The sequence below is a fragment of the Paroedura picta genome, chromosome 4 (genome assembly GCF_049243985.1).
Source record: "Paroedura picta isolate Pp20150507F chromosome 4, Ppicta_v3.0, whole genome shotgun sequence".
Taxonomy (NCBI): Eukaryota; Metazoa; Chordata; class Lepidosauria; order Squamata; family Gekkonidae; genus Paroedura; species Paroedura picta.
Genome location: NC_135372.1, coordinates 97786337 through 97837393, shown reverse-complemented (window position 1 = coordinate 97837393; position 51057 = coordinate 97786337). Strand labels below are relative to the sequence as shown.

General features: G+C 42.8%; 1 protein-coding gene across 3 annotated transcripts; it reads right to left on the bottom strand.

Moving 5' to 3' along the window:
• Window positions 1-3105: 3105 nt before the first annotated feature.
• On the bottom strand, window positions 3106-48655 carry MDFI (MyoD family inhibitor). 3 transcript variants are annotated; one of them, XM_077334493.1, is made up of 6 exons: window positions 48345-48655; window positions 47942-48137; window positions 19223-19441; window positions 13030-13068; window positions 6234-6506; window positions 3106-4671 (listed from the first exon to the last, which is right to left on the bottom strand). In XM_077334493.1, the coding sequence occupies exons 1-6, from the start codon at window positions 48390-48392 to the stop codon at window positions 4415-4417; spliced, it is 1032 nt and encodes a 343-aa protein (XP_077190608.1). In that variant the 5' UTR covers window positions 48393-48655; the 3' UTR covers window positions 3106-4414. The 3 variants fall into 3 exon arrangements, with proteins under 3 accessions (XP_077190608.1, XP_077190610.1, XP_077190609.1); XM_077334495.1 differs by having other exon boundaries at window positions 47942-48049; window positions 48345-48650; XM_077334494.1 differs by lacking the exon at window positions 13030-13068 and having other exon boundaries at window positions 48345-48647.
• Window positions 48656-51057: the final 2402 nt, after the last annotated feature.

Genomic DNA, 51057 nt, shown 5'->3' with positions numbered 1-51057 from the left:
GACCAGTGGTCCCCAACCTTTTTATCACGGGGGACTGGTCAACCCTTGACAATTTTACTAGGCCTGGGGAATCTTTAATGCAAGGGTAATTTCATGCAGAATTGTATCAACAATGAGTCTACCACAGAGCATCACCCTGCTTTGGAAGTAGCCCAGGAAAGCTAATAATGGATTAACTAACATTCAGCCAGTGCTTTGGCAGTTGCACTGGCTTCTGATTGAATTCCAGATCAAGATTAAGGTTCTGATATTTACCTTCAAGACCATTCACAGTCTGGGCCCAGCATACCTGAGGGACCACCTTTCTGCCTATGTCCCCAAAAGAGCAGTTTGCTCTGCAAATTCCAACCCGCTGGTGGTCCGTGTTTCCAAGGAAGTAGGCTTGGCCACAACCCGGGCCAAGATGTTTTCACTCCTGGCCCTTACTTGGTGGAATGAGTTCCCAGAGGAGATTCAGGCTCTGCAAGAATCGACACAGCTCCATGGTCTCAACAAGACGTAGCTTTTTCACCAAGTGGGGCCAATGACTTAACAACATCTATGACCCTCCCCTACAAAACACCCCCACAGAAAGACACCTAGCCTGGAGATTTAGGGTTAGTGATCAATATTCTGGATGCTGCTATTACTTAAATGTTGCTAAATTGTTCATTTCTTTAAATCATGCTTTATATTGCTATAATGTTTATATTTACTATATGTTGGTTTTAATTCATTGTTAATTCTTAACCATATTATGTACACCACCCAGGACCATTCTGGGAGGGTGGTATAGAAATTTGATAAATAATAACAACAACATTATGAGTATTTATTTATTTAAAATATTTATATCTCACTTTTTTCCCTTGTCAGGTTGATCTTTCTCTGCTGGCTGAATTTCTGTGCAGCTCTATGCCTGACCTTCAGGCAAAGAGCCACAAGATATTTCAGCCCAATGTTACTTTCAGTGTCATTTGGTCTATGCCCAAGATGAGAAACAGTTTATAATTTTCCATAGAGAAACCAAGGCATGGCCCACTTTGGTTTAGTAGGAGGTAATCCTGTTAATGGTCAAGGGCATTTAAAGCCCAGGGATGTTGCACTGCTGGAGATATCACTTTGCATAAGATTCATGGTTGCCATTATGAGTCTTTTTGCCAAGCATAATTTTATTAACTGTACAGCACAGCGTATTTTGCTAATTAAGTATAGTTTTAAGATTGCCTTTACAGCCCCTTCTCATTATTTTACTTTCTCTTTAAATAAAAGATCACTAGTAGTTGCTACAGCAGTGAACAGGGCAGAGGCCCTAGTGTTCCAGGCAAGGGTACGCTATGGCCCAAGGAAACAGATTAAATTGGGGTGGAGACAAAGGTATTAATTCCAGGATTCTGCATGCAAGCAGGCTAATCTTTCCATGTGTCTATTTATTGTTTCTTCATGACCTTCCTGAATCAGATCCAGCAGAACAAACCATACAAGACATGTAAATTGGCAAAGAAATGAGATTAAGGCTTTATTTGTGGGTTTCAATGCTTTTAAGAAATTCAGCAGCTGAGAAGCCTTAGTTCTTCCAATAAGGCAAAGATGTAGAAACAAAAATGGAAGAGCTGCAGGACTGGAACCAGGTCTTAATTAATCAATTCCATTAATGATGTGGAGACAAAATGCTGGATACATTGAAGTCTCTCACACCATCCCAAGATGGTGTGTGACAAGAGGGGAGGTGACTGTGGCTATGTGGTAGAGCATTGGTTTGCTCCCCATGAAGAACGCCTCATGTTTCAAACCTGCAATCTCCAGTCAAAAGGGGTTAACTTATTCATTTTATTCATTTATACTCTGACTTTCTCCCCAGTGGGGACCCAAGGCGGCTTACATCATTCTCCCCTCCTCTATTTTATCTTCCCTACAACCCTGTGAAGTAGGCTAGGCTGAGAGAATGTGACTGGTCCAGAGTCACCCAGCAGGCTTCCATAGTACAAGCGGGAGTTGGAACCCAGGTCTCCCAGATCCTAGTCCAACATTCTTTACCACTGTACCACACTGACTCACCATAGGAGTAGTAGTACAATGCTCAGGTTGTAGGTAAGAACCGAGCTGCTGACAGTCACATTAGACAATACTGACCTTAATGGACCAATTGGGAAAGAGCATCTGCTTGACATGCACAGGGTCTCAGGTTAATCCCTGGCATCTCTGATCCCTGGATCAGGCAATAGGTGATGTAAAATACCTTAGGCAGAAACCATGGAGAGCAGCTGCCAATCTGAGTAGAGAACACTGACTCTGATTGATCAATAGTCTGATTCAGTTACAAGGCAGCTTCATGTGTATTCCTGTGTAAAGGTCTGTCTTGTTATAAGGCAGCTTCACATGTACAGATGTCAAAGTCCCTTCCATAGCATCTGCAATTAGGAGGGCGGGAAAAAGAATGTCAAAAGTTTTCATATAATCCTGGAAAGGCATCTAGTGAGACCCACCTCAGATAGTACTATTTGTCTTCGAAGGAAGGAAGGAAGGAAGGAAGGAAGGAAGGAAGGAAGGAAGGAAGGAAGGAAGGAAGGAAGGAAGGAAGGAAGGAAGGAAGGAAGGAGTTACTCAAAGACCCTACTTGAATCATTTCTGTCTTTAGATGCTACTTCACCTAGAATTTTTTTGTCACTGTGTATGATCTATACAAGTGTATCCGTAGATTACCTTTCACATTTTAAAAGGGACAAGCAGCTAAAAATACAGCATGTATAGCTCAGTAAGATACATGGCATGCACACTTTGTCTTTGGATATCATATTCATGTACAAAAATGTTTCATTTGAAGTGGCTAATGAAGAAGAAGAATTGGATTTTATAGCCTAGTCTTCTCTGCTGCAAGAAGTCTCAAAGTGCCTCACAATCACCCTTCCTTTCTTCTTCCCACAACAGGTACTGTATGAGTTAAATGAAGCTGAGAAAGGTCTGAGAGAACTGTGACTGGCCCAAGGTCATCCAGCAGGCTCCATGTGAAGAAGTGGGGCATCAAGCCCTGTTCTCTAGATTACAGACCACTACACCACACTGGCTCCCATGCTCCTTACAAGTTCATGGCTATTTCACCTCTGACCAGTATCCAACACTGAATCATTCTCTAGAAGTGAAAAAATGTTTTTATTTACAATAAAACAAATAAACAGACGAAGTATAAACGCATTCCACATTAAAAGGAATCTGGAAGTCAGTAAGGACTACACCCCACCCTGCAGGCCCAAGGTGTGCTACCAGTTTGATGTCTCACTGTGGGAGCTGTTATTTCAGAGACTAATATTCCTTTCACAGCCTACCAACCTTTCTGTTAGGCCTAGTGTTTGCTTTCTGTGGGGAAAGGAACAGAAACAGAGCTTCTCTTTTGCAACTATACACTGTCCCCAAAGTTTACAAAGAAGCTTCTTTATCGTTGTCAGACACCAGAGGTGGCAAAGAGGTATGGAATGAGCACATGGGTAGTAGCAAGCCATGAGTTCTGGCCTCTTAGGACTACTAAGTCTCTGTGGAATGTGGGGTAGAAGGCAGGATAGGATATGGTTTCTATCAGAGAGTTCACAGAACAAGTCAGACTTTGGTTGCTGACAAATGAAGAGGAAGTGTCCAGAAGCCCATCTTTTACTGCATTAGGGACTTCTCTGATGCTCTGGCTTCCCTCCATCATGCCACTGGCAGAATCCAGCCACAGCTACAGCTTCAAGGATAGGCCAAGAGCAGCTGCATGAAAATATTTTTTTTCTTGGTACACTAGGCAGCCTGCCATTTCCCTGGGCGCCCGAGATGTTCAGTAGCCAGTCTGGAAACAGTGAGATTGCCAGCTACTTGACACCAGTACACCCAAGGCACTTTTGCCAAACAATAAGCACCAGCTAGGAAAAGAATTCCAACAGGCAGATAGCAGCAGAGCCCACAGGCCAGCAGCTGGCACAGATTGTCGGCACACCCTCCAGGCACACCTAGCTAAGAGTGCCTGAGGTCTTGGGCCCTGTGTCGCTGCTTCAGGTCCCTGCCAAACACCAAGGCTGGCAGCTGTGCACCTCTTCTCCTGCTCTTGGCTCAGGCAGCAGGAACACTGCTCTTTTCCACTTTCTATCAGGAGGAGTCTGGAAGAACAGCCAGGGGGAAAGGGAGACAGAGCACATCTCCTCTCCCTTCCCTTAGCCCTTCAAGAATCCTGCAGATTTGGGAAAAGAGCTGCTAGTTTCCCAAGCAGTCTTGAGCACATAATACTGGTTCCAACAGACTCAAAAGGTGTCACCTCCTGTGAATTCATTTCCTTTGTCAAACCTTTGTGTCTTTGATTCCTGATGATTTGATAGCAGAGGACCATGGAGACCTCATTGCCAAGGTGTTCAACCCAGGGTCTCCCCCTCAGAGCTCTTATCCAGGGAATGAGATCTGGGTCCAGGTTTCAGGAAGAGAAGCACAGACCACAGCACTCCATGCAGATCTCCAGGCAGTCAGCTGACTCGCAGCATGCATCAATGATGCCACAGTCCATGTCACATGGCAGGTCACAGTCAGCGCATTCCCCAGAGCCGCAGCAGCAGCAGCAGATGCATGAATCTTCAGAGCTGCATGAGCCGCAAGTGGCACAATCCAGCATGATGTTGCAGAGTGTCAGGAACTCACAGAAGAGGCAGGAGAGGATGCAGTGGACACAGCAATCTGGAAGCAGAAAGAAGAGTGTCAAAGAGCAAGCAGAGGTGAGCATGGCTGCTGGAACAGGAAAGGGAGATTAGTGACTTGCCCATAATTGGATGGTCAGAAGACACTGTGGATAGTGAGAGCACAGAAAGAGTCTGCCAAGGCATTTCTGGAGTTTAATTATTGCTGTAAAATTCCAGTGACACCAAGACTAACATTAATATTTCAAAAGAACCAATTACATTTCACCCTCCCAAGATTTGGGGGAGCAGCTTGGCTATAGCACTCAGAGCCACTGCAGAAATTGAAGAGCTTCTCTACAGCCCCACTGCTGGTTATAATGGGAAGGGAGAGCATATTAAGGAAGTGAATGAGTGTGGATTTTATGGCTGGGAGAAAAGCATTTAATAATGTTCCAGGCAGTTCTGAGTAGGAAGTCTTATTCATTTGGGGGGGGGGGATATGACAGGGTCATAATCCTAAAACCACATCCTTCCTTCTGGACATATTTAACATTAAATACTTTAAACATATTTAACGCTAAATATCCCCCCCCCCGCCAGATCCCATCATAGATTTTTTTAAAAAGAAGGAAGGACACCAAAGCAGTTGAGGACCAATTTCTCCTCTTTGAGCAAGAGAGGCCAGAACTTCTGCATGTGCCTGTAGGATGATGACTTTATATTCCACCTTGTCTTGTGGTTCAATGAGACTTACAACAATAGTGAAAAACAATTCCAGTTAAAAGTAGAATACTGGCCTGCTTAGAATCCTGGACTAATTATTTTTTCAAAACAAGGTGTTTAATATCTCATCCAGCAATCATTTGCCTGCACATCTCCATATTCTTCTGCTCTTTCTCAGTTGTGCTTTGCCTTTTGGCTTGCTCTTTGGGGGCATCAGCAGCTTTCTAATACTTGCACATATAGCATATAATCCTTGGTGAGATGGTAGCAGTTAAAACATTTGTGTTGGCAGAAAAGGTGGAAATGTCAAAGAGAGCCACAAGCAGGAGAAATAGAATCTGAACTCCTGGCCTCCCCGTTTTAGACCAGATAGCATTCCTTAAACATAAGATTGTCTGGGTTCAAGAATACAGCATATCCCCTGTGCTAAAGAGCATGATGCTAAGTTTTCACAGGTGAAGGAGGAATCTTGCAAATCTTTAAATCTGGCTGTGGGTATCAGGATAGGTTGTGCATGTGATCACAAATGGCACACTGAATGAGGAGAGCCAGACCTCAAAAACCCTTTAAATGGAGGGTCATGATCAGATTCCACAAGTCCTGACCGCCTTGCTTTAGATCTCAATTTTTTTCTGGCTTTGTAACTGCATGAAGAGGTACTGGGACTGGAATGTGCCTGGAAAGAATGTGCATTTTGCTACAGGTCTCTGTTAAATACAAACAAATCTTGCTTTGAGCCTCTCCATGTAGCTGGGATCCCAACATGAAGTTACAATCAGGGTCACCAGGGTCTCCTTCATCACATTTTCTGGTGAAGTGGTTCTTTCCGTTCTCTTTGATAAGGACCAAATGCATTTTAACAGCAGCTGCAAAACAGTAAACTGTGGGGAGAGGTACCTTCCTGTGCTTCAGTGGGGATCTGAGATGATGCAGATTTGGAGCTGCCTTTGCTCTTTTTACTGATCTGGCTGTTGATGGAGTGATGTGACTGGAGCTTCCGATGAGGCTTCTGGGAGCTTGACAATGAACTGACTTCCGAACACAGGACACCGTTCCCAGCCTCACTGCTAGAACTGCCAAGGTCAGGTACATGCCCAGCACCATTTTGGAGAAGAGGGGTATAACCTGTAGTTGGATGCGTCTGGACAGTTACTCGGCTCTGGGGCTGGCCTGTCAAGGACAGAGAGAAGCAAACAGAGCACAATTATGATGCATCGCATCTAGAACGTTATACTTAAGACTTTGCCAAACACAATGTGAAACTCCTTTATGTTCCTTTGAGAATTAAAGATGCACAACCATTTATCACAATTTGTTTTACTTATCACCTCTCTCTGTCTTTATGGGAGGAAAAACAGGTGATGTGACAAATAAAAAAGACAAATGCAGAATATTTCAGAGCCTTAATTATCTGTTCCTCATTCAGGCACGTAATGTGTGTCCTAGGCTGGGTAGCCAAGCATATCTGCTGCCCCCTTCATCTCCAAACTGAGTTTTGTGACTTAAGTACTTTAAAATTGTACAGGGTTTTGTGCTGGTGTTTGCACAAACAATGGCATAGAAACAGCTCAGAAAGCTAGGAAAAGACAGTAGCTGGTCCAATAACACATTTTGATCCCAAGCCAGAGGTTTTCAGACAGAAACGGGCTACACACATGCTTCTGCATATGAGATTTGTTCTCCACTGAAGAGAAGATCAGTGTTGCTCAACTTCAGGGCAGAAACTAAATGTATTCAAAGAATCAGCCCCCATCCTGTCCAAATAAGTGACCAAGGATTTCTAGAATCAGTATCCAATAACTCTGGCCATCTGCAATTATACTCTAAGGACAGAAGGCAAGACACCAATCCAGCTAACATTAAAAGGAGCACTCTTGGGGCCAAATCACAGGAGAGATTTTTAAAGTAGCTGGAAAGGGGGGAACTCACCTACACCCGGCAGGTGTATGGAATATTATTTTTAAAGCCTACAGAGGCCCATTTGGCTCAGGACTAGGGGCAGAAATCAACCCAAGGATTTATCTGCCCAATTTGGGAGATGCAGGTTTTAAATTGACACTTCGCACAGCTACTGCGTGTCTTGGTGGTGGTGGTGGGGGGAGCAACTGACTGGACCCGACTTGCTTCTTAGCATACTTACTTCCATTTTAACCCCTATTTTCCAATGCAGCTGAATTCTGGAAGTTCAGATTTTTGTGCATGCTAGACTTTTTTCTTTCTCAGGGTCCTTCCCACTAACTTCCTTGTGGCCTCCAGTGCATTTTTTTTTCCAAATCAAGGGTATGAGAAGTTGTAAGCCTCCATGAAGGATATGTCTTGTGGTATACATTTTGAAAAGCGGATGTTCATTGTGTGGTATGTATTCCTGACTAGATGTAATCCCTATGCAGCCTTTGGTCACCAGCCTGCTGTATGGGTGACCCTGGGGCAGACACTCTGTGCCTAACTTATCTCTCACAGAGTTGTTGTGAAGATAAGATGGAGGAGAGAAGAACAATGTAAGCTGGGTTACATATTTTATTTCCTATTACAGTAACACCAGAACAAGAATTAATTAGGTCCTTAACTCTCAGGCCCATAGGTCGAAACTTGCTCATATCAATTTAAATTGACCCTCTCCGACTGATTTGCTTAAGGTTTCATTGGCCAATCTAGCAAGTACATCAAACTGTACTTTTAATTGTCTGCTTTTTTCTTCATGGTTATTAGATGAATGTATGAAGAAAAAAATGTATAACATATACACATAACAATTGTCAATACAATAAAAAGCCATACTTGGATACTGATTTAAAACCTTTACATCCCAACTTATTCCCTTAGGTCAGGGGTAGTCAACCTGTGGTCCTCCAGATACTCATGGACTACAATTCCCATGGGCCCCTGCCAGCAAATGGAATGGGAATTGTAGTCCATGAACATCTGGAGGACCACAGGTTGACTAACCCTGCCTTAGGTGATGGATGAGGCAACAAGTTACAAGGGCATGAAGCATTAACAGTCCATTAAAATACAAAAAGATCAACCCCCCCCAAATAAAAATGCACCCACATCTGCCCGAACAGGTAACTCTCCACAAAATGCCTTCTGAAAAAACACTTATCTTAGATGCGTTCCTAAATGTTTAGGTACCCTCTGTACCTACTCTGGTAAGCCATTCCAGAGGACTGGACATACTACAGAAAAAAACTGTGTCTTAACTGTTACATTACAGACAATCCTTAAAGGCAGTAACTGAAACAGAAAGCGCTCTGAAGAATGCAGCCTTCATATGTGGGTATATCGAGAGATTCAGATCAATAAGCATGAGTAGGACTCTAGGCCATGAAGGGATTTAAAGATAATAACCAGTGTTTTGAATTGGACCTGGAAGCAAGCAGGTAACCAGTGCAGTTGAGGCAATACTGAAGTCATATTTTCCAAAGGGCTGATTCCAGAAAGGAGCCTTACTGTCCCATTGTTTGCCAACTGGCACTTTCCAGATATCTTCAAACACTGTCCCATGTTACAGGAGTCCAATCTGTAGGTTACGATAGTGTAGATCAGTGTGGCTAGCTGGAAGTGTCTAAATAAGGGACCAGCTTGTGCACTAGTTGTAATCAAAATGCAGGATTCCTAGCAATAGTGCCAACTTGTTTATCAATCAAGAGTCCCCTCAAGCTCTTAACTAGATCTGTTAAACTCGTCAAAGTCTGGTAAATTAACACCAGCCATGCTCAGCCTTCCCAACCTTTGATCTGTCTTGATTATATGTCTCAACATGTATATGTATCTAAAATACAGATATGTATGTGTGCTACACATACAATTGTATGCATACTTCATATATATTTTACTGCCAATGGAAAATGCTGTCTATCTAAGCTTAGAAGACTGGAATGACAAAGCAGCTGAATATGCTGTAATGGTGAAATTATATTTGAAAAATAGATCATGTTCAAATTTTGAGGGTAGATGGAGTCTATTATGAAAGCAGAAGTTAACCTTATAATGGGAAACACTTAAAATGATATAAATGTATATAGATGAAGTTGACAATTCATACTGTTGTCTTCTTTTTGACATTTGGAATAGGCTGAATTATTGTTTTGAATATTGTTTATGTTTAAATACAAATGTGGGATTGCAGAGATAATATCCTTACCCATTAGTCCTCTTAATATTTGTGAAACAACCCTGGGGGTGGAGAGTGTCCTGGCTGTCCGAGATGGAAAAGGGCCAATCAGGATGATGGCACTCTGGAAAAGGGCCAATCAGGGCTCGCACCCTGATTGGCCCTCTCTCTCCAGCTCCTACCCTCCTTCCCTGGACTCTAGCCACTTTGCACTCAGACGCCTGGACTCTGGCCATTTTGCTCTCGGATGCCTGAGAGAGACACTCAGACCTATTATGCACGGCGGCTGCTACTCCGGGCGGCTGCTGTGTTGTTACAGCAGGGCAGGATGCCCCGATGTTCTCCGTGTATGCACGGGGTCGGTGTTCCCCAGCATATGCTGATGTCCCGGCATAGTGCACGCACATGAGCTGCTCTGGGGCTGAGAAGCCTGGGATGCTGCTCTCAGTGGCAGCGGCTGGGGGGGGGGGAGTGGGGAGGGGCTGAGCCCCCACTCCATGCTACGGCGGGGGCAGGGAGATGCCCCTGTCAGCTCCACAACTCCACGGAGCTCGCAGGAGTGTGCGGTGTCCCTACAGGGATACCATAGGTCAGGGCTTTGCGGGGCAAAAGTCCCAGCGCTGGACTCTTTTCTTGCTCCCAGCCCATTCCCACAGTTACCAAGCACGCCCATCTGATGGTCTGCTACGACCCACCAGTGAGGATCCTCAGCAACCCCTGTCCACCTCCTCGTACCACAGCTGCACCCTCTACACAGTGTGGAGGGAGTGAGCCACCAACAGCCCAGGGCTCACCCAAGGGCTCCCAGCAAGTCAGGTGGCAGGTGCACAGACACCAATGAAGAAGAAGAAGAGTTGGTTCTTAGATGCTACTTTTCTCTACCCAAAGGAGTCTCAAAGTGGCTTACCTTCCCTTTCCACAACAGACACCCTGTGAGGGAGGTGAGGCTGAGAGAACCCTGATATTACAGCTTTATCAGGGCTGTGGTGAGCCCAAGGTCACCCAGCTGGTTGCATGTGGGGGTCGTGGAATCAAACCTGGCTTGCCAGATTAAAAGTCCCCACGCCTAACCACTATAACAAGCTGGTGAGCCATGACATGCTGGGGCAGATCCGACACTGGGGATGGGGGGAAGAGCTCACCACCATTCAAGAGGAACATGGGGAGGATGGCAAAGCCAATAGGGGGCATGGAAAGGGGATGGATGTCCGAGGGGCACGCTGCAGGGGAGAGGAAGGACAGCTGAGGAGGGAGAATAAAAGGAAGCAGCGATAGCACAGTGGGATGGGTGAGAACGAGAAGGAGAGAGAGGAGAGAGAGGAGAGTGATAGAGAGGAATCAACAACCAGGAGGAGGAGGAGGAAGAGGAGGGAGACTTTGGCTAGCTTTGAGCCACCCACCAGCAGCCCAGATGGAGTCCCCAGAGTGAGCAACCAGGAGGAGGAGAGCTCAGACAAGGACCATACCTCCCCTCTTCCCATACAAAGGCAACCAGCCCGGGACCTCACCAAAACCCCACAAAATGACGGCTCTGCCACCTCATCCTCAAGGGGTGTGTCAGGGGAGCCACACTCTGTCAGTTATCAAATGTTGTCAAGATTTGGATGAGGAAGAGATAAGGGAGAACGATGTTCAGAATTGGAGGAGAAAAGAGAATGATTATTAATGTATCTTTTTATTATATTTCACTGCTCATGAACACATATATGCAATGAATGTCTATGTAGGTAATGTGAAAAGCAATCTTAAATGCAATCTATTACAAACCACTGTTTGGCATGTGCCAGTTTAATAAACAAAATAGGTTAGATTCAATAGGTTAATTTGTCCCTCTGCCAAATGAAAGCACAATGGCTCATGTAACAGGGGTCTATGATTTCCCCTAAATTTAGAGGTGATGTCAGCTTATGGTCCTTTAGATCCTCTTTGAGAGAAAATAATTCATACAAAGAATTCATCTTTTGCAATCTTACAGTTTCCAGCTAACATACCTGTAAAGTCCAGACTAGGACATGATTCTGGATTGGCCACAAAGAAAACAAATATCGCCACCACCAACAGGAGAACCAGTGTTTTTCCCTGCTAGACTTTACATGTCTCTCCTCTCTCTGATCCATAAACAAACAATGATTCAGCAGAAAGGCTTTAGGGAGCAAAGTACTTTGAGCCAGCCTGGGGAACAGAAGCTGTATTCTTTTTGGAGTGTCATCTGGACAGGACTGTAAGACTTTTGAGATGGAAAGGGTCAGTATTGAATCATGTTGAACTCATACAAGACCTCTAAATACAACATGCTTCTTTTCCATGACAGCAGGTCATTAGGCAATATGCAAAAGGTAGCAAAGAAACAATCTTGGTGAGGGTACCTAGCAAAAGTTGTTACATTTACACAGGATCCCATTTTGATGATGCACATGGTCTCAAAGGACAGAAGAAAATAGAGGTGGGCACTGAGAAATGCATCTGCTGTTTCCTTGAATAGACTACAGGAAGGAGGCCTCCTGACCTGGGAATTGTCTGTCAAATAAAATACCCAGTGTTCCCTGACCTTGCGTATGAACTTTTACTCAGGTTTTCAGTCTGCTGTAATGCCAGTTTCAAGGCGCTTTTTGACCCAAGAACCATACATTAGTATGCTAATACTCATGAGATGCAGTGGCCACATGATGAAAGTTTCTCACTTAATACAAATGGTTTGAAATTTCCAAATATACCTACGGTCTTCTTATCTGTGAGACCAAGAGAGTAGATGCAATTTCTGTGCTTAAACTTTTATGTGAGGAGATAGCCCCCTTGCTATATGTATTTCCATCTAGTTTTCAAATTTAGCCAGAAATGAATTTTATCATTTGAGTTCAAATGAAACCCACGAGAATATGGGTTCACACCGACATGACCTTAACTGCAGTGGCATGGGTGAACTATTATAATCATCATTATTTGGAGGATGAAATTATAGAGTGGTGGTGAATCCCCTAATCAGATAATTACAGGTGGAAACTCCACTGATGATAAGAATTTCATTCTCAGCTTTTTATTGCATCCCTTCCCCCAATAAAGTACAATATCAAAACAGACCAACATTAAAGGTGCCTCTGTTTCAGGGGGTGAAAGAAAGTGAGTAGGCTGTAGACCCAGTAGATGCAATAAGAGTTTTCAACCTCAGGATGGGGCCTAGATATCTCCTGGATTTACAACTGACCTCCAGACTACAGAGGTCAATTCTCCTAAGAAAATGGCTACTTCGGAGAGTGACCTGTATGGAATTATAACCCACCACGACTCTTCCCCTACTCAAAGCCCACCCCCAAACTCTGCCTCCAGTTTTCCAGGTATATCCCTCCCAGAATTGGCAACCCTAGGTGCAATCCACAACAATTTTTTTTCTGTGAAAACCAACCCAAATATACTGGGTATTGCACAGAAATTATAATAATAGTAGGGGCCAAGCCCGTTGCATTCAGGAATATAGCGGGCACTAGATTGGGGGGTGGTGTGGAATAACTCTGTGGATGGCCTCTCCCTCCCCCCTGGACCTGGAAAAGTTGCAGGCTGGAGGCCCCCAGGCAGGGAACTCACCAGCAGGGGCAGCGCTCTTGCAGCAGGGATCTGCAGCCACTGAGGGAAGTGGAAAGAGAAGGAGGTGGTCAGAGGTGGGGGACGGAAGGCGATTGGTTGGCTGCTGGACAGAAAGGCAAGCCAGTTGGAGGAGGAGGCACTCAGGGGCAGGGCAGCCACCCTGAGTGGCTGTTAAACGCTGAGTGGCACTTAAGCCATGAGACACGCTCCTCCTCCAAGCCCTTACCAGAAATATATTATGTGGAACAGATTCTTCTGGATTCCCCCACCCAAGAAACAAACAAAACAAATTAAACCAAAAGGGGGGAGGAAACACTTTTTAAGGCTGAGAACATATTCAGACTATATACCTGAAAAATACCTTACTGGTATTTTCCAGATATATTTGGATCTCCGGATAGTATCTAGGTTAGCAGGAAATGAGTACTGAAAAATCTCAAAAATATTCAGGAATAACCATAAAATTTGGAAGTCAGCATTTAAGGCTCCCAGGATGGCTTTTTCTTTATTTTTCTAGTGTGTCTGTGTCTGGGCTTGCTATCAGCTTCCCATATTGGTTTGGTGTTAATTCTGTTCTTTTAAATAGTTTTGCAATATTGTATTCTTTGTATGAATTACTTTGTGTAGTGTAGGGTTTGCTTTTTGAAGTGGATTCTTGGGTTCAACATTGCCTTTGATTCTCAAGTTGTACATTGACTCAGTTTGATTTGCATTTGTTGGACTTGCAACAGTGGTTTGGCTGGGAGGATTCTATTTGGTTTGACTTGGATGATTCTCTGGTTTGACATTGGGTTGGATGCTTGTGTTGCACATTTGTTGTGCTAGGCTTGTCATACTGTCCTGAAGTTCTGCCAGGATTTCCTGGTTCTGCATTTGTTCTTTGGGTCTGTTGCTCCTGTCTACTTTGAGGAGCTTCTGGTCAGGAGTTGCTTTGCTTGCTCTTGTGCCATTGGCTATTCTTTCCCCTGGAAAAATAATGGACTTTCCCACCACTCTTCCTAGCAATCAACAGAGAATGGCTGAGGGCACCATGTTCGGGAGCTAACAAAAGGTCCAATTCACTTAAAACCTGGGGGTTATTTACAGGATAGTCTGGAGGAAGTCAGAGTGCCTCACTTATCTCCTTGATCAGGCTGCTATATTTATAAGACTGCAGTACAGCTAGGGTTTGTCTTGCTCTGCAGTAACTCTATTTTATGCAGAACTTACAAACTGACACTCCAGCACCCAATCAAAAGAACCATCTCTTATTTAAAGCTAACAGTCATTTGGAAGACTACTTGTTCTATGATCCACTGCTCCCATCTACCACTGATTTTGTAGCTCCGCATTCTGTTTCCTCTGTTGTCATGAATGGGGATGCTTTACATGGAAAAAAGATATGGTGAATTTACTTGCCAATTCTCTTGCTAGGGAAAATTCTACTGACTGTAACAACAACAGATGAAGAACCTTTTTGTCACATAATTTCATAGTTTTGTACTTTGCCTTCCCCAAAATACGTATTGTTCAGAGAGCTTCTCAAACTGACACATTAGTAAAAGCTACACTAATACACACAAATGACAAAGCCCATATAAGTTCAGGACGTACTGCTCCCATCAAAGGACATGCACATATTAGAGGAATTTCCAGCTGCAGGCAGCTAAAGAGCCACCTCCAGCTAAGGTGGCATTAATACATAAGCGGAGCTTTTTTTGAGGGGGGAAAACAAAGTTCCTCAGTAAAGCTGCTACCTAGTGCAGACCCTATGCAGTATGAAATTAATCTGATGCAAACAGACTTTCAGAATCACATTTGCAGGCAACACCCATGATATATACATATGGGTGTTCTTCATAAGTGAACCCTCTACATGTGTACATTGTACTAATTGTCCCTTGAAACATTACTTAGTACCCTGAGCCCTTAATAATTCATTCCATTTAATGAAGGTACAAAATGCCTTACAGTCATTACTTCATTCATCCTCACAATAGCCCTTATGGGACTGGTTCAATGGACTTAGTAAGCTGCTCATGACCATGCAGCAGAGTTCAAGGCACAACTCAGATTTCACGCAGGTCTTTCCATATGGAAACCAACTATCCCACCCACTCTAACATTCTGCCCCTCAGCATTATTTGATTTCTGTATTCTTCTTCTAAATAAAAACTTTTTGTTACATTGTTGGTTGACAAATATAGCCACTATTAGGGCATCAGATTTTCTTAAGTTCACTGTTTGGGCAAAACCACATGAGAAAATGCGACTAGAAAGAAATTTGGCTGAAAAGGCTGCTGCAGTGGGTCCAATATGCATTAGGACATTGTCTAGCCATGGCAGTCCTGGGGCCAACCCATACTCCTTCCCAACTCCTGGAAAGCTCCCGCCGCTCCTGACCCCAACCTTGGAGCCCTGACAGACTCCAAGGGCAGAAGACAAGCTACAAAGCTCTACCCTGTGGTGCAGCTTGCTTGACCACAGAACTCCACAGAGGCTCATGGCCTTGATGCCAGATCAAGTTGAACCAGACACTGGCTCCAGAGACACTGAGCTCCAGCTGCACCCAGTGAAAGGCAGGGAGGGGAGAGCCTGCCCCCACTTAAGAGGGCCCCAGGAAGGGGAGGGAGGAGAAGCCAATCAGGGGGTGACAAGGGAGATAGGGAGCGGCTGGGACCAAGGGAGAGAGTGCCGGGAGACAGGTGGGGAGGAGACAGAACAGTCAGAGTGGGATACAAGGCAGAGCGGAAAGAGGAGTGAAGGGGCATGTGAGATGGAGGTTGACAGGGGGGGAGACCTCCCCCCAGCTGCAGGAATGGGGAGTGCATCTCAGGATCCCAAAGTAATGTCACAGCCAGCCCCCATCCAACAGAGCCAGTGACAGGGCATCATGGACATGGCAGTAGGCAAAGGGAAGACCAACTCTTTCCCTCTGTGCCATTTAACCAATAAAAAATATAGTGTGTGGTTCCATTAACATGTTTCTTTTTGGGGGGGAGGGGTGTGTGCACAATCAAGGTACTTGTCTTTTTTTTCTACCAGAGCTTAAAATTGCCTGTGCCACAGAGCTAATAGAGAATGTGTCTCTGTGTATGAAAACATATAGCAGAGTGCAGAGGCAATACAACAACTGGGAGCATAACTGCTAAAAGTTCTCTCTGCATAAAGGGTGCAGCGTGACTGTAGAGTGACTCATAAGTGCAGAATGTCAACAGGCAGGCAGCCCAGTACCAGATGCTCACAGGCATGTGGTCTTGCAGTTGCAATGTTTCATTGTACCCTTTTTCCAGTCACCTTTTGTTCTACACATCTGCCTGCACAAAAGGCAATTTACAGACACAAATCAAATCCTCCCTGCTCTTCTTCTCAAAGGGAAGATCCCTTGCATGGCTCTAGAGATGCAGGGCCTTTTACAACACATTTTATGAACTTAGGCAGATAATGAGTGGGTGGGCAGGTAGCTGTGACTTTCTGCATTGTGTAGGGGGCTGGACTAGATGACCCTTGAGAACCCTTCCAACTCTATGATTCTATGGTTCTACATCAGGAGCTAATGTTAAAATGTACAATATACACAAATGTGGGTAATGATAGGCTGAAGCCCCGCCTCCCAGCAGGGTACAAAAGGATGTGCATTTTTTCACACCTTGCCCATGTTGATGCCATTTTCTTAGTTCAGTACCTGCAGCAGCCATTTTCTCCCTTTACTGGTAGGCTTAAAAAAATCAGTAATAGCTATATTCCTTGAATGTTTAAGTGGCCATTTCAGAATGCTTGTAAAGCAGAACTCTTCCGAAGAGATTAAAATGACAGTTCTGTTCTGTGGGTGCACTGAAAGACAGAAATTCTGTCGAATTATAACTGCTTTCCAGTTGTTTGTTTTAATTCTATTGCTTTTAGAATTATATCATCTTATACTGATTTTGTTGTTACCCGCCTTGTCCCACCTATGTGAAAGAAAAATGGGCTTATAAGTGTTGTAGATAAAATAGAATTTCAGACAAAACTAAAGTTAATACCATAATGGCTGTAGCAAATTAATAAATACAGCTCATAAAATAGATCCACACAATGATGAGCAATGGAACTATATAAAGCATATATAGCAACCTGTCACTGGTTGCACTGAACTAATAAAACCTCCAAACAATAAAAGACTCTCTGGAAAAAGACAGCTTTCATACACCAAACACTTGTAAAATGCATTCTGTTTTTTGCTTTTAGTCCTTGCCTCGCAACAAATTCTTCTTTACCCCTTCTCCATCACTTCAGCCCCTTTCAGCTTAGTCATCTACATACCAGCAGGTACCACAGGATGGCAGTGGAGGAGAAAAGGTGGACCCTTTCTTATCAACATCACTATGGTGTTTCCTTCAGCTACAGTAACAGTAGGTTTGTGTGTCTACAGAATGCTAAAAGTTACTATGCAGGTGCATTGTATGATATCAGCTAGGCCCTGTGTCCCTAGACACAATACAAAGTATGTACAGAAGCTTTCCTTTCATTGACTACTTAGTGGTAAAAACATCCTTCTTCAAAAAGCTTATTGTAATTTAGAAGAAGGGTGTTTCTCAATAAGCTCTTGGATGCTGATACTGCAATAGATTCTGAAGAAGAATTAATCTGGAAACAGTTTACACCAGATGCTGCAATTGGTGGAACCCAATGGTGGAACCCAATGGAACCCAAACCTTCCTTACACTGCTCAATTGTGAAAATTTGCTTTTGAGAATGAATGCTTGAATTCTCTTTATATTCTGGAACAGGAATGATACTCTTATTGAGTCTTGCTAGTTCTATGTTTGATCATTATTTTTGATTCTGCTGTTACTTCTGCCTGCCTGCTTACAGACTGGTAAAAGACAGCTTCTGACTCTGTGTTTTGATTTCAGTTTCTGGCAGAGATACTGTACACATTCCTGCTGTGCTACTGGTCATCTTCCAGGACTCATAACAGCTCAGCTGGGAACTCTGCCCACTCCAAGGTCAGGACAGGCCAAGCCAAGAAAGCATCTCCAGCCTAGCCCTGGAGGCAAGCTGAGCCTCCAGCCCCCATCAGGGGTGGGCCATCACAGGTTGTTTTGATATTTAAGAGAGGGAGAGGCTTGGATGGGCAGGGCAACTACAGGGCAACTTCATCCCACTCGAGTTACATGACTCACCCAGGCCCAGCCATGTACTGTTCAAAGCAATTATTCTTCAAAAGCCATAGTGATTCAAGTTTCAGACTGTTTGAATCACCACTCTGCCCTGGAACCATCTGGGTACACTTGGACAGTCACTCTCTTAGCCTATCCTACTTCACAGGTGAAATGTGAGTTGGATTGGCAGGTGAGAAGGAGAGAAGGAAACAGGGAAAGGAGAGGATATGAGAGTTGCCAGGTGGAAGGAAAGAGGAATATGTGGAGAGAAAACTTCAAGGGAAAGGGAAATACCCTTGCTGCTTCCCCATTCACAAATATGTAGAGGTTGACAGGGAGAGAATGATTGGTTAGACCTCATTGTGACCAGTTCTGGGTGCTGCAGTTCAAAAAGGATATTGACAAGTTGTAATGTATAACAGAGAAGGGCAATTAGGATGGTTGAGGGGTTGGAATCCATACCTTATGAGGAAAGGTTGACAGAGTTCGGTGTATAGCTTGGAGAAGAGGAGGGAAAGAGGTGGTATGATAGCTGTGTTAACTATGTAAAAGGTAGACATATTGAAGATGGGACCAACTTGTTTACTGCAGCTTTAGAGACAGTCCCAAATTATGGGGAAGAAAGTTCCACTTAAATATTAGAAAGCATTTTCTGATGATGACAGCTGTTCATAGATGGAATATGCTGCCTCAGAGGTGGGTGGTGGAGTCTCCTTTGTTGGAAGTTTTTAGAAGATGGGAGGAAGCACCTGCTAGGAGTGTGTGATTTTTAAGTCCTCAAGAGGTGTGGGCGGGGGCTGGACTAGATGGCCCTTTGTGATCTCTTCCAGAAAACAAAGTAGATACAGGCAGAATGGATGGTGGGTAGAAAGAAGAGAAAGAAGCTGGAAAATGGAAAAGGACATTGGAGCTTCCTGAAGGAGCAAAAGAAGAAATAGTAAGGGAGGTGATACACAGAAAAATGAGATGCTCTCTGAAATTCCTTGCAGTCTCCCATTTGTATTTATATAAAATTCACATTAAACAGGAAAAAAGCAGCAGGAGATAAGAGAAAGGGATACAGAACTTACATGTCACAGCTTCTGCAGCTACAGAAAAGCCTCCCTCTGATTTTGCCTTGGATGGTGCTGTTCCATTCACCAAGGATCGATGGCATACTGAATGGTCTTCTGGTGGGGTTTCTTCCTCCACAGTTGTGGACTGATTATGCGAAGGTGTAGGAGCTTTTGGAACAGATGATGCTACCGATGAATTTGGCATGGTGGAAGGGTTTGTGTTGGCATCCTGACCTGAAATAGATTAGAAGGTTCCAATATGAGCATTTTTTTAATCTTCAAGACAATAGGCTTACTTGGTGCCAAAGTCTCTGGGGGGGAAATGCATCTTCAGGCCAGCCCCTCAAACATAAGATAGTGGTTAGAGAGTCTTACTAGGATCTTGGGAGTCTCAGATTTTAATCCTCACTCTACCATGAACGTTCACTGGGTAAACTTGGGTAGTCATTATCTCTCAGCCTATCCTACCACACAGGATTGCCTTTATGAGTATATAATTAATGACACCCAATTGGGAGTAGTGAACACCCCAGAAGACAGAGATTTGAACATGCTAGAAAAGTGAGCAAATAAGAATAAGATGCAATTCAATAAGGAGAAATGCGGAGTTTTATATCTGGGTCACAAAATAAGAAGCATGCATACTGGATGGGAGATACGCTTTTGGGTAGCAGTGTGTGTGAACAAGATCTTGGGGTACTTGCGGAATGTAAGCTAAATATGAGCCGACAGTGTGATGCAGCAGTGAAGAAGGCAAATGCAGTCTTGGGCTGTATCAACAGAGGAATCACATCAAAATCACAAGATGTCATAGTCTCACTGTATACTGCATTAGACACCACCTGGAATATTATAAGAAAGGCTGAGGGACTTGGGAATGTTTAGTCAGGAGAAGTGGAAGTTAAGGGGGGACATGAATGCTGTCTTTTGAAAGATTATCACTTAGAGTGGGGCAGGGAAAGGTTCCTGTTGGCAGCAGAGGATAGGACCTGCAGTGATGGGTTTAAATGACATGGAGAATGAAATCGGCTAGATATAAGGAAATTTTTTCCCCTAATCATAGTAATGCAGCAGAGGAATCAACTGCCTAAGAAGGTGATGAGCTCCCCCACACTATCAGTCTTCAAGCAGCAGCTGAACAGATATGAATCCTGGATGCTTTAGGCTGGATCCTTTGAGCAGGGGATTGGACTAGATGGCCTGTATGGCCTCTTCCAACTCTATGATTCTAGTTGGTATGTTATTGTTATATTGATATTGATATTGTTCTATGTAAACATTCAAAAATGTTTTATGTAAACCACCCAGAACTGTAGTGAAGGGCAGTATAAAAATCTAAATAAATAAATAAAGGAAAGACTGATTTTGTAAGACTCTTTGGGTTCTCATTTGGAAGAAAAGCAGAGTATAACTATCTAAATAAATTAGCTGGTAACAGTAGAGATACCACTGAAACACCAGTGCTGCCAACTGGCAACAGTCAGCAGAGGGAGACTTGTAAATCGTCATAGCTCCAACAGCACAATTCAACTTCCCATGCAAACTCAGAACTGATGCTCTGAGAGATCCTCTAGGATTCTACTGAAACTCAATAGTTTTGAATTACTTTCACGTTCATATCAAAAATCATGTCACCCCAAATGTTCTCCTGCCACCCCTCCAAATGTCTGCAGGGAACCAAGGTTGCAGACTGGAGGAGACTTGGCAGCCCTAACTGCATAACTAAAAGGCTTGGTAAAATAATTTTCATTAGCTTCCCTTTTTTTACTGTCCTGATGGAATGTACTGAAGAATAGTGCAAACACACATTAGTTACTGTACAGGGAAAATATACACATACAATAATATTCTAACCATATATTTTATATTATTATATTAATGAATATGAAAGACAAAATTCTTTTCTGGAATTAATTAAGCAATGTATGGAGTGTGACCTTATGAATGCATCCACCTTCACCAGACAGTAAATAGTCTGCAGGCATTTTCACATGATTAAACTAATTTCATTTAAGCCCTTTCACCTTCCTGCAGTTTGGCCTAAAAATGAAGAAAAGAATTCTGAGTTGTCATCTTCTTCATATTAAAGTTAGATATGTTAACTATAAATGAAATAGGGCTATTCTTCAGTAATCTATTATTATTTACAACTTGATATCATTTCAGAAAGAAAAAGCCAGGAATACATGTCAGTGAGAAACTGGAATGCTATGACAACAACACTCTGGATTAAATTCTCTTGTGAGCAAATTCCAATATTTGCTGTTTTTGTTCTTCTTTGCAGTGCCTTTCTTCCCATGAGGCAGGAACAGATGCAGCTTTCCTTATAACTATATCTCTGTGTTAGACTGCACCTGCAGAATTTCTGCAATACATACAATCAAAGGCTCAGGAGGAACTTTGCCACAAAAACAGTAGCAACTCTACCTCTAAAACGGTGGTTCTCAGCCTTTAATTCACTGATACTTTTCAAATTACACAATGTTATCAATGTACACCCCACTCAAAGTATTTATTAGAACACATCTAATTCCATCTCTCCTGCCCAACCATGGCTCAAGGCTGCTTATTAAAATGCTGGCTCACAGGTAACAATCAAAAAGTTTACAGAAAGGTCCCCCCCAAAACCCCTCTGTGAAGAACTGAGATGGCAAACTGGCTCATAAAAAGTAAAAAAAAAAAGGGGGCGACATTAAAGGAACACTCCAGACAACTTAATTTTATTTCTACAGGACTTAAGCATAATATGCACAGATCCCAGGTATACATTCAATGAGACCTTTGTGCCTTAATATTAGGGTTGATTCCTATTTGCAAAGTGCCACTTTTTAAAGAGCCTGTCAGAGACTTCTAGGATCTCAGATTTTATCCTCAGTGCGGGATGAGCCATATAAAACAACTCTACCTTGTTTGCAGTCAGAACCCAATGAAAGGAAGGAGAAAGGGCTGTCTGAAATCTCAAATGCCCTGCCAGCTTTGTAGATTATCTTCAGTGAGAAATCATTGTTTTAAAGCTTCTACAAGCATAACTGATAAATGGATGAAATGACAGATGGCAAAGTTTAAAGTCTGTGGTATCTACACAGTTATCATTCTGCATTCAGATATAATCACTCTTTTTATTACAGGTGCCTGCATGTGGACAGCATGGCAAACCAGGAAGATCTTCCATCATGATTTGGTTTCAAAGGGAAGGGAGTGTGTGACCATAACAACAGATACAGGTTTGTTTGTGAGACTAATACAGTTTTGGCAGATGCTGCTTGTGCATTATAAATGAAAAATAATTTGCAATGCAATGAGGAAAAAGGCCCCAAATTCTCACTGGGACACTTCCTGGGCAGACTGTAGTATACTGCATAGTGGGGAGGCCTCCAAGAGATCCCCCATCTTCCCCTCTAGAGCCTGGCAAGGAGGAAATGAGGAGTGCAGCACTGGATTGTTGCTATATCACTTCTGGTGAAAAATGGAAATGAGATTTGGCCAGATCCTACAGTATCACCCCTGACATCACTTTGTTGTTGTTGTTGTGTGCCAAAAAGATACTTAGAGCACTGTCCTTGCCCCCTCAAATCCTCCTGGTGGGTGCCAGTCACAGTTGGCAACCACAGTACTGCAGCTGTGACTCATATGCCATAGAACTTTGATGAGTGTCCTTGGGCCGGTCACTTTCTCTCAACTTAACCTACCTCACAGGATTGTTGTTGTGAAGATCAAAATGAAGGAGAGGCAAATGATATTGTAAAGTCACTTTGGGTCCCCACTGGGAAGAAAAACAGGGTATAAATATATAACTAAATAAAGTACATGAAGACATTATCAGGACAAAACTCAACTGAGGAACTTCAGTGGATTGAATGGATGTTCAGTGGACTTGTAATCCATTAAAAGGGGAATACATAATATTAGATTCCCTGAAATCAGTGGCATAGCATTAATCCACCTAAGACTCTGGGAAAGCGAACAGACTCATCCTTCTTCCCTGCTTGAGCACTCAATAGTGTCACTCACAGACCTGTTCACCTTCTGCCCTCCCTCAGCGCTTCTTCCTGTTCCTGCTTGGCACCCAGAATAGCAACAATTTACACAAGATGAGCAGCTGGAGCACAGCAGCTAGGGAGGGAGGGAAGGAACCATACTTTATATAAACTAAATTACACCTTAGGCAAAGTGAGTGAGACCAAACACCCATAATTACACTGACGGTAACAACAAGGCCTACTCACAGCCAGGCAGGGGGTAGAGGACAGGAAGCGAGAGACCCCGGACCCATCATTTTATTCAATATAACAAGAGGTCCTACATGCAGGCAGACAGGGAGGAAAGGAGTCAGACCTCACATATGTAATTATAGTTAACTATAACAAGGAGCCCCATATGAGTATGGGCTGGATCCAAAGGCTATTGCAATTAACAGGCAACTTTCTATAGACTTCAGAAGGCTCTGTACCAACCCAAAAAAGCATATAGATTAGGGGTTGCTGGCAGTGTGGCGTTTCAGCCAAATACACAGTCAATAAAAGATATCAAGCTTAACAAGAAAAATTAAAATCAACAGATGAGAGAGGAAAAGTACCATGGAGAAAAATAATTAGACCCACACAGGATGTTTTATTCTAAGATCCTGCACTGTAAACTGCTGTACAATCCAGAATGTCACTTACTTCTTTAAAAACAACAGTGGAGTTCAAACTTGAAGCGAATCATAATCCAAAGTGTAACACTTTGATTGTTTTCATTTAATTATATCCCATCTCAATGGTTCATACTAGACCCCTGGGCATGTTACATTAAAATTAAATTTGAAACCAAAATGCAGTTAAGATGTAGCAATCAGAACAATAATAGCAATCACTAAAATAGCAGTCAATGATAAAATGCACCAAATCAGTCATAAAACTGCTCTACAACAACACAATCAAAATTAGCTTTCTTCACTTTTTATGCAAAAGCTAGCATAAGAAGAAAATGTAAAGAGTGCGTATCACCACAACCAAAAAAGCCCTCCTCCTTCTGTCCACCAGCAAAGCCTCCAAAGGCTGCGGTACTCACAGCCTGATCGCATAAATGATCTAGATATATGAACGAGTACACACAGGCTCCTTAGCTTTTCAGGAGGAAGCAATCTACTTATGCTTAAAAGGCTATTTTCTTATGTTTTAGTTTATTAATCCAGGGTAAAGGCAGAGGCGCAAATAAATTCATGTTTATTTGGGATTCCTGTTGCTAATATCCAGAATGAGTTACCATTTATTTTATTTAATTTTATTTGTCGGTTTTATAAACCAATCCTCCCGGCAAGCAGGCTCAGGGCGATTCATATTGCACATAATATATACATTTGTACTATTAATATTACAGTTAAAACAATAATAAAACCTTGCAGTGCTTCAATTTTCTCCCTTGAGTTCACTGTTCTGTCTAGTGAAGGAAATATACTGGAGATGAATGGAGGGATACCCATAGATTTTGTGAACTACATTTGCTTGCTCCTCAACCATAAGCCTGGTGGAAAAGCACCATTTATAGGTCCTAAAATAGTTCCATCATGGGCTGGATCTCAATTAGCAGCTTGCTCTATCAAACTGGGGCCATGGCAAAAATGGCCAGCTAAACGTCTTTCAGGCAGGGACCACCAACATGTTGGTATTTGAAAATTTAAAGGTCCTTACATTTTAACTGTTTTAAGCTATATTAGGGCCAACTGATAATGTAACTGCAAAAATTGTAATCATCTAGAGATAACAAATTAAATTACTTTAACATTATGAATAGGGAAAGTAGCAGTGTCTCCATAACAGAGCAAACACTTTGTATGGAGACTGTACAAAGTGTGGTATCTCCAGCTGAAAGCCCTCCAACAGCAGGGGTTGGGGAACATCTCTCTCTACCTGAGATTGTGGCCAGCAGCTGTTTGTCAGAGCAGATACCACTGAGCCAGACGGACCAAGGTCCTGACTTGGTATAAGGTAGCTTCATATAAAAATAGGAATATATCTGAATGCACCCTCATGTGATATGAGTCAGAACTGACTATGAAGAAGAACTGACTATGGCATTAAAAACCAGGGTTCATTAATTGAATTGCTTGATAAGCAGCAGCAAACGACTCTCATTATGTGTAACTGAGGTAGTTAAATTGACATGAAGAAATGCAAAAGTAACAAGCCTTAATCTCCAGGGGCAAAAGAAGTCTAAGGAACAGTAGAAATGTTCAATGAGCTTACGTTTCTGTGGTAAAGAAAAGATCCAAGGGGCTCACACTTTCCAGAGAAAATAAGCATTAAGAGTGAACTGCACTTTTCCTGACCTGGTACAGCTACACGCACTGAACTGCACTCCAAGGAGGAAGGATGTCTCCTTCCACAGTCTGCACTGTCAGACTGCCCTGTGTTGGAATAAGGAGTCTCTGAAAAGCACTGTCAGATACATGTGCATGTGCACACACACACACCACAATCTTGTGTCCCCAAACAGGAAAACAAAAATCATGTTTCTAGGAGACTAAGTTTATCAGCAAAGTGTCTCCTTGATTTTATAAAAGGTTCTCTGGGAAAGGTCCAAAACAATTATATGATTCTAAAAGAGAATTATCTTATCTGTCTCTTGAGAAACCTATATGCAGGTCAAGAAGCAACAGTGAGAACTGGGCATGGAATCAATGACTGGTTCAAAATTGAGAAAGGAGTTCGGCAAGGCTATATATTGTTGCCTTGCCTATTTAACTTGTATGCGGAGCACATCATGAGAAAGGCGGGGTTAGATGAGTCACAAACTGGGATTAAGATTGCAGGGAGAAATATCAACAACCTCAGATATGCAGATGATACCACTCTAATGGCAGAAAGCGAAGAGGAACTGAAGAGCCTCTTGATGCGGGTGAAGGAGGAGAGTGCAAAAGTTCGTTTGAAATTCAACATCAACAAAACTAAGACCATGGCATCCAGCCCCCTCAATTCCTGGCAAATAGATGGGGAAGAAATAGAGGTAGTGACAGATTTTATTTTCCTGGGCTCCAAGATCACTGCAGATGGGGACTGCAGCAAAGAAATTAAAAGATGCTTGCTCCTGGGGAGGAAAGCTATGGCAAATCTAGACAGCATCCTAAAAAGCAGAGACATCACCCTGCCAACTAAAGTGCATCTAGTCAAGGCTATGGTCTTCCTAGTTGCAATGTATGGCTGTGAACGTTGGCCATAAGGAAGGCCAGAACTGAGGCTTTTGAGCAGGGGGTTGGACTAGATGGCCTGTATGGCCCCTTCCAACTCTATGATTCTATGATTCTTTTGAACCCTGGTGCTGGAGAAGACTCTTGTGAGTCCCTTGGACTGCAAGGCAAACAAACCGGTCAGTCCTAGAGGAGATCAGCCCTGACTGCTCTTTGGAAGGCCAAATCCTGATGATGAAACTCAAATACTTTGGCCACCTCATGAGAAGGAAAGACTCCCTGGAGAAGAGCCTAATGCTACGAATGATTGAGGGCAAAAGAAGGGGACGACAGAGAATGAGGTGGCTGGCTGGAGTCTCTGAAGCAGTCGGTGCGAGCTTAAATGGACTCTGGGGAATGGTAGAGGACAGGAGGACCTGGAGGATGATTGTCCATTGGTTCACGATGGGTCGGACACGACATCACAACTAACAACAACAAAAGAGAATGATTATCTATAAAATGTTATTTTTGGGGGGGGAATTCCTAGGAATTATAATATTAAACAATGAAAATAGCAGGTTAACCTTTTTTCTATCATATCCTCACATCAGGAAATTGCCCATACTGGGCCCATTATGCACGGAGTGGAAAGTCTGCATTCGGGGTGGAATGGCGGCGGCTAAAATCACCAATTATGCATGCTGCAGGCGGCAACCGGGTGCAGAGTCAACTTATGCCGCCGAAAAAGCCTGATTAGCGAGATGCAGAAGAATGTGGAGCTTCCTGGGACCAGGGCACAACCAGAAGCGGCTCCGGAATAGCCCTGTGCATAATCGGATACTCTGGGTTTTGCCGCCGTTGTGTTCTGTCCCGTGCATAATCGGTTTGCTTCGCTTCTTCCTCCTCCTCGTTCTCCATGCCACCGTTTTAGTGGCTGTGCATAATAGGCCCTGTTGATGCCAATTGCACCACAATAGACGAAGGTTGCCAGGTCTACCCTGGCCACAGCAGGTGATGGAGGGCAGGATTACTAGATCCAGGTTGGAAAACTCTTGAAAAGCTGAGGATGGAGCCCAGGGAGGACAGCAACCACAGTGGGGTGAAAGGTATCCATTTTCTTCAGGGGACTGATCTCTGTAACCTGGAGATGAGCTATAATTCCAGGGGATCCCCAAGTGCCACCTGGAAGCTAACATCACTACAAAAGACTTGTATAGAATCAGCCTAAAATGCAACAACAAAGATAGATCTTTGGTGTAAATCTTAGTTTCAGGGAGCAAATATAGCCTCTTTTGTGGCTATCAATCTAATGCCAAAACTACATGAGCATTTTCTTTCACAGTTATTATGAAATCAGCTTCTGGATGTAATTCATAAAATTCAGGATTTGTATGGTTTTTTAAGACAACCTTGTAGACTCATCTGCTGAGGTCTTTGTAGTGTAGATTAGTTGACCAATAATTTTGACTACAGATTAGATTATTTCAGTGTTTAAGGATTTTAATTTTTAATGGTAGGATTGTGTATTATTTTTTCTCCTATATGTGTTGGGACATATTAAAATTTAGGACTAAGAGAAACTGAATCCTGAAGCAATTAATGCTTTATTATTAAGGTGACCAGATTGTCCCACTTTTGGAGGGACATCTGGGGGCACCTGGCAAATTGTACTTATGCTGAAATTAATATATACATATACATACATACATACATATATATATATATATATATATATATTACAATACTGTTTTTGCATTCTATGAAACTTTTTGTTGCTCCCTATAGACCAAATCTTTAATCAAGAACCCCCCCGCTCAATGGTGTCTCGCTTTACCAATGTTAAAATCTGGTCATCTTATTTATTATACAAGTTCTGTCTGTCTTATTCTATGCATTCTATTCAGCTTCTACTTGTGACTGGGCAGGTCACAGACCTATGCGAGGAAGCTTCCCCCCATCCCACAATACCATCTGAAATCATGTTGAGCTTTATTTGGCTTCTGACAGGCATTGCCCACAATTTTGCCAGGCACTACCCACATATTTCCAAGTCTATCTTCTCAGCCCCGTAAGGGCTAGACACTTGCTTTCATAATATAAAAGCTGAGATCTTTAGGATGTATGATTTTTATGTTGCAAACCACCTCAAGAAGTTTCCTGGAGGGGTGGCATAATCTTTTCTCAAATAAATACAGAGATTCACCCAAGACATCCATATTGCTAGTTTTTCCAGGGGATAAAATTCCAGCAATTTATTCTACAGGATGCAAAACAGTTTCAGAAGTACACCTCTCTCCTAGGTTCCAGTGCCAGACTGACAGAGTTGAACTGCAAAGCTTGTTATCAATTTTGTTAACTTGCCATTCCATGTTAATTAAATGTTAACTTCCCAAAGAGACCTCATTGCAGTGAACATCTCTCGGAAATGCTATATTATAAAGTATTAACCATGTAAAAAAAATAGCACAATCTCTGCATTTATACTTTGGAATGTCTAGGAGGGGGAAAGTGGCAAGAGAGGGAAAAAACCCAACAATGTATGTTTGTAAGCAGAAAGCTAAGAATGTGTCAGCAGTGAACCTTCCCCCAGTTCATTGAGATTTTGCACTGTTCTTTCAGAGAAAGATGTGTAAAAATAGCTTTGGTTGCAGACAAAAACCCACAATTGGGAGGATGTGTTTTGGTGGCAGCTGGGCCCTGTAAATTTTCTTCAAAGTTATATGGTTTGTGGGAAGACATTTGGGCTTTATAAGGCAAAGCTGTGGCTTTGTAACCACCATAGATGCAATCCTGCAAACAGTCGACACATACTAACATTCTATTATTCACTCATGAGACTTTTCTAATAAGCAAATTATATCAAAGTTAGGCAAAATGTAACTTGTGTGGTGCAATGAATTCAAGGATCATCAAAGGTAGCAGAGCTAGATTTTAAGTCCAGTAGCATCTTAGAGACCAGTAAGATTGTGGGGGTGTGAGCTCTTGAGTGTCAAATCTCCTTTTATCTGATAAATGTTGTGTGCTTTGTTTTCCTGATATTTATCTTATCCAAGACTGACAAGCTGGCAGATGTGGGTTTAAATAAGATTGTCACCTACCTAATGAAAAGCACTGTCGGGCAGAAAAGAGTTGAAACAACATCTACAACTGGAACAACAACATTCACACTTCTTCTCTGTTTTATAAATTGATTATTTAGATTGATATGAAATTAAAATACCAAGTACTCTGATTCAAAAGATACTTCGAGAAAGGGCACTCATGACAGAGGAGTCCATTGCTCTGGGACATCACAGCTAATTTTATTGAAGGAGAGAGAGATTTTCAAAGTTCTCAGTCTCATGGAATTTACACAATGACTTTAAAATGCCTGAATTACTAGGCGTATATTACATTAGTTAAAAATGGTAGTTCCTATTACTTAAGGAAAAAATAGCTCACCGGCATGGGGATATAGCACTTCCTTTCCCACAATTTGTTTTATTTCTGTATTATCTCCAAGAGGAGCTTGAGGGCTGAGAGAAAGATAATATGGTACATATCACCTTCAAGAGGTTCTGGAAACTGCAGACCTTTCACACAGACAGTCATGCCAAGGAAAATTATGGAGAGTCTAATTAAGGACATGCTGGTACAGTAATTGTATAACCTTTTCAGGTCAAACCAGCACAGGTTCTTCAAGGGAGAAATTGTGCTTCTGTAACCCGTTAAGAGATCTTTTGAGAAGTTAATTGAAGATTAGATATATGAGAGCTAGTGGACATTATTATTAATGAGAATTGTAATTTGAACTTATCCAACTCTTTCATTGTAAAACATACTCATTCCGTAGCTTTGAATAAAACCTAACAGAATCATCTGGTCCAGCTACAACACAAGATGTCTGTGATAATTTGCATGTCTGAATTCTCATGCATTGAAGCTTCTAAGAACTCGGTTGCATGGACACTGTTTCTTCGTAAGTTCTAGGGATGGTGTATATGATTTTCATGTCAATCTCTTAGCACCCAAATAATATGTTCCATGTGTAATTAATATCTAAATAGTTTGGGCTTCAAGCTTGATTCCTAAACCCACTTGGTCTATCTAGCTAGTTCCTGCAGTCCTTTTCTGTTTTTCTATACTGAATCTCTTTCAGAATCTGTTTAGGACAGTCCAAGCTAATATTATAGTAGAATAGTAGTTTGAGCTGTCAACTCACTCCTCGATAAATACATGTATTTGCATATAGGACACTGTTTAGTCAAATGAACCCAGATTGCAACACTTCCTAATCTGAGCCGTCATGATCTCCAGGAAATACATTTATCATCTGGATATAATTGTGGCTATCCACAAATTGTGCAAAGTTGTATTGGCTGCAAGACAGACCAGTCACAAAGCCATGGGCAAAGCAAATTCCATCCCACATAGATAAGCAAAATTCAAATGCACCTCATATTGCAAAAAAAAGGGCTTTTTGGCAGGGCTTTAAATGTTGCAATGAAAGTTGCTAAACTAGGCAAACCTGCTGGGTGACACTGGATCAACAGCACAGCAGCCTGAAGTTTCTGGGATTTTCACAGACCGGTAAGATTCAGCAACATTTCCCAATTCAAACTTTATGAGACTGACAAATTTCCATGTCTTTCAATGAGAACTATAAAGGGGAGATATATAAGGAAGCATGCAAGTCTACATGGTGGGTATGAGAGACATGTTTGGCCCCTTGTAGATGCTCACTGCATCTTGACAGACAAGCATTTCTCTGTAAAAAGGTAAAGGTATCCCCTGTGCAAGCACCGAGTCATGTCTGACCCTTGGGGTGTCGCCCTCTAGCGTTTTCATGGCAGACTCAATACGGGGTGGTTTGCCAGTGCCTTCCCCAGTCATTACCGTTTACCCCCCAGCAAGCTGGGTACTCATTTTACCGACCTCGGAAGGATGGAAGGCTGAGTCAACCTTGAGCCGGCTGCTGGGATTGAACTCCAAACCTCATGGGCAAAGCTTTCAGGCGGCAGCCTTACCACTCTGCGCCACAAGAGGCTCTGCATTTCTCTGTAGTCTATGGTATTTTTCTATGGAAAACATGTCTGGTTAGTACAATGCACATCAACCCTCACCAATGCCAACAATGTACCTTCATCTTGGACTTCTAAAGAAAGTGGGAGCTTCCAGAAATATTATCAATTTCACTGAATAAGTACAACTAATAAAAGAAAAGACAAGGGGACACATGGAGACTATTAAGAGGCTGTCATTTCACATTTTTCAGTTGCTTCTAAACATGGCTCAACTTGAAACAATGCTCTAGTTAAGCTTGCATAAGTAAGGCGTAATGGAAAATATGTGATGCTAAACCATGTGTGTCTAAGTAGGGCATGCTGGCCACAGAGAATGAGAAACAGAGCAAGCAAAAAGATTTCTTTCTTCCTGCCAACTAGTGCTCAAAATCCTGGAGACAAGATTTCAAGTTACACAGAACTCTTCCTCACCAGCTGGGAAATGCCTCTGAAGTACATCACTGAACTCCCAGATCTTAAGGGACATATGATCCAATTGATTGCATTGCCTACACTGTATTATTCACCTTTAGGTAGACTATGAATAATGTGGAATAAAAGAGTAGCCTATCCATTCAAAATCTATGATGCTGAAAGGTAGTGTTTAAACACAGAATACCCATATAACATACATAATGAAAACATGTAGGGATGGGCATGAACTGAACTACAAAGCAAAACTCATCATGAATTTTGCCCTTTTCGTGGTTCATGAACAGAAGTTTGTGATGGGTCTATTGTCATGAACTTCCAGGATCTTTTAAAGTAGTTTGTGGATGAAGCAGAAACCATGGGTTTAAAGAGACAGAGTCCCTTTAAACAGGTTTTGTTTTTATGAAGGCTGCTAAAACAGCTGAGCAGCAGGGAGGTACTCTGTCTTTTGCAGTCCCTTTAAATTTTAGAGGAAAGGGGAACACAGAAGGCAGCCTGAAAAATAGCTGCACAGTAGGGAGGCAATTAGAGCCTCTTGTGGTGCAGAGTGGTAAGGCAGCTGTCTGAAAGCTTTGCCCATAAGGCTGGGAGTTCAATCCCAGCAGCCGGCTCAAGGTTGACTCAGCCTTCCATCCTTCCGAGGTCGGTAAAATGAGTACCCAGCTTGCTGGGGGGTAAACGGTCATGACTGGGGAAGGCACTGGCAAACCACCCCGTATTGAGTCTGCCATGAAAACGCTAGAGGGCGTCACCCCAAGGGTCAGACATGACTCGGTGCTTGCACAGGGGATACCTTTACCTTTACCTTTTAGGGAGGCAATCCCCAACATGCAAAGATTTTGAGCAGCCTTTTGCAGACCCTCTCAACAGGGTTTGCATGGCCACAAAATGGTTTGGTTTGTGGTCTCCTGGTTTGGTTCATAGTTTAGCCATGAACTGTTCTGCATTTTCCCAGTTGGTGCCCATCACTAAAATATGATGTATGTTTTCATCTAGTAGGTGACCCCCCCCTAAATTATAGGTTCTAGAGACATTACTACGTGGACAAATTTAGAGGATTGGTAAACTGCCCCTGACTGATCAGCCCTGACTGCTCTTTAGAAGGCCAGATCCTGAAGATGAAACTCAAATATTTTGGCCACCTCATGAGAAGGAAGGACTCCCTGGAGAAGAGCCTAATGCTGGGAGAGATCGAGGGCAAAAGAAGAAGGGGGCGACAGAGAATGAGGTGGATGGATGGAGTCACTGAAGCAGTAGGTGCAAACTTAAATGGACTCCGGGGAATGGTAGAGGACAGGAAGGCCTGGAGGATCATTGTCCATGGGGTCGCGATGGGTCGGACACGACTTCGCACATAACAACAACAAACTGCCCCTAATTGTCTGACTAAATAATTTGATAGAAATGTACCTGAAGGTTTTAGACTTTACAGTGGCCTCTGTGATATGGAGAAGACATCACCTGACCTACCCCATGCCACTTTGCAATGCTTCCCAGAAGCAAAGGAAATGGGCAAGAGGCTCCAGTTCATTCCATGCAAACCACAACAGAATACAAGGCCTAAAGGCCCTGCTATAACTGTCTAGAAGCCCAGCCCATACTGGTACTACATTAGCTCAAACAGTGACTTGGAGAGCTTGGTCTGAAGTGTATCAAATTTTTACCAGACACCCATGTCCTAGCACAATTATCTGATCTACAGTAGCATCCTTGTCTATGATCTTCCATCAATTAGATTATTTACTTCTACACTGCCCTAATTAGAAAGAAAAAAACAATATGCTGACAGATTCAAGTGGTTAACCATGTTGATCTGAAGCAGCAGAAGAAATGTAAAGTCCAGTGGCACGTTTAAGACCACCAAAGTTTTATTCAAGGTATGTGCACGCACACTTTCATGACATTGTATCTGAGGAAATGTGTTGTGCACACAAAAGCTCATACCGTGAAAAAAAAACAATATGCTGACCACAGATTCCACATTGGCAAAAATTCTAAGCAGACAAGTCCTAATTGCTACCACACCCTTATGGACTCAGGGACAAAACAAAAATCCACACAATATAAATTTTCCAAATGTTAATGCAAATGTCAAATCCTGCATCCCACAACTCATGCTGATGTCACTGTCTTTTAAATCTTCTCCATTCTTCTTGTCCAAGGAAACATACATTAGTTTATTTGGAATTTACAAGGAATTGACAAGATCTTCTTGAAAGATAAGGCAATAAAAATTCTTAACTCGAACTGTGTCAGCAAAGATATGACCCAGGTTCTCTTAGTAGACCATGAAGGGAACAAAAGCTAAAGGAAAGGTTGACCAGTCACGAGTCACCTGGTAGCTCCTTTATCTTTCCCTCCCTTGTGCAGATGAATAAACATTAACCAGATTTTTACCCTAAAACCAGAATAGTTCTCTGTTGACAATCCCCTTCCAAATTCATTCCTTATTGCCCTTTTCCCCCTGCATTAGTTAAATAATAAAACAATACATGCCTACAACATGTTTTCCCTTATGTTGAATGTAAATGAACAGGAAAAAATAATTGAAAATATTTTAGCAAAAAATGTCAAAAAATAATTTAGGGCAGCTCACAACTCAAGTTACCAAATTAGACAGTTTTGTCTAAGTAGCAGGAATTTTCTTAGCTTTTTATAAAGACAAGAAATTGTCACAGAATTGAAGTGACAATCTGTTAACCTTTGTAATTTTGATCACTCTTGAACACTCACAGCTTTATAATTAAGATTCAAGATCTTTATTTTCAACCCAACTCTGGACTCAACCAGAAAGAAGCAAGGATAATCACCAAACATAATAAAGCTCAAATTGACAACTCACTCCCCACATGATTGGCCCTCCCTGGAAGGTGTGCTGCAATAGGGAGAGAGTACTCTCCCAATTAGGGCCAATTGTGGGGCTTATCCGTCTTCCTCTTCCTGCTGCTTGCTGGGTGGAAGAGGTGCTGGCTTCTCTAAAAGGCCCTGATGTTGGTAAGTTGCCTCAGCCTCTTCTCACCCTCCATCTTTCCCAGACAAGGGAGGAAAGCCAGCTGCTTCCTTTGCCTACTGTGTTGGTCTCAAGTTTCAGCTTCATGCTGGAAAGAAGCAGATAAGCTAATACAGGAAGGTAGAGAGAATCAGTATTTCAAAAACAGAGTGCCAAGGAACAGAGAGGATGCAATAAATGTCTTAGTCCAGGGAGTCAAATGTTCATTCAGGTAGTCCAAAGGCATCAGCAGAAGGAGCAGGTCCACAATCCAGGCCTCAAGTCAATGTAGACCAACCACAGCCTCTCAGTCCTTACTTTGTGATGATTCACATTATTCTGCAGTCAGCAACTGTCTTGCTAACATGGGGTGGTGCCTTTTAGATTGGATCTCTCTTCCATCATGTAACTGGTATTGCTTAATTGGCTCAGGTGAACCAGGTGGGCTGACAAGGCAGGGAGCTACATCTGGAGGCTGGACAGATGAATGAGTAGCTCCTGCAACAACTGCGGAATGCTCCTGCAACAACTCTGGAACCGAAGCCCTTGTTTGTCTGCAGCTCCATTTCCTCCTGCTAGTCAGAGCTCTCTGCCTGTGGAACATCTGGCTGTGCTAAACTCTCATCCAGCTGAGGCTCAGGTTAAGCTGGGAGCTCCTAACAACGCTTTTCCTCCAAGGAGTCCTCACTAACAGGACCTGGCCTTACAACACTTCCCCATGGCCCTGCAGCTGGCCATTGGAGCACTCTTTGATTTCCCCCACCCTCCCGCTCCTCAGGGGGGATGGAGGGATCCAGCAGCCTTCCCTGCCCAGCCTGTCCCTTGGGAGTTGTGGGAGGATGGGAAGGAGGCAGCCTCCCCTGCTACTCTTTAGCTTCTTCACCACACTGGATCTCGAGGGGGGGGGAGTGGAAGAAGGGCCAGAACCCAGAAAGGTCACAGTGCAGATGCAAACGCTGGCAGGGGCTCATGAGAATTGTAGTCCATGGACATCTGGAAGGCCGCAGTTTGACTACCCCTGTTGTAGTGCCTGTTGTATTCCTGGGTTGTATTCCTGGCTTTGCCTCTAGTTTTTAATATAAATATCTGAAAATGCTATAGCTCCATACAGTTTTCTCAGTGTAGCTCAGGGATCAGAACAGCTGGAAATCAGAAAATAGTTTTATTACTGATTGTAGTCTGAGGAGGCTGTACCAAACCAAGAGCCCACTGTGGTAAGTTCTGTACAGCCCACACAGTTTTTAACAGAGTTGTCTCACCTCTACTATATATTTAGAAATGAGACAACCAATGGCCAAGAGAGTAGAACAGACTGTTCACCTAGTTTGAAGATAGCATAAGTGAGGCTTAGTGAGGTTTTTAAGCAGATTTAGGTGCTTTCTTTCCCCAATACTATTTTAAAGTATCTTGACTTTCAAATGCCTTTTAAAGGAATCTTAATTTATATGAGCAATAAATCTTAGTTAAAACTAAAAACAAATCTACCAGATTTACCAACCACACCAGAAGCGGTCATTCTGTTCTCCCAAACTACATCTTTATTTTTAAAAAACAGCCTTATAGCTCATTTTACTGTTTCCTCACTGTGTGGAACTAACAACAGAGCAAAACAGACACAAAACCAAGCAATGGTAAAAGAATAAAGAATCTTTCATTTGGGGGAACAATGACCACCTTAAGTTTAGAGCTATCAGCATAGATTAGGCTAAAAAGCATGTTGATGGAAAGACCACAGCCTGAAGGCTGGTATGCATATGGCTTTGCAATTCTAGGAAAGAAGAAAAAAAGAACAAGCAACTCAGAGAATATCCAAATGGGATTCTGTTTGGTTTCTGCAACTAATAGAATCTTGTTAGGCAACTTCAAAGGAAATTCAATTAGAAATTAATGCAAGAATACAATGCTAAAGCAGCAGAGAACAGATCCCAGATGGATTATTTATTTGTTTTGAAACAGGGACGTTTGAAAAGAGCAAAGGTTTTGTTTCATGTTTTTTTTCCCTTTCTTCAGCTTATTATTGTTTTTAAAATATGCAGAAATTTCAAAAGTTGCAATAAAACCTGGATAAACATGTACCATTCCATGTCTTTTACTGGGAAGAGGGCTAGTAAGAATCCATGGGTGAAGAAGGGGGGGGGGCACTGGGAACAGAAATTGACTTGAGAAATGTCATCTCTTATCTAATTAGGATATTAACAAAGAGAGCTAGATTATGGGAAAGGTGTATTAATAGTGGTTTTCCCCAAATGAAAATATGCTTAAAAACAGCAAAATGCAAATAATTTGGTTTGCAGACATTTCTCAGTACCATAGTGGTTTGAAGAAATTAGTAACAAACCAAATAAAGTAAAAATTATAATTATAATTATAATTATTATACCCCTGTATTATACCCCAGTGCTGGGCAAAACCATTTCTATAGGCTTAGCATTTGTTGTGAAGAGGGTGATAAGCAGAGTGGACAACAGAATGGAGTCTCAAGTACAGTAGTATCTGTAGAGCTCTGTTGGTGGATCCTCAGATCCTGAAATGCTGCCCCTCTCCAGCCGCTATTTCAGTATTTACAAAAATAAAACACAAAGGACAATATGGAATGGACCAGAACTTCACTTCTTCCAAAAACTTTTCATTGAGATTAAAATCTCCAAAAAGATCACCTGTAGAAATATTTTTGTTACAAATGCAAGCAAATAGTAAGACAAAAATGTAAAGATTAAACTACAAAAGAAATAACTATATGGAAATGCCATTTTGTGCTGTATCAACAGGGGCATCACATCAAAATCACAAGATGTCATAGTCCCATTGTATACGGCACTGGTCAGACCACACCTGGAGTACTGTGTGCAGTTCTGGAGGCCTCACTTCAAGAAGGACGTAGATAAAATTGAAAGGGTACAGAGGAGAGCGACGAAGATGATCTGGGGCCAAGGGACCAAGCCCTATGAAGATATGAGGCCCTATGAGGGACTTGGGAATGTTCAGCCTGGAGAAAAGGAGGTTAAGAGGGGACATGATAGCAGTCTTTAAGTATTTGAAAGGTAGTCACTTGGAGGAGGGCAGGATGCTGTTTCTGTTGGCTGCAGAGGAAAGGACACGCAGTAATGGGCTTAAACTACAAGTACAACGATATAGGCTAGATATCAGGAAAAAAAATTTCAGTCAGAGTAGTTCAGCAGTGGAATAGGCTGCCTAAGGAGGTGGTGAGCTCCCCCTCACTGGAAGTCTTCAAGCAAAGGTTGGATACACACTTTTCTTGGATGCTTTAGGATGCTTAGGGCTGATCCTGCGTTGAGCAGGGGGTTGGACTAGATGGCCTGTATGGCCCCTTCCAACTCTATGATTCTATGATCTATGAAAGGACACAGACCTTTCCAACTGTTATCAGTTACGAGTTATACCATCTCATCATCAGTGAAAACTTTTGCTTACTAAAACATGGAAATTTTATATATATGCATAAGTTATAAGTTGAAGGAGTTTAAATGAAATGCTTCTTCTGGCTCCTGCATGGGGGAGCAGTAGGCCAGTTCATCTTGTCCATACCAGATTTGTGCTCCCGCATGGAAGCCTGGGTGGTGAGGTTCTGCTGCGCTGTGAGGCAGTGGGATCCTTTTTTGGTTTGTTTAGGAATGCAGCGTTGCATGAGAATGCAATACCATGTTCCTAAACAACAACAAAAATTCCACAGGCAGCTCCACGGCGCTGCACTTTACCACAGAGCCATCTGAGGCATTTTGTGTCCCTTCCAGGATGCAAGGGCAGAGGAGGAGCTGGGCCTGGATGGCCTGACTCTTCTCCTGCCACACTGACCTGCCCCAACATAGGCCCTGTTACTGCCCAGGGCAAAAAAGGGAATGTGGATCTTGCTGCAGGGCAATGGAGGGCCTGAATCAGACCACGCCTGGGACCACCCTGATTCACCACCAATATTGATTGGAACCGGGAATTTGCCCCACTACCATTCAAGTGGTAAGGTGGGGCAAATTCTTGGTGCAGAAAAAAGTCATTATGATTTTCACATGGGTTTGTTTTCATTAAAGCACATTTCCTCTTACTGGAATCAAACAGAACAAAATATAACATAAAGAAATAAAGGGCACCGAACTGTGTTCAGTTTTGGGTACCACAGTTGAAGAGGGGTGTAGACAAACTGGCGCATGTCCAGAGGAGGGGTTTGGAGACCAAGATTTATGAGGAAAGGGTGGGGGAGCTTGGTCTTTTTAGCCTGGAGAGGAGACGACTGAGAGGGGATCTGATTACCATCTTCAAGTATTTAAAAGGCTGCCATGTAGAGAACAGAGAAGAGTTGTTCTCTCTTGCCCCAGAGGGACAGACCAGAACCAGTGGGATGAAATTGAGGCAAAAGAAATTCCGTCTAAACATCTGGAAGTTCCTGACAGTTAGAGCGGTTTCTCAGTGGAACAGGCTTCCTCAGGAGGTGGTGGGTTCTCCATCTTTGGAGCTTTTTAAACAGAGCCTCTGACAGAGAGGCTGATTCTGTGAAGGTTCAAGGGGGTGGAGGTTACAGTGGATGAGCGCTAGGGTTGTGAGTGTCCTGCATAGTGCAGGGATTTGGACTAGATGATCCAGGAGGTCCCTTCCAACTTTGTTATTCTATGGATTGAAAGATGGGGAAATGGCAGAGAAGCTCAATGCATTTTTTGTTTCTGTGTTCACTGTGGAAAGTGTGGGCCATGTACCCAGGCCACAGCCAATATTTTCAGGAAGGGAATCTGAAGAACTGAGTCAAATTGAGCTCAAGTTCTAGACCTACTGGGGAAATAAAAAAAAAAAAAGTAAGTGTTCAGGGCTTCATCCGAAATCTTAGGCAACTCAAATGTGAGATAGTTGATCTACTAACCTGTATATGTAACTTATTACCAAATTCAGCTGCTGTATCAGAAGCCTAGAGAATAGCTTATGTTACACCAATTTTTTAAAAGGGGTCCAGAGAGGAACCAGGAAATTACATCCATCCCAGGCCAATTAGTAGAAACTGTAATCAAAGAATTATTAGGCACACAGAGGAACGAAGCCTACTGAGGGGAAATTAGCATGGCTTCTTCAAAGGGAAATCCTGCCTCACCAACCTTTTAGAGTTCTTTGAGAAAGTGAACAAGAATATAGACTACAATTACTTAAGACAATATATACATGGACTATCAATAGGCTTTCGACAAGCTGTCTCACCAAAGTCTCCTGAGTAAACTTACCAGTCATGGAATAAAATGATGGGTTCTCTTATGGATTAAAAATTAAATGACAGGAAGCAAAGAGCATGAATAAATGGACAGTACTCACAATGGAGGGAATTAAGCAATACTGGGGCTGGTACTACTTAATTTGTTCATAAATAATCATAGAATCATAGAGTTGGAAGGGGCCATACAGGCCATCTAGTCCAACCCCCTACTCAACGCAGGATCAGCCCTGAGCATCCTAAAGCATCCAAGAAAAGTGTGTATCCAGCCTTTGCTTGAAGACTGCCAGTGAGGGGGAGCTCACCACCTCCTTAGGCAGCCTATTCCACTGCTGAACTACTCTAACTGTGAAAAAAGTATTTGTACTTCACAGTTGAGTTCACTGGGGTTTTTATGAGTTTGTTTTAAGCTCTAAACACAATGCAAAAGGGACATTTGAGAGAAAGGGAGAGGTGGAAGTGAGGCAATGGAAATAGAAGGGTGCAAGAGAGCAAAAGTGAGCATTTGAGCAAAAAATTGTCCATATACTACTCTGCAGTGGGTTTGGCCTACATGACTCACTTGCAAGGCTTTGTTTTAAACAGTCTCTGGTTCCTGTAGTTCATAGGGAGAAAAGTGAATTCTGAACTATATTAAGAAAATGTGACATCTAGAATTGTGTTGTCATTCTGTGCACATATGGGTTTCAGAGAAATCATTACATTTATCAAGGAAGGATGAAAAAAAAGTTGCTGATCTTCATTTAGTGTAGTTCACCCCTAAGTATTTTGTCACAAGGACAAAAAGACACTTCAGAATCTGGAGCACGGGGAAAGCCGCAGACACCAGATATTTATTATTTATTACCGTAATTTGATTTCTTAATCACCACTCCCAGACTCAGACGACTCATGGCGGTTTACAATAAACCCCCAGTATATTTTAAAGTACCACAACCCTTAGGCAGTGCAAACTCCAGTTTTAACCCCCCTCCACACATTACCAGTCTAGAGTAACTTCCACACACACACACACTGCCTACAAGCCTCGGCCCTTGATGTTCCAGGCCTTCTGTGGAGGGTCCCAAGATCTTCTCCAGCCCAGCCTCAAGCAAATGCCTGGTGGAAGAGCTCCATCTTGCAGGCTCTGGGGAACTGTAATAGTTCCGTCAGGGCCCTCAGCCGTTCTGGAAGCTAACTCCACCAGATCAAGGGCAGGACTAAAAAGGTCATGGCCCTGGCCAAGGCCAGGCATACCTCCCGCAGGCTGGGGACCACCAGCAGATTCAATCTCTCAGAGCAAGTAGCCTATAGTCCACAAGTATGTGGGACTCAGGCTGAACATGGCCCAAAAGGGGAATACTAAAACCCTGAACTTAATCTGGAACAGAATCGGCAACCAGTGTAGTTGCCTCAGCACTGGCTGGATATGGGCCCTCCAATATGAATGCATGAGGACCCTAGCAGTTGCATTTTGCATTGGGTGTAACTTCTGGGTCAAGGACAAGAGAAGGTTCATGTTGAGCAAGTTAGAGAAATCTTGTCTTGAAGTGACCGTCACATGGATCACTGTGGCCAGGTGTTCTGGAGACAGGTAGGACACTAGTAGCCTGGCTTGGTGTAGATGGAAAAACATCACCTGGACATCAAATGAGTGTGAAACAAAAGGCAAAAGAGAACAAATCACTGTCAACTGATGATGCAGGTAAAAGTAGCTTTTCTTCCCCTTCTCAGCATTGTTCAGAGGATAGAACTGAACATGTTTCTTCAACTGGACCATCTAAATGATGTGATAGCCTGCATCTTGGCATTCACACATGGAAATCATCCACTGGCCCCTTCCCCTGCAGATAATTTTTTCACAGCTTTCCAACAATTCAGGAATCCCCAACCTTTTCTTTGATAAATGACACAATTCACAGAAGCATATACATTCCACATGTTTGTACAGATCCCAGTGGACAGTTATAGCACTCCAATCGGTCCCTCTTTAGTTTTGTTTCTGAAGTGCTTTACACAGCAACATTAAGTTCATGGCTAGATGTTGCTGTAATAAAACATAAGAACTACTGCCAGAATTGCAACTTCCTTGGGTGAAAGATTTATGAAGAGATTATTACATGTACTTCTTGTGAAAGGGAACAACAATAGCTCTTGATGAGCAAGGACCAGACTAAACAAAATGGTAGCATATCTGTGTTTGGATCTTTACCAGATCATTTTATTGGTAAATCACAGCTGTAGTGTTGCTTATCTGAAATAAATATAATGAGCAGAACAGAATTAGCTTTTCTCTCTCATACACACCATTTCCTACACCCTTAAATGCCCTACTGAGAGAATAATCTTTCCTATTCATTTTCCAGAAAGGCAAGTAACAGCTCGGGGGGGGGGGGGGAGGTATTCAAGTCAGGAAAATAACACTGAGCAGGAAACATTCCTGAAGAGTTTAAAGATCATGTAAAGAACAGATTTGTATTACTATGTTCAAATGAATGTGAACTGGAAAAACTGTGGGTTGAAACTAGAGATATAATAAAGGAAGCATGTACAAAGACTATTCCTGTAGCCCAAGAAATGAAAAGCCTGAATGGATGACTGATGAAACTCGTAGATTACAGCAAATCTTTTGGCTGTGTGGATCATGAAAAGCTATGGCTGATTTTTAAAGAAATGAGAGTGCCACAGCATCTGTTTGTATGTACAACCTGTACTCCAGACAAGAAACTATGGTTGGAACAGAATATGGAGAAACAGAATGGTTTCAAATTGGCAACAGACAAGGATGTATTTTATCTCTATACCTCTTCAATTTATATGCAGAACATATAAGGAAAGCTGATTATTTTTATATATATAGATGGTGGATTGAAAATTGGTGGTAGGAGCACTAACGATTGGAGATATGCAGATGACACCACATTACTAGAAGAAAAGAGCAAAAACTTGAAATGACTCCTGATGTAGGTTAAAGCAGAAAGTGCCAAAATAGATTATAGCAGAACATCAAAAGGACAAAAGTAATGACTACTGGGGAATCACACAACTTTTAAAGTTGATAATGAAGAAACTGAGACTGGAAATCAGAAGACTGAGACTGGGAAGGGCATTCATGAAGGAACTTAGGTGTAAAGATGTGTTGCTCGTGACAAAAGATGATTAGGGCATTCAATGACATACAGTGTCTTATCTAGTTGAAAGGGTCCAATCTAAATTTCTCAGGGCACTTCTCCAACTCCCCAGCTATGTGTCAAATTCTATGGTGCATCTGGAAATGGGAATGCTATTGGTCAAGGATAAAATCTGCCTGTCATCAGTAGTAATGTAGTTGAAACTGTCTCATAACCCACAGGGTTTGGTTTCTTTAGCCCTGAAAGATAACTCTCGGTCATCTTGGGTTGTAGCTGTTAAGAGTAAAATTCAAAGTTTGGGCTTTTCCACACTTTCTCTATTTGAATTAGCCTATGATCAAATGGTAACAACAGTCAAGCCGCAAATAAAGGCCATTCGGCATCAATCAGATTTGAGCAAAATCCCAACATTCTTAGCCCTGGATAAATCTAGATATGTGCTGGCCTCTACCACTTATCTGTCATCCTTGGAAATAAATAAAGAAGGGCATCTCCCCATGGTAGATGCTTTGCTCTGCCTTCAGTTCAATTAGAAGGTTGTTACAAGAATACTCCCTTCTTACAGCGGTACTGTTTTTGTGGTAGTGACCAGATTGAAACTAGAGAATACATACTCTTGTATTCCTATGCTTATGATACTATCCAAGACAAATGGACTGACCTACTACTTAAAAGGTTCTCAGGACGCTCAGCTATGGATTGGACAATGAGGGTGTTAAGTGCTGCAAGCACTCAGGTAACAAAAAAGGTTGCCAAGTTTTGTGCCTCTGCCATTAAAATATGTAGTTCTTTAGCATGATATTTTTAAAGTTTATCTCTTGTTCACAAATAATGATGTTTTAATTGTATTGTGTTTTATAGTTTACATAGTTTTGTGTTGGGTTTTTTAACTAGGTGCAATCTGGTTTGAATGACTGTAGCAATACATTTACTTTGTAGTCCTATGAAGATTCTGTGTGCCGTTTTCTTAGTTATCCCTACACTATAGATCAGGGGTCTCCAACATTTTGGCACATGGGAGCCGCATTAGCGCGACCAGTGCCTAAAGAGGTCCACATCCTAAACCAAAATGGAACAAAATTATTAACCTTCTTATGTAGATGATTATTTTTTGATTGGCTTGTTTCAGTTGTACCACCAAATCATGGTTACATGAACATTCCTCAGACTCCCTTCATTGTTAAACCACTGGTGCTTATCACATTTACTAATGTCCATCCTGCAGTCATTTAGGGAGCTAGTAATGACTTTCAGTCCAATCAGTTATCTCTATGCCCACAACAATGTTCCATGGAGAAATGCTGCCACATTGCAATAGATGCACCAACCTATGACTGAGTTCTTATCTAAGACATAGTTGCCCATGCAGTTCTCTTGTAATATTTCTTGTCTAGTCAGACAGTCACACTAGATGGAATGACAAGCAGTCACATGAACATGCCATGTACAATCTACAATTCTTCTTAAACCTTGTTAATTGCAACAATAACATTTACCATAATGATAAATTCATTAAGTAGAAGTACGGCAAACTGAAAGACAGTTGCTTTGCATTTTCACTTTCATTCCGAGTAGTGGTGTAGAAGAGACTGTTGTAAAAAATGGGTTCATAGGACTGAATTCTATGCAGTGCCTGAGTAAAATGTTTGAGTAAACTCTTTTCTTGCAACCTTCTTCTAACAGATGCCATGCATAAACATCAAAAGGGGGGCTGCCAAAGGTTGGAGAAAGGAAGCATTGAGAGTAAAATTACTCCTCTCAGCCTTTTCTACCTGCAGATTCCACTGGCAGAAAGTGTAAGTTTTCCCTTCTCAGAGCCGTAGCGTACGTTGTACAGTTTTTCATCCATGAAGGTTCCCCAGTATTGGCTTTACCTTTTCAAGGCTCACAGTCAGCTACTGGAGTGGGAAAAGGTAGACAAAATGCCAGCCTTTAAGACTGTACTAAACTCAGCCTATGGGCTGCTTGAACCATGTAGGTGAGGTGATTATTTGTTTGGGATTGTAGAATATGTTGAAGAATTTCTTCAAAGGCATGTTTACTCAGAAGTTCCATTGAGGTTCAGTGGAATCCTAAGCAAAGTTGCACCCTTCTAAAGCTCATTGACTTCAGTGGACTTAGACAGAATAACTGATTATGACTGCAATGTTAAATAGGACTTGTGTATAAATGTACCTATGACTGCACTCCATGCTTACTTAGAAACAATTACCACTGTGTTCAGGGGGGGGTTACTTTCTGACACATGACCACAGGACTGTTACCCTTAAAATCAAACTTGGATGTAATATTACCCTGAAACAGCAAAAAAAAAAAAAAAAAACACTTGCAAAGTGGTACCCAAGATCAGCATAGTGGCAGGGAGAAAGGGTGCTTACTGCTTAACTTACTTTTACACTTCCTGTTTTCCTGCTCCAAATTGCACTTCCCCAGCAGAGTCAGTTATCACTTGCTCATCTTTTCAGAACTACTAACATTAATTGTAGAACTGTGTTTATGCTTGAATTTGAAATTTGAATTTGAAAAGACTACAGAAAACCCACAGTATGCAGTCTAGGCCTTATGCTTACGAAGATATGGTGGAAACTATCAGCAATTTCTGATTGCACAGACCAGAAAAGTCCTTAAATAAAAATTTCCAACACTTAAAGCCCTCAGTTTCCTCTACTGCTCCTGACATCTCCCCCAAGAATAATGGAAGCAAAACAAAGTTATACAAATGAAGAAAAACTCAAATTTTCAGAATTCAGAATTGTTGAAGGTTTCTGCTTTTCATATTGCAAAACTTTGACTTTTTCTTTTAAGTACAGAATGTACATAGTTCTGGCCATAAGCTACCTCTACCTTAATGGTTTGTAGTCACAGTAGTCCTGATAGTGCTAAGAGAGGACCCAGTGGATGGACTGTAAGGTCCTAAAAGGGTGACGTACAAAATCAATGCCATTGGACAGAAAATATTTGGGAAGCCCAACCAAAAGTACTCCCTCCCCCCCCCCCCCGCATGCCACTGTGACCACTGCTCATAATCCCATTTCCTCCTCAGTTACTCACAAGCCCCTCCCCAAATAGCCTTCCAGGTGTCTTTCCCTGCCAGCTCACTCACATGCAAGCCTTCCTAGCCACATAAACTACAAACTATGCCTTAACACTCACAGTGCTGGGCACCACATGCACTGGAGAACATGGGTGGCAGCAGGGTGTGCCAAAGACAGGTGGAAGGGTGCACAGGTGGTGGGAAAGTTCAGGATGAGGATGTCAGAAATTGGTCCTGTCAGAAACTCTGGGCTCTGGCAGCTGTTGACACTAGCCCCGAGGAGGCCCTCAGACAAATAACTTTTAAGCTTCTTGTCAGTAACATTGGGATAACCAGTCTTATGAAAGTATTTTATGAATTTCTAAGCTAATGTTCACAAAGTGCTTTGGTCACCTGAAAGAAGTTACTAAGAGAGCAGGATATACTCTGCACACATTGGATAATGCCCTTTCATTGCACTTTAGGAGCAAATTTTCCTGTTTTGCTCAGGAATATCCAGTTGCAAAAGTACATTGAAAATGCATTATCCAACATGTACGAAATGAGGTCTATGCAGAGTTACCCCAGTTTGTCCTCTGAAAATAATGGGCTTAGACTGGATGGAGTAACTATGTAAGTTTGTGTTTTAAGTATTGAAACTCATCAGAAATGCACATGTTGGTTCTGTTAAAGAACAAAAGCGCCTCCTCCTCCTGAAAAATAAAGGAATTTGGTTGATGCACACTAAAGTAGCCCAATCTCATCCCACACTGGCCATTTCTTTCATGACAGATTCTAGTGTCCTGTTAATTGGCAGCACATTAATGTGGCTTCAGCAGCAAGGCACATCTCTGCAGTTTCCTCTCCAGATCCAAAAGCACTATATGTTGCCAAGGCTGCTGTATGGATGCTGGAATGCACACTCTGACTTCATAGTACTGCCCCTTCTCCCACTCCAGCTATAGTGCCTGAAGCTTGATCTGTGGAACGGATTAGATGAAACAAAGAAGAAAGCTCTTTCCTGCCTGGCTACAACTAGGTCTAGAGAATGTTATTAAGTTTAATGTGGTCAGGACCCAGAGAGAAGCAGGGAGAAGGAGGTGAGTGAATCCCACCAGGAGTTGGCCTAGGTTCAAGAACACACAGTGTCATAAAATTGCGGTCTAGCAACTCCCCCCACCCACCCCCAGGCCTGCAACAACACTGAGGCAGCAAGAAAGCCAAGCCCCCCTTTTCTCTCCTGCATGGTGTTTCTGTCCGGGGGGGGGGATGGGGGGTGGAGAGGCGCACAAGAAAATGGCTTTAGAGAGACAAGGAAATGGAGGGCTGAATCTTCGAAAAAACGACCCACAAAGTAAAGGTACCGGCCTGGGGGCGGAGAGCTTCCTAGACACACAGCCCAACGGGATCTCCAAGATCTGCTTGTGCTGGCCAACTTTGAATCGAAAAAGTGACCGCTTTGCAAAGGAGAGCTCTCCCCCCCTCCCCCCGAAACACAAAAGCGAGGCCAGCGCCTTGTGGGGAGGGGGAGCGCGCCCCGACGCGATAGTTATGCCGGGGGGGGGAGGCGAGACGCACGCCCCACACGGGGCCAGCTGGCCACAGCGCCGGTCGCAGGAGCTCTTCAAACTTCGTGCGGAGACACGCGAAGTTTCAGCCGGGAGGAGGTGGGGGGAGAGTGCCGCCGCCGCTCGCTCGCTCGCTCGCTCCCTCCCTCCCTAAGGATGGAAAACTTGGAGTGTGTGCTGAGAGCGAGAGCGACGGGCTGCCGAAGTGCCTTGAAGTGTCGCCTTACCTGCGCCGGGGCCTGGGGATGGCGCCGGATCCACCTGGGGGTCTCCATGGAGCGAGTCTGCAGAGCGGCGGGGGAGCTCGCTTCTCACCTGGGACATCGGACTGAGCCCTGCGGGAGACGGCGCGCGCCGAGAAAGAGAGGCATTGAAGACGACAGCCCGCCGTCCCTCCCCGGCTGGGCCACCAGGCGCTCTCCCCTGGGGATGAATCAGCCCGGGTGAGGTGGAGAAACCGCAGCGCGCCGGCCCAGCCTCTCGCCCCGAAGGTCGGCGCCCCCGTCAAGAAGACCGGCCAGCCCGAGGCACCTTTCCCGCCTTCGCCGCTGCCTGCCGCCAGCCGGGGAGGGGGAGAGGCCCCCCGCTCTCCCCACCCGCCAACAAACAAAGTCCGCCAGGAGGACTTACTGCGCGGCGAGTGGGGCAGGACCGGCACTCCCACCCGCGGAAGGTCATCTCCTGGTCGCCTCCATGAGCAGTCCTCTCCCGCCTCGCCTGCAGCCCCCTCGAAAGCGGACTTTGTCCACGACGAAAACTTGAGCTTCCTCTCCTCCCCCTCCCCTTTTGTGGACACACACACCCCACAGAGTCTCCCGATTTAAGCACACCAGGGAGAAAGAAGGAGGCGCGTCGCTGAACTCCTTCACTGCTTCTCCTTCATAGTCAAAATAGACAAGTTTCTATGGACAAGTTGCAGCTTCTCTCTCTGCCCCCCCCCCCGCGCCCCATAAGCCTCTTAGGCAGGAAACTGCAGTCAGCCTTGATTACTCAGTTCCCTTAAAACAAGAGAGATTCGGGGCTCATGTGAGCTATAGTCAGTGGCTTGGTGCCAAGGGTTTTTAAAAAGCAGCAAAATTAACAAGCAAGGGGAAAAAAAACCTTTAACTGCCTCCCCACACCCATTTTAGAAAACAAAAAGAATACAGGGGATTGGGGGTAAGTAATGTGGTGTGAAGGTAATTTCCAACCACTGGCCTGGCAGAAATATCTTCAAATTTATTTGTGGCATGCCTCGAAAGGAACATCTTTACACTGACAGTTTCTTTCTGGCTGTTTTCAAAATCGCTCAGGCCTATGTAAATTGTTCTTCCTTCACAACAACCTTGGGAGGTAGACTTGGCTGACAGTAAGCATGATTTACCCATTTGCCACTCACAGTGCTTTTCTAAGAGGGTTTATCCAGAATCTCCCTCAGCCTAATCAGTGGGGCTTATTCCCAGGAAAGTGTTTTGTTAAAGATTGCAACCTCAGTGATCTTCAATGTTGTTTAGTGACTATCTGACCCTTGGCCTCCCCAGTCCAAGTCTAACATTCTAACCATTATTACACACAGGCCGTCAGAATTTATTCCAGTTTCATTTTTTGTGTTTGTGGATAAAACAGTGGCAGGAGATGCAATGCTGCAGAATTTTAGAATGTATATAGCTTGTATGGAATGAAAAATTTGACTTCACTGAAAATGATGTTCCAAGTGAAGAATATGTTATCCTGCACTGAAACAACAATGAAAGTAAAGTTTCTATTTCCAAATATTTTCATGTTTATTGCCTGGGGGAAAGTGCTTGAAGTCTCTGTTCTTTATTTACAAACTGACATGCTTTAAGTTGTCAGAAACTGACAGAATAATATGCCACTTACAACAACTGTCAGAAAAGGGGCTAGAGGTATTTCTTATTGCTACTTGCTAGGGATAACTTCTGTGTTAAATGTTGCATTCTAGGTAGTGCCACAATACTGAAAACATATCTGGTTCTAACCCCAGGCACCTCATGACAACACTAGCAGGGACATGCAAAATGCACAAATTGTCTGCCAGTATAGTACTGACTCTGCTTTCTCTTAGCTAATAAATGAAGCTGGACAACCATTTTCTTATAAACGAAGCTGGACAATCATGCCTTTCTTCCCCCCCCCCCAAGTGGATTATACTTTGTACTCCCTCACAACAACTCAGCAAAGTAGGTGGGTTGGTCAGTAGCTGAAGGTTATTCCATAAGCTCCCATGGTAGAGTGAGGATTGGAACCTAGATCTCCTGGATCCTAATCTGACATGCTAACCACTATACCTCCTACTAGACACAGGCAACTACTGGGGATGCTTTCCACCCATTCTGTTTTACTGGAGAATCTCATATGCTTGACTTTGAAGATGATGCTACTGGGAATTCACAAGGGGGCTTCCATATGGCAGCTTCCCCCACTTTCTTTCTACAACCCCCCACAGCTCCCATCCTTCACACCTTGCCACCAGAGGGCTTTTTTTGCTTTGTTTAAATCTGTAATTGACATATCACTATAGAATGCTTTTTTTAAAAAAATCCTGAAAAGTTTCTAGTGGTTCAGAAACTTGGACAGGGGAAATGGCACCAAATGTGGGAAAGACCAGGAAGAATTCACATTCCATCTCCCTTGGCTTTCCTGAGATATTTTCAAAAAACATCAGAAAGATTGCAGAAAAACTGGAAGGTGCAGGGATGCACCATGGTGCTGTGTGGAAATAGGAGTAAACCTGCTTTACTTTAGCACCTAGGCCAGACCAAAACATCCACATGGAAGAGACCTAAAGTACAAGCAGAACAGTTCAGTTCAGTGCTTATTTTCCTTCTCTTTTTTCTATTTTAAGCCCTGTTTTCTTTCCATATACTTCTTTAAAAGGAAATATATTATTATTATTATTATTATTATTATTATTATTATTATTATTATTATTATTATTATTATTAAAGTATTTATACCTCACTTTACCTCCATCAATCAATAATATGGGTAAGAAAACCTGATATAAACAAAGACGAGGAGGAAGAAAATAACTGATGAAAGAATACTAAGTTTGGAAGGGGCCAAAATCAACAGATGGATAAACTACAGTTTTAAGGATGGAATAAAACAAGCCACAGAAAGACATTTTTAGTATAAACCTAGAGATGTTTCAGAAAAAAGCTAGCAGTCCAAATATCAAAGGAAGGGACACATGACTTAGGCAATCACATCAACTTAATCTTCCCATAAGAAGGTATTAAATCATAAAGTAATTGAAAAGCTTTTATAGGAAAATTGGGTCATTAATATGAACTGAATTTGTGGACAAGTATTGTCAAACAGTCTGGCTTTCATATTTGAT

What these genes read in the sequence shown, in the direction of transcription:
- MDFI (XM_077334493.1), bottom strand. Translation starts at nt 48,392, where the DNA reads ATGACCTTCCGCGGGTGGGAGTGCCGGTCCTGCCCCACTCGCCGCGCA. An exon ending in ATCCCCAGGCCCCGGCGCAG is followed by an intron (nt 19,442 to 47,941) that starts GTAAGGCGACAC and finishes AATCTATTTCAG; the next exon opens with GTCAGGATGCCAACACAAAC. An exon ending in CAAGAGCGCTGCCCCTGCTG is followed by an intron (nt 6,507 to 13,029) that starts GTGAGTTCCCTG and finishes TGTCCTTGACAG; the next exon opens with GCCAGCCCCAGAGCCGAGTA.